A 72089-nucleotide genomic window follows, 5' to 3' on the forward strand; every position below is an offset into this window, starting at 1 on the left:
GGATTGGGATCTGAAGATAGGGTCTGGGGATTTAGTTCTTTAAAATGTGATTTTTACTTTTTTTGTCCTTAATAAATGACATCTTGGACTCTAACTAAAAGCTCCTTTTGGCTGAAACTACTCTAATGATCTATCCTGAATTGTTTGGAAATGTCAGGAAGACGATGAGCACACAAGCTGTTGTCACCCATTCAAGCCAGAGTGCAAGAGTAACCCGCAAATGACCTCTGATGCTGCACACCACATGCCTTGATCTTTTCTTACTTTCCAGGCTCTGCAGTGGTCCCTGTGGGGCGTTTACTTTTGGGTGACCATCCTGGAGAGATATCTCTTCTTGTGAGTGGTGACATTTTCCTGGGGTTGGAGCTGCATCCTAGCACCTCACACCCAGAGTTCAGATCTAGAACGGAAGCAACTGGGAGGGGAGGTCTGCATGGAGCCCCTTCCAAAATGCTGTAGTTAATAAAGTACAGTCAAGTCCTCATAAGTTGTGGCAACTGAAGCCCACATGAACACCCATCCCCAGGTTTTCTAACCAACCTGGCGAACAGCTGCTTGAGAGACAGCCCTGCCCTATGTAGGTTCTTGAGGTTACAGCTAAGAAGACCTCCCAATTAAAGCCACTGTTAGCAACAGCCCTCCTTCCCTTCACCCACCAGAAGTCTTTCCTCTGGACCTTCTAATATGCATCCCCCTTGAATCTCAGAACCCAACTTCAGGTGAGGCTGGAAAGGGTAGCTGCCTGGAGGAGCCAAGTGGGAGAATATGAATGTGGGGAGGGCAGGAGAGTCGACCAGATCCTCAGTTTCTAATCCACAATGCCGTCCACCCTCCACCTCCTAGACACCTGGACATGGCTTTCCTGTTTACCTTCTGGTGAACATCAGTTCCAAGCATAAAATTGGCAGGGTTCCTAAAAGCTGTTAATACTCATCCTTCACCAATTTATAAATCTTCTCTAACATGTCCCCTTTCTAAAGCCAAGCAGGAAAATGTCACATTCCTCTCTCCTTCCTTTTCTCCTTCCTTTCTTTCCTTCTTCTTTCTTGCCTCCCTCTCCCCACAGCAAGGGGGTGTGAAGGGGCACAGGGGTCCCAGACTTTGTTTATGCAGAGGAATTATTCTCAAGGCAACCATTTTCCCAGCAACAATGTAATTATAAAATATTACTCAAACACACTGGGTATTATTGAATGTGCCATTTCTGGATCCCAGCCAAGAGCTTTGGCAGAAAAGAGACTCAAAGGAGGAAAATAGGGAGAAAAATTATGAACATGTTTCCCCTTCAGTGCTGCTGTTGAAATAAACCACATGTAAGTTTTCTAGAAGAGCAGGGCAGAAAGAAACAGCTCTGAAGCACATGTTTCAGAGTAGAGGTCTTGTTTGGGGGATTTCAAAAATTAGCAGCTGAAACAATATAACATGAAGTCGAGGGGCATGTGGAAGTGATTAAGTACCCTTGCAATATACAGTAAGAGTTATTAACCAGCATCTTACTACTGGCTACTTGGAGACAGGATGTGAATAAACACAAAGCTGTGCTCAGTAACTACACCAGGGGTCGTGAGGACCCTGGTCGTCTGAGGTAACATGTATGTTTGGAAAGGAGTTGGAGTTAACAACATGACAGTTCTTTACTGAAACAAACCCTAGAGGGAAGAGGGTGCAGAAATCTCATCCACGAGGTTGTAATGACCTCTGCCTGACTCTAACACCAAGTCATCACAAAGAAGCACTCAAAGGTAGGATGTGTTCAGTCCTCTTGTGGTTCAGTCATTCACTTATTTTTTTAATTATTTATTTTGAGACAGAGTCTCACTCTATCACCCAGGCTGGAGTGCAATGGCGCCATCTCAGCTCACTGCAACCTCCGCTTCCCAGGTTCAAGCAATTCGCCTGCCTCAGCCTCCCACGTAGTTGGGATTACAGGCACCCACCACCATGCCCAGCTAATTTTTTTGTATTTTTAGTAGAGACAGAGTTTCACCATGTTGGCCAGGCTGGTCTCAAACTCCTGACCTCAGGTGTTCCACCCGCCTCGGCCTCCCAAAATGCTGGGAGTACAGGCATGAGCCACCATGCCCGGCCTCATTTGTTCATTTATAAATTTATTCACAAGTGTATTCAATCAGTATTAATTAAGCAACTACTATAAACACATACTTTGGACAATATAAAGACTATAAAAGGATCTGAAAAAAAGTACTATCTAATGAAAACAGAAAACCTACACTTATAACAAGTGCAATTAACAACACAAGACATGACACAGGCAGCATACATATTTACAGAAATGGTAAAGGAATAATGTAGACGAGAAACCTCGAAGCACTTTGGGAAGGAAGGTGAGATCACTGTGGTCCAGGGTAACCTGGAAAGGATGAGGTTTGAGTTGAGCTCTGGATGACTGGAAAAGAAGAGAAGAGGCATTCCAGGTGAGATAGAACAGTATCATAATGGTGGGAAAATCCTTTCTCTTTTGCTCCATTCATGTGTAAGAGCCATGCAAGAACTCTGCCATCAAGGACAGGCTCATTAGATGAGCTTCACATTGATGAAAGCTGCCAGAAAGGACAGGTGGGACTCAGTCCTCCTTCATATAGTCAGAAAACAAGTTCCAAACTGGCCATTTTGTCCCCTCCCCGAAGGGAGGTCCCTCCAGCCTCCAGCATGACCAAGGCCTTTACTTTTTTCTTTTTCTGTTTTTTGTTTGTGTTTGTTTGTTTGTTTTTGAGACACAGCTTTGCTTTTGTTGCCCAGGCTGGAGTGCAATGGTGCGATCTCAGCTCACTGTGACCTCCACCTCCCAGGTTCAAGTGATTCTCGTGCCTCAGCCTCCAAAGTAGCTGGGATTACAGGCACCTGCCACCACACCCAGCTAATTTTTTGTATTTTTAGTAGAGACGGGGTTTCACCATGTTGGCCAGGCTGGTGTCGAACTCCTGACCTCAGGTGATCCACCTGCTTTGGCTCCCAAAGTGCTGGGATTACAGGCGTGAGTCATCATGTCCAGCTTGACCAAGGCCTTTTCGTTTCTCCCAAACAAAAAGGGTAGGGTCCTAAGCCTCCCTCCAACCGAACTCAGCCACCAATAGCTCTGTAGCCCAAGACACAGACACATTGTCTGTTGGCCTGTGCCTGATCTTCAGACAAGGACAACAGTCAAGGGGACCCATCTCCTCTTTCTCCAGCTGGACTGGTCTGCAGCTGCATTTCTGGCCCACTCTGACAAGGTGTTGAGTGCCCTCCATGCACTTGGAAAATAAGGGGAACAGTACTATCCTTAAGCTGGCTACTGCATAGGCCAACTTCAGTGGGAAACCCATAACCACACAACTTGGGGCAGATGAAAAAATCTGGAGTTGTGCCCTCTAGTCTAGACAGCCCAGCTTCCAAGATTTCATTGCCACTGCCCACATGTCTGGGTTGCCCCATGGGTATATTCCCTCTTTTGCTCCCCCAAATGCCTTCTTCTTTTTTTTTTTTTTTTTTTTTTTTGAGATGGAGTCTCGCTCTATCACCTCACTGCAACCTCTGCCTCCCAGGTTCCAGCGATTCTCATGCCTCAGCCTCCCGAGTAGCTGGGATTATGGGATTACAGGCGCCTTCCACCATGCCCAGCTAATTTTTGTATTTTTAGTAGAGATGGGGTTTCGCCATGTTGGCCAGGCTGATCTCAAATTTCTGACCTCAAGTGATCCACCCCGCCTCCATCTCCCAAAGTTCTGGGATTACAGGTGTGAGCCACTGCACCTGGCCACATTCTTCTTTTCTCAATGTTCTTTTAAGTTCCTCTCCAGTTTCTCAGGCTACTCCTTCCTCAAAATTTAGTAAGCCCCAAGTTATTAGCTCCACCTGCCCAGTTCCACTCCTGCATAGAAAAGAGAGGTGAACTGATTCCTGAGTACAGCAGAGGCTGGATGGAGGAAGCACATTAGAAAAAACCTCACCTCTGTGTTACAATTGTATCTTTCTTTCTCTTTCTTTCTTTCTTTTTATTTCTTTCCTTCCTTCCTTCTTTCTTTCTCTTTCTTTCTTTTCCTCCTTTTTCTCTCTTTCCTTCCTTCCCACATTAGAAACAACCTCATCTCTGCGTTACAGTTAGATTCTTTCTTTCTTTTTTCTTTCTTTCTTTCCTTCTCGTTCTTTCCTTCCTTCCTTCCTTCTTTCTTTTTTCTTTCTTTCTTTCCTTCTCGTTCTTTCCTTCCTTCCTTCTTTCCTTCTTTCTTTTCTTTTCTTTTTTTTTTCACAAACTATCTAAAAACAATGAAAGCCATCTTTCATTGCAAGGCTTAGATTCCTACTAAAAGCTTTCATTAGGTCTGCACACAAATTCCAATCTTCCCTGTGACTTGGACATTGTTAAGCTGACAGTGCATCCATTTCCCTTCCTGATCTTGGATAATGTTACAAAGCCCTCTTCCACCAAAGGACTTCCTGTGCAATGCACCCGAAGCCAGGGTTTCTCCTGTTGGCTGCAGAGGGTGAGGAAGTGCAAACAGCGTAGGAGTTCTTCCCCACCAAAAGAGCTAGTGCACTCTTCGCACCACCTCACCCACACATTCCTTCATTCTTCACTCTTTCAAATGTGTAGGTAATTCTGAGTTCTATAAAGACAGGGACTCTGTTCCCTTCATCTCATCGGCACCTCAGCCTCTTGCACCTAGAAAGTCTCAAAGGGAGGGTTATTATTTACCTCATTTCTTTAGGAGCCCCATCAAAGGATTTGATATGTCAAAAATTTTTTCCATAAGAGTCTTGGCTATTTTTTGTTGGAATTATACCAAGGTACTTTATTTTGGCTCTGATTCTTAAATTAGTTGACTTTTTTTTTTTTTTTTTTTGAGACAGAGTCTCACTCTATCACCAGGCTGGAGTGCTGTGGCACGATCTCGGCTCACTGCAACCTCTGACTCCCTGGTTCAAGCGATTCTCCTGCCTCAGCCTCCTGAGTAGCCAGGACTGCAGGCACCCGCCACCACACCCAACTAATTTTTGTATTTTTAGTAGAGATGGGGTTTCACCATTTTGGACAGGATGGTCTCAATGTCCTGACCTCATGATCCGCCCGCTTCTGTCTCCCAAAGTGCTGGGATTACAGGTGTGAGCCACTGCGCCCAGCCAAATTAGTTGATTTTTTAATTGACAAATTACAAGCACATATAACATGTATTTATGGGGTACAAAATAATGCCTTTTTTTTTGAGACAGAGTTTCACTCTTGTCACCCAGGTTGGAGTGCAATGGCATGATCTTGGCTCCCTGCAACCTCCACTTCCTGGATTCAAGCAATTCTCCTGCCTCAGCCTCCTGAGTAGCTGGGATTACAGGTGCTCATCACCATGCCTGGCTAATTTTTGTATTTTTAGTAGCGGGGGGGTTTCACCATGTTGGCTAGGCTGGTCTCAAACTCCTGACCTCGTGATCTGCCCACCTCGGCCTCCCAGCCTGCTTTCTCTTTTTTTTTTTTTTAGAGATGAGGGTCTTTCTATGTTGCTTAGGTTGACCTTGAACTTCTAGGCTCAAGTGATCCTCCTACCTCAGCTTCCCGAGTAGCTGGGACTACAGGCAGACAGGCAGGTGCCATTGTATCCAGCTGAGGTGTTTTGATTTTTAATCAAACAAATGTTTCCTTATTTCTTTTTTTTAGAGGCAGGGTCTTGCTTTGTCACCCAAGCTGGAGTGCAATGGCAAAGTAATTGCACACTGCAGCCTCAAACTCCTGGGCTCAAGAGAGTATCCTATCTCAACCTCCCAACTAGCTGGAACTACAGGTGCACACCATCACCGTGCCTGGTTAATTTTAATTTTTAATTTTTTTGCAGAGATTGGATCTTACTGTCTAGCCCAGGCTGGTTTTGAACTCTTGGGCTCAAGCAGACTTCCCATCTTGGCCTCCCAAAGTGCTGAGAGTACAGGTGTGAGCCAATACACCCAGCCTCAAATAAATTTTTAATGATAATTTCCTACTGTTTGTTACTGATATACAGAGATGCAGTTGACTTTATATAGAACAATCTTCTCTTATTAATTCTGATAATCTGTAAATTCTGGGTTTCCTATCTAGAAAATCATATTTTTAGTGAAAAAGGACTATTTTTTCTTCCTTTGCTAGCCATATTTTTAAGAAAAATGTGTTTTTCTTGTCTTCTCAGCTGGCTCAGACCTGCAGTAAGCATAGACTAGTGATGAACAGAAGTGGCTATAGTTGGCATCCTTGTTTCATTTTAAAAGGCATTTTCCCAGTAAGTTTCTGGCAGATATCCTTTAACAGGTTAAGAAAGTTCATTCTGTTGCTAGTTTACATAATACTTTTATCTGTCTTTTAAATAATAATTAAGTATTGCATTTAACCAAAGTTTTTTTAATCTATTGAGGTATTCATATGCTGTTATGGACTGAATTGTGTTCCCCCAAAATTCCTAGAGTGAAGCCCTAACTCCCAATACTCCAGGATGTGGCTGTACATGGAGATAGGGCCTTTAAAGAGATGACTGAATTGAAAGCAGATCATTAGGATGGGTTTTAACCCACCCTAGATGGTATCGTTATAAGAAAAGATGATCAAGATTTGCAGGGGACAGTGGGGTTATATGTGCACACACGGATGCTCATGCGAAGAGGCAGTGAGAAGGCGGCCGTCTGCAAACCAAGAAGAGAGGCCTCGGGAGAAGACAAACCTGCCAACACCTTCCTCTTAAGCCTCCAGACTCCAGAACTGTGAGGAAATAAATTTCTGTTGCTGATGCCATCCAGTCTGTGGTCTTTTGTTGTGGCAGCCTGAGCACATAACTTTGCTTATTTCATCTGTTCATGTAAATTACACTAAGAGATTTGAAAATGTTCATCCCTCCCTGCATTCTAGGATAGACAAGATATTTAAGACATATTTTTAATACATTTTACTTAGAATTTTTACATCTATATTGCCAAGTGAGGTTGGCCACAATTTTCTTTCTTATATTGTGATCTTGTTTTGGTATTGTAGGGACTCAGAAAAGAAAAACACCTCACAGCTGTATGAGTTATGCAAGGCTGGCAAAACATATCAGGCCCAGAAAGACACAAATCCAGCAGCACTGTAGGCATACCCTAGCCCCCACTACTGCACTCATGCCCAGACAGAAGCAACTGTTCAAAGGCATTTTGTTCCTGACTGGCTCCTTATCCATCATCTTCATATTCCTGGAATTTGTGATACAGAGAACAATATGCAGCCAATCAATAGCTTATTTTATTTTAATGTAAATTCTTGGTAAATGACTTATGAACTGCCTCTTCTTTTCCTATAAGAACTACTTATAACTGCTGCTGATGGGAACATACATTCAGGGCAACTTGAATCTGCACTCATGGGTTGCAGTCCTCAAACCTCACCCAAATAAATTTTCTACACATACTAAGTTTGTCTGGATGTTTTCCTTTAGGTCAACGGGGTCAAGGGAAAACTTTCCCTTTGTGCTCTGAAGTTTTAATGAAAAATCAACTGACAAAAAGGAGATTAGTAAGAAAGAAAGCATATAATTTTTTTTTTTTTAAAGAGAGCTTGCTCTGCGAGTGAGATTAGAGCTCACTGCAGCTTCAAACTCCTGGGCTCAAGCAATCCTCCCACCTCAGCCTCCCGAGTAGCCAGAACCACAGGCATGTGCCACCACACCCAACTAATTTTTAAATTATTATCTGTAGAGACAGTGTGTTCCTGTGTTACTCAAGCTGGTCTCGAACTCTTGGGCTCAAGCAATCCCACCACCTCAGCCTCCCAATGTGCTGGGATTACAGGCACTGCACCCGGCTGGTATACAAATTTATCAATGTGCACAGGAGAGAAACACAGAGTAGTTACCTCCAACCTCTCAATGTGGTATAGAAGCTTCTAGTAAGTGATTATTAGGGAGAATGAATGAACTAGAGAAACAGAAACTAACCTGTAAAGGATTCCCTTTGGGATACATGCAGAACAAATGTCCCCTATCGATTCTGTTTCTCTGGAGAACCAAGACTAATACATAGACTTTACAGAATTAACATAAAGAGTCACTAAACAAACAACAATAACAAAAAACAGCAGCAGCAAAGTGTTAGAAGGGGAGTGAGTCTGATTTCCACAGTCACCACATTGTATTATCTAAAATACCCAGTTCTCAGTAACAAAGTACAAAAAATGCAAATAAATATGAAAATATGACCCATACACAAAGGAAAGAAAGCAGTCAATAGAAAACTGTTCCTGGCTGGGCACGGTGGCTCACATTTGTAATCCCAGCACTTTGGGAGGCCAAGGCGGGCAGATCACTTGAGGTCAGGAGTTCGAGACCAGCCTGGCCAACATGGTGAAACCCTGTCTCCACTAAAAATACAAAAATTAGCCAAGCATGGTGGCGTGCACCTATAATCCCACGTACTCGGGAGGCTGAGACAGGAGAATTGCTTGAACCCGGGAGGTGGAGGTTACAGTGAGCTGAGATTGCGCCACTGCACTCCAGCCTGGGCAACAAGAGCGAGACTCTGTCTCCAAAAAGAGAGAAAGAAAGAAACTGTTCTGTTCCTGAGGAACACCAGAAATGTCACTTAATAGTCAAAGACTTTAGGCTGGGTGCAGTGGCTCACGCCTGTAATCCCAGCATTTTGGGAAACCAAAGTGGGCAGATCACTTGAGGTCAGGAGTTCGAGACCAGTCTGGTCAACATGGTGAAACCTTGTCTCTACTAAAAATACAAAAAAAAATAGCCAGTCACGGTGGCACACACGGGTAAACCCAGGTACTCAGGAGGCTGAGGCATGAGAATAGCTTGAACCTGGAAGGCAGAAGTGCAGTGAGCTGAGATTATGCAACTGTACTCCTGTCTAGGCGACAGAGCAAGACTCCATCTCAAAAAAAAAAAAAAAAGTCCAAGTCTTTAAATCAGACATTATAAATATGTCCAAAGAACTAAAGGAAACAGTTTCTGAAGAATTAAAGGACCAGCACTTTGGGAAGCCAAGGTGGATCGATCACAAGGTCAGGAGTTTAAGACCATCCTGGCCAACATCGTGAAGCCTTGTTTCTACTAAAAATACAAAAATTAGCTGGCGTGGTGGCGTGTGCCTGTAGTCCCACCTACCCAGAAGGCTGAAGCAGGATAATTGCTTGAACCCGGGAGGCGGAGATTGCAGTGAGTGAGATCGCACCACTGCACTCCAGCCTGGACGACAGAGCGAGACTCCATCTCAAAAAAAAAAAAATTAAAAGAAAGTATGAGAATGATGTCTCACCAGAGATCATCAATAAAGACATGGAAATTTTTGAAAGAACCAAATAGAAGTTCTGATGTCAAAAAGTAAAATAACTGCATAACTGAAATGGAAAATTCATTACAGAGGTTCAACAGCAGATTTGACCTGGCAGAAGAAAGAATCAGCTAACTTGAAGATAAGTCAGCGGAGAGAATCCACTCTGAGAAATAAAAAGAGAAAAGAATGAAGACAAATTAACAGAGTCTCATACCTGTGGGACACCATCAAGTGTACCAACATACATATCATGGGATTCCCAGAAGGAGAAAGAGGAAGGGGTAGAAAACATACTTGAAGAAATAAATTCAAAAGAAGCCATTCATAAGTGATCAACATCAGCTATCTGGCTACAAAGGACTCTATGAAGAATCATGTTTATATTAAGAAGGCTTGGCTCTACTGTATGTAGCTTACCTCGGAATCCTTCACATGGAAGAGTTGGCTAGAAGCTCTGTCTGGTAGCTGGGAATTAAACCTGAAATCCAGAAGGAGGTGGAAGAGTGGAGCATATGCTAAGCTAGCCAAGGGGAGTGATCGATCGAGAAGCCTGTGAGCAATCACTAATTTCTCTGTCAGGGGTCATAGCTGGGGGAGAATGTCCTAGTTTTGTTCTGCTTCTTCTCCAGATGGCTCTGATCAGGGTTGATTGCAGCTTCTGCTGTGTCCATTAATTGCAAATCATTGATAACCAGACATCAGGGTTTCTCATGGTGAATGCGCATTTTTCTCATTCACGTATCTCTAAACTGTCACCACTGTTTCTTAAAAGTCTTACTCAAATAGTCTTACTTCAAAGGTATTGCAGCTATTCTTAAATGAATTGTTGAAAGAGATGAGCCAAGAAACCTTGACTGCTGTCTCATTTCAGATTCAACTGGAGTCACGCTTGTTCAATGACTGAAGAGGAAGCATCCCGAATCTTGCCTTTTATTTCCAGCCAGACTTTGCGGTGACCTTAAAACGTAATCAGGAATATATCCTCAGTGTTTCTTAGCGATGCCCTCTGCACTTACTTGATTCTTATTTTTACCACCAAAGATAGTGTTTTTGGAATCATGGGATCTGAATCAAAATATGGGCTCCTGCCACCAAAATTATGTCAGAGCAACATGCAAAATCCAGACTCAGGCAGACCAATGCAGCAGCGTCATAATAAAAAGTATTTATGAAGCACCTGAGCACACACTGTTTATTAGATACTTTAGATAATTTACCTCTAATCCACACATCACTGCAAGATAGTACCTTCATCCACATTTTTACAGGCAAAGAAATAAGCTCAGAAAAATTAAAGAAGTCACCCAAGGCCACACAGCTACAAAGTGAAAGAACTGTCATCCCCTAAAACCCATTGCATTAAGCAGATCATTTCTCAAATCTTCTATGTGCTGTCCTGCTTTGACCAGCGTGTTGGTGCCTCTGGCCAAGCTGGTTGGAGTTAGGGCGAGCTCCTGCCCCAAGGTTGACCAACTCTATAGGTTGGACCTATGAAGTACCTCATAACCAAAGAGCAGGAAGGCTAGTGATGATTCACTCCAACCAATCAAATTATCTTTCTATTGAACTTAAACAGAAGGTACAGGAAAAAAGAATCAACAGCTAATTGTGGGAGTGGGAGCCAAAGAGTACTGAAAATCACACAGAAGGAAGACAGGCCATGAAGGCCCAAAAGTAGGTAGACGCCATGAGTAAGCCAAAGATCAGAGCAACAGAAACAAACATATGCAAAGGGTGGAGAATCAGATCACCAGTGAGCTGTGTCCTGAGTGCTAGAAGTAGAAACTGAGACATTCTGAGTCACCATAATTGTAAGGGACCAATAAATGCAGAGGCTGGGACGGAGGGAGTCAGAGAACCTAGTGACTTGAGTTGTGTCTTTAAGTTCCCAAGCTATGCTCCCATGTCTCTGAGCCCAGCCCCATGGCTCGTTCTGGGGATACTGTGACATATTGTCTCCCTTCTTGGAAATGTATCCTTGACCTAAATCTCCATTCCTCCAAGTCACTGAGTGACAGCAGGCAAACTAACACATGCCCCCTCTCTCTCTTACCTCCTACTCCTCTCAGTGCAACAACTGCAAAAAAACAACTGCAAAGTTGTTTCTTTTTCTTTTTCTTTTTCTTTTTTTTCTCTTTTGAAATGGAGTCTCGCACTGTCATCCAGGCTGGAGTGCAGTGGTGTGATCTCTGCTTACTGAAACCTCCGCCTCCTGGCTTCAAGTGATTCTCCTGCCTCGGCCTCCCGAGTAGCTGGGATTACAGGCGCCCGCCACCAGGCCCAGGTAATTTTTTGTATTTTTAGTAGAGATGGGGTTTCACTATGATGGCCAGGCTGGTCTTGAACTCCTGACCTCCTGATCCTCCTGGCTCGGCTTCCCAAAGTGCTGGGATTACAGGCGTGAGCCACCATGCCCAGCCAAAGTTGTTTCTTGTTCCTGCTGTGTGGCTGGCAGGAAAAGCAGCTGAAGCAGCTTTCCTGAAGCCAGCTAGTCCTCAGTCCTCACCAGCACCCAAGAGAAGACCTCTGGTCATAACAGCTGAGATGCAGACTCCTGGCATTTCATACACACAGAGACAGCCTCAAAACTCATTAAAATATTTCACTAAGGGAAAAGGGAGAGGTGATTCCCTGATCTGCTTTTATTTCTTTCTGAGATTGAGGACCTCTGTTCCTCTCAGCTTCCCGAAGCTGTGAGCTGGAGACGTATGCTCAGCATGGCCTTGGGAGCTTGGCCCGAATGCATGCTGTTCTCGAAGTACTCTGTTTGCCCCCTAAGCATTCCTTGATACTCTTGTGTAGCCAAAATTACAGAAGGAATTTTCTGGTCAGAAAGAAGGTTGAGAGAATGGAGACGTGCAAGGGTCAAAAATTTCAGATGAGACCCAGAAAAATAAAAAGGAAATCTATTAAAGAACGTGCTCATCCAGCTCCTAACGACTGTGGGATCTGCCTCAGAAAGAGACGAGGAATCCTCCTCTGCCCCAACTTGATTCAGAAGAGCCTGCCAACAGCACGCTCAGGCTCAGAAGACCAGGCGAGGCTTTCAGACTTTCTTTGAACATCAAAAAGCCCACGTCCTTCTGGTGACCTTGAGGAGCGAAAGGGAAGCAGGGAAGCTCTGAGCTCCGTGTTGATGGTATAAAGATCAAACAGGACCCAATGGAACTAATGCTTCCCTTTATCTCTTGACTCCAGAAGTCTTCAAATGGCCCACCATGCCCTGAAGCTGGAGATTCAGAGGGAAATTGAGATGTCTTTCTTCATCTGGGAAGAGAGAACAACGTACAAATTGTAATTCATCCCAAGGAAAACCTCTTAGAGCTGTTCACTTTCACTGCTCTGCAGACAGCATTTTCTTCTGTGCAGCCTAGTTGGCCACACCCCACCTCACTCACATGGTACCCTTGGCACCCTTCTCCACCCCAGGCGCCCCAGCCTCTCTCACTGAAAGTCTCTTGAGATTCAACACCTAGCACAGCGCCTGCCTGGAAATGGCACTAAGTATTTATAGAATAAAAACGAAATAAAGGCCAGGTTTTGTGGCTCATGCCTGTAATCCCAGCACTTTGGGAGGCCGGGGTGGGAGGATCACTTGAGCCCAGGAGTTCAAGATCAGCCTGGGCAACACAGTGAAATCCCATCTATATTAGGCAGTTCTTGCATTGCTATCAACAAATACCTGAGAGTGGGTAATTTATAAGTAAAAAGGTCTAGTGGCTCAGGGTTCTGCAGGCTGCCCAGGAGACATAGTGCCAGCATCTGCTTCTCGAAGGCCTCAGGAAGCTTTTGCTAGTGGCAGAAGGTGAAGTGGGAGCAGGCATGTTACGTGACAAAAGCAGAAGCAGGCTGGGTGCGGTGGCTCACACCTGTAATCCCAGCACTTTGGGAGACCAAGGCAGGTGGATCACGAGGTCAGGAGTTCAAGACCAGCCTGGCCAATATGGTGAAACCCCATCTCTACTAAAAATGCAAAAATTAGCTGGGTGTGGTGGTAGGCGCCTGTAATCCCAGCTACTCGGGAGACTGAGGCAGGAGAATCGCTTGAACCTGGGAGGCAAAGGTTGCAGTAAGCAGAGATCACACCACTGCACCCCAGCCTGGGCAACAGAGCGAGACTCCATCTCGGAAAAAAAAAAAAAAAGCAGGAGCAAACGAGAAGAATGGCGTGAGGGGAGCTGCCATGCACTTTTAAATGACCAGATCTCACGAGAGCTTGCTATCATGAGGACAGCACCAAGCCAGGAGGGATCCACCCCCATGATCCAAACACCTCCCACCAGGCCCCACCTCCAGCACTGGAGATTACAATTCAACATGAGATTTGGGCAGGGACAAATATCCAAACTATATCACCATCTCTACAAAAAAAAAAAATTTTTTTGAGATGGAATCTCGCTTTGCCTCCCAGGCTGGAGAGAAATGGCACAATCTCAGCTCACTGCAACATCCACCTCCCGGGTTCAAGCAATTCTCCTGCCTTTGCCTCCTGTGTAGCTGGGATTACAGGCATGCACCACCATGCCCCGCTAATTTTTGTATTTTTAGTAGAGAAGGGGTTTCACCATGTTGGCCAGGCCGGTCTCCAACATCTGACCTCAGGTGACCTGCCTGCCTCGGCCTCCCACAGTGCTGGGATTACAGGCGTGAGCCACTGTGCCCAGCCCAAAAAATATTTTTAAATTAGCCAGACATGGTGGCATGCACCTATAGTCCCAGCTACCATGGAGGTTGATGTGGGAGGAGGGCTTGAACCCAGGAGGTTGAGGCTGCAGTGAGCTGTGATCACACCACTGCACTCCAGCCTGAGAGACAGAGTGAGACCCTGTCTCAAAAAAGCAATAAATAAATGAATAACTATCTAAATGTTTCACTGTTGGAAGGAGCAGTTTAAACCACAATCATTCTGTTTTCAGCATTTCCTCTTTCGCTCAGCTTCGATAAATAGACAGTGTATACCGACTGTGTGCTTGCACTTGTAGGAGAGATAAGAGGGGCTTTAGAGGCAGCACCTACACTCAGGAGCCTTCAGTTTGCCTAAAGAGATGACATATGGACCCAATTATTATAGAAATGTGTGTGGATTCTTCAACTACCACCTAGGGATCAGCAGTTAAAAATGCAAGTCTCCCTGCAGTGAGCTGAGATCGTGCCACTGCACTCCAGCCTGGGCGACAAAGAGAGACTCCACCTCAAAAAAAAAGTAAAAATAAATAAATAATGCAAGTCTCCCAAACCCACTCATCAGTGGTCCTGATTCAGATAGGTCTTAAAATTGAAATTTTGAGCCAGCTCTCATGTGACTCAGAGGCTGATATATACCAGTCCACGCTTGGAGAAACACTGGTTTACAGGGAAGAACAGACTCACTAGGCAGGCACTGAAGGCCTTGCCTGATCTGTTCCATGATCTTCCCTGTTACGCCCGTAAATCTTCCCACCTCCTCCCTGCCTCCATTCTATCTCCCATTGGTGACTCATAGCTCTGGGTCTCACCTTTGCATGGATGGCCCCCTTGGGTCTCAGGGCAGGTGTTTCCAGCAAATTAGTAGTGACCTTTGCCAGAAGCTAAGTAACATCCTGGGAGATGGCTAAATAACACCCTGGGATGAGGGCTAAGTAACATCCTGGGAGAGCCAAACCTGTCCCTCCCTCTTACCCCTGCTATGGGTCCCGCAGGCTGCCCTGAGGTTAGAAGGAACCAGCACGATGCGCTGGGCTGTCAGAAGTGAGGGGCACGGGCAACTAGACTTCCTCCCCACTGACTTCCTGATCTTGTGGAGTGTAGGGAGTCAATAAGGGACAACACAAAGAACCACTTTATGGCTGGTAAGCTTGGTAATCATTAGGGAACAAGCAGAACTCCTTCAGGACACTTAACAACAAAGAGAAGGAAGAGACTCTCACCCTCCACCCTGTCTCAGCCGCAGCACCACAGCTGGGGGTGGTAGAAACACCGGGCAGGACATGGGGGAAACAAGGTGGGAGGTGGGCACTCAGTCACAAGCTTTTTTTTTTTTTTTTTTGAGATGGAGTCTCGCTCTCTCGCCCAGGCTAGAATACACTGGCATGATCTCCGCTCACTGCAAGCTCCGCCTCCTGGGTTCACACCATTCTCCTGCCTCAGCCTCCCCAGTAGCTGGGACTACAGGCTCCCGCCACCACCCCCGGCTATTTTTTTGTATTTTTAGTAGAGACAGGGTTTCACCATGTTAGCCAGGATGGTCTCAATCTCCTGACCTCAGTCACGAGCATTTTCAAGACAACCCTGAGACTCCTGGGAACACTTGGGAGGGGGAGGTGTAAGGTTACAGATTGTATTAGTCAGGGTTCTCCAGAGAGACAGAACCAATAGGAGAGAGATAAATGATGCGTATGTAATAGATTGATAGATAGATAATACACAGATAGATGATAGACAACAGATAGATGATAGGTCAATAATAGATGATAGATTGATAGATCGATCAAGAGATGATAGAGATAGATGATAGATAGATAGATAGATACAAACATACATGCATACACACATAGATGAAAGGGGATTTATTAGGGGAATTGGCTCACGAATTTATGGAGGCTGAGAAGTCCCATGACAGACCATCCACAAGCTGGAGACCCTGAGATGCTGGGAGCATGGCTCAGTCCAAGTCTGAAAGCTTCAGAGCCAAGGGAAGCTGATGGTGTCGCTCTGTCTGAGATCAAAGGCCTGAGAGCCCACAAGACAGCTGGTGCAAGTCATGGAGAACCTGGAGTTCTGATCAAGAGCAGGAGGAGGAGAGTGTCCAGTTCCAGGAGAGAATGAGGAAATCTTTTTCTGTCTTTTTTTGTGCTATTGAGGCCCCCAGCTGATAAGCACTCAGTCCACCACCTCACACACCAGCCTCCTCTGGAAGCACCCCACAGATACACCCAGAAGTGCTGCTTTACCAGCTCTTTAGGTATTCCTTAATCCAGTCAAGCTGACACCTAAAATTAACCATCACACAGCACCAGAAGTAGAGCTACAGCCAGTAAATGTGCATCGTTACTTTTTGTAATTCCCAAATGAACAAAATTCTAAAATAACTCTCAAGTGCACCTACACCGCTGCCTTATAGGAGGGCTTCGTGGCTTCTTTTCATGACTATTGAAACAATGTCATATCTGGTCTCCCATTGTTTCATTCTCCATTTTATTCACTGTACTGCAGTCATCGGTATTTTTTTTAATTATAAGTCTGATCATTTTACTTCCCTCCTTAAAACTATTCAAGTTCTCCGTAACCCATACCTTAAAGTCTAGTTTCCTACAGACCCTTCAGAACTTGATTCAAGCATAAAATCCTCCAAGAAACTGCCCTGAATTCCTTGAGTAGAATGGGCAACTTCTTCCTCTGCCTCTGTTATGTTTAGTTATAGAACCCATTACAGTTTATGGCATTTATTCATTTACCTGATTATCTGATTCTTCTCCTAGACTGGAACTTCCTTGAGGGCAATCCTATACTCTTACCCATCTCTACCATTAGTACCTAGCCAAGTGCTGGTGTGCACTATGAGTTTAATCAATGTTCATTCATTCACTAATACCATCACATGGCCCCTATCTTGGACTATTTCCTTCTTGCCCCTTAACATGTTCTCATCCCCACCATTGACTTTTTATGTCTCTTCCTCTCTTTCCCTGAAATATCCTCTATCTTTTTCATTTTCCCTTTTACTTCTTTAAACATTTTTTGTAACAAAATCATTACAATGCCCACAATCCTTGAAAGAATAATTCTGCCATTTGTTGTTTCTGCTGACTCTTGCTCCCGGTGGCTTATTCCTTTGTGTGGCGTGTGATTTTGGATTATGAACTCATGTTTTCTAAGGTCCCTGAGGCACTACCACTTAAATAACCACTTTAAGTTAATTGCATAGCTTGAAGTTTCCTGTACAATGCAGTTAGTACAAATCCAAACCTCAAGCATGTGTGAGGGTAAGTGTCTTGGTCTGTCTGTGCTGCAACAACAAATACCTGAGACTGGGTGATGTATAATGAATAGATGATTATTCCTCACAGTTCTGGAGGCTGGAAAGTCTAAGATCCAGGTGCCAGCTGGTTTGATTGTCTGGTGAGGCTGCATCCTCCAGAAGGCTGGCACACTGTCCTCACGCGGCAGAAGAGCTGGAGGACTAGCCAACCAAATGTGGCATGAAGCTTTATTTTAAACAGGCTTAATCCCATTCACAAGGGAGGAGCCTGCATGGTCTAATTATCTAATCACCTCTCAAAGGTTCCATCTCTTAATAATATCACATTGACAACATTTGAATTTTGGAGGGGACACATTCAAACCATAGCAGTAGGCCTAACTATAGTAACAAATTCAAATTTCTTTTTTTCACCAGAGTCGCACTTCATAAAGCAAGTATCCCTATCTGTCTTCCCTTGCCAGGGGCCTCATTCATCTAGTCCACACTGCCCCAGGAATCCTGTTTTACACATGTGAGGGTTGTCTCAGTTCAATCTTCTCACCTTGTGTGGGCCCCAAAACAGAAGATCCACAGAAGGCATTAAAACCCAAGACCCTAGATCAGAGATCAGCAAAGCATAACTCATGGGCCAAACTGAGCTCACAGCTAGGCAAGTCTTCCCACGCCCTTTTGCTTATGTATTGTCTGTGGCTGCGTTTATGCCACAGAGGCAGAGATGAGTAGTTTGAACAGAGACCATCTGGGCTCGTAAAGCCAAAAATATTTACTATCTGGCCCTGTACAGAAAATGATTTCCAACCCTTGCTCTGGACAACCAGGACCACCAAAAGCACTAGCAACTCTCTTTGTTTTTAGCCCTTGGGAAATACTCTCACCTTTTTGCAAACTCAGTGATGCATTTCAAAGGAATTTTGTATCCTGCGAGTTTAGCCATATTGAGTGGGGAGTTTTTCTAGGACATCTAGTCCACCACATGGCCAGAAAGCAAAGCCAGCCTCTTCTTTCTTTTACCTCTCAAAATTCTAATCACCTTTTGAGGTCTAAAACAGAAATTCTCTCCTTCAGAAAGCCTTCCCCAATGATTTTGGCTTATTGTACCATGTGACTACATGTACTTTAAATGTCCTTATCATCTCTAATCTATGGTCTAGTAATTCATCATAGGAGTGTGTGTGTGTGTGTGTGTGTGTGTGTGTGTGTGTGTGTAACTGCTCTCCAGTTGCATTGAGCAGGTAATTATTCTCTTTCGTATAGTTGTCAGAATCTTAAGAACAATGTTGATCATTGAGATCAATACCTAGTATTATGGGATTTGAGAGTTGACACAATCCTGAGATGTTATGGAGCTCTACATCTGGTAGTTTAGAAAAGAAACCTTGGCCTCATCATGGCAATGGAGAATGTAGCAAGGGGAAGTAGCAAGTGTTCAGGCCTTGGGTTTACACAGAACTGGGTTCAAATCCCAGTTCTAGCTAATTGCATACTAGCCATATGACCTTAGGTAATTAACCCTTCTGAGTTAAGGTTGCTTCATCTATAAAAATATAAAGTAAAGAATGTCATACCTACCTTGGACAATCGAGAGACTTAGAAAGAACATATATGCACAGTTTATGGCATAAGGAGGCAATTAGTAAGCTACTATCATGTTATGGAAATGACTTGTTTGTTAATGATCTTGAGACCACACTTGAAGGTTTTGACTGTTCCAATACTCCATGCATCCAAGCTGGAATTCGATCTGTTATGTGTATCCAAGTTTGTGAAACCTGGACAAGAAGCCTAGGAAATACAGAAAGGAACTGGCAAGGATGCATGCCTAGACCTTACCAGAGAGCAGATTTCCAGCATTTTAGGTCTGGCCGCAGAAATTCTGCAGGGCTAGAACAGGTCAAATGGCCTAACCAATCTAATCAACAGAAAAGTGTATTACAATGTTAATAGCTATCAAAAATGGCTGGTTGACTGCAACTGCCATAGATAATGCATCTTGGTGCTGTCTTTGGCTTTGGCTTCCTTGATAACTCTGTCAGTATCTTATCCCACCATGCCCAGCAGGCCTGAGCTTCACCAGCTAGTCTTGTTCTTTAAGGGAAAACAAATTGTTTGGTTTGCTTTCCCCTTGTTTCTGGCATTTGTAACAGAAGGAACTGAAGAGGGAGATGGGGTGGCCTGAAGTTGCACCACCTCCCTCCAGGCTGACTTAGACCTATGTCTTTGGTGCTCATTCAGGGGTGCTAGAAGCCTCATTCAGGTGCCCTGAACAATGGGTTGGACATGGGATAGCAAGAGAAGCCACAGATGTATTTATGACCCTAGCCACAGAAGAGGCAATGGGAGTTTATTGGTGAGAAGGCCAGCTCATCTAGGCCTTGACTCCTTTAGTAGCACTGGGCTAGTACTTGCTGACATGACCTCTTTAAGCCCTTGCCTGGTGGCCTGCACACTTCCTAGGTCGCTGCACTGCCTCTTTTCTTTTTCCCCCATAGGACATCTGAACATGCCTGCTTTATGCAGCATTCTCCTGCAGGCAAAGGGGTTCCCATTCCCATCCTCACTCTGCCCAAACACATGTGCCCACACCCTGTCTCCACTTTCCAACATTTTATTGATCCATCACTTTTTTTTAAGACAATGTCTCACTCTGGCTCAGGCTAGAGTGCAGTGGTGTGATCACAGCTCACTGCAGCCTCAAATTCCTGGGCCCAAGCCATCCTTCCACTTCAGCCTCCCAAGTAGCTAGGACTACAGATGGGCACCACCACACCTCACTAATTTTCTTAAACTTATTTTTGTAGAGATGAGGTCTTGTTATTTTGCCCAGGCTAGTCTAGAACTCCTGATGTTAAGTGATCCTTCTGCCTCAGCCTCCCAAAGTGCTGGGATTATAGGCATGAGCCAGGCCTCCATCACTTCTGACTTACTCAATGATGGATTTTGAAATTTACTTGTTTGTGTTACTCACAGCACCAAAGGCTGTGTTCAGTGTTTCTTGACTATTTCAATTCTTATTCATTAGGATGCTCTGCATCTGAAGACAGAAGACTCAGTAATAGTAAACCTTTAATTTGCACAGCATTCTTTTTCAATATATGATTTTATACTTTTTAAGTAAACAAAGCATCTAAACTAGGTCAATACTATGTTGCACTAAGTTATTCAAAATGACCTATAAAAAACAATAAATTGATGAAAAAATGTGCAATTCAGATTTCCCTAACATACAAATAGCACTGCAAAATTAAAAGACCAAATTCCAACAGAAAAATGGGAAAGGACATAAACAAGACAGCTCACAGAAATGAAATTAAAAATGGATTACAACATCGGGCAGTGTACTCAACCTTATTCATAATAAGAGAAAAGCTAACTTAAAATTCTATTATCTACAGTTTTTCACCTTTAAGATAGGTAGAGATTAATTAGTGCAACCTCTCTAGAGTGTGATTTGGCAATATTCATACAAAATGCAACGGTACACACCTTTGACCCAGCAATCCTACTTGCAAGAAATTGCCAAACAAATGCATTCTCACATATATGTGGATAATATACATACAAGGTTGTTAACGGTAGCATTATTTATCATAGCAAGGTTTGGGGAAACACCTAAATGTTTATTAATAGAGGACACTGCTTAAACAAGTCATGGGACATCCATACAATGGAATACTATACAACTGCAAAAAATAAAGTGGTGGGCCGGGCACGGTGGCTCACGCCTGTAATCCCAGCACTTTGGGAGGCCGAGGTGGGCGGATCACGAGGTCAAGAGATCGAGATCTTCCTGGCCAACGTGGTGCAACCCCGGCTCTACTAAAAATACAAAAACCAGTTGGGCGTGGTGGCGCACTCCTGTAGTCCCAGCTACTCGGGAGGCTGAGGCTGGAAAATTGCTTGAACCAGAGAGGCACAGGTTGCGGTGAGCCGAGATCGCGTCACAGCACTCCAGCCTAGCGACACAGTGAGACTCTGTCTCAAAAAATAAATAAATAAATAAAAATTAAAAAATAAAGTGGAGGGGCAGGATAGCCTGGTATGGATGGATTTGATTCAGACTCTTAAGGATATATTGTAAAGTGAAAAAGTAAAGTGCAGGACAGCATGCATCCCATATTGATGTCATCTGTACTAAAAAGGTCGGGGGAGAAGAGAATCTCTAAATGAAAATACACTTTTTTTTGTCCTTAGAGACAGGTTCTTGCACTCTCACTCATGCTGGAGTGCAGTGGTATGATCATAGCTAACCGCAGCCTCGCCTTCCTAAGCTCAAGTGACTCTCCTGCCTCAGAGTAGCTGGGACTACAGGCACACACCACCATGCCCAACTAATTAAAAAACAAAATTTTTTTTTTTGTAGAGACAGACTCTCACTATGTTTCCCAGGCTGGTCTTGAACTCCTGGCCTCAAGCATTCCTCCCCACTCTACCTTCCAAAGCACTGGGATGACAAGTGTCAGCCACCACGCCCAGCCACATACATATACTTTTACATGGATAGAATATCTCTAAAGATACATAGAAAATGTAACCCTGATTGCCTCTAGGAAAGAAACAATGTCTAGAAAGGAGGGGATTAGGTGCAGACTTTTCACTATCTACCCTTTGTTCCATTTGAATTTTGATCATCAAAATAAATAAAACATTTTAATCGAGTGTCCCAATTACTGGCAGTAAGTGGTGTTTTTCTTGTGCCACTGAGCCTCATCAAATCCCTTTTGGAAATCAGATGGCACCCAGACATTTGCCAGCTCCACAGTTACCACCCGAGCAGAAGCAGAGGCTCTGTGCCCCAGCGTGGCCCTGCAAGTTCTGGGAGCTCTAAAAGGAGCTTCTCAGATGCCCACAACCCAGTCTGTATCTGTGCAACCTCTCCTTCTTCCTTGGGCTCCCATTCATGCCCCCACCTGCTCATGCTACCCTTGCGAAGGTCTCTTGGAATAGCCTCACTGCAGCCCTATCTGTTGCCTCTGCTACAGCGGTCTCTAAATGCTCCCAACATTTCCTTTCCCTGGAAGCCTGGTTCCTGGCAGGGCAGTAGAAGAGGCAGCAACCCTGCTCTGGGCTGCATTTATCTCCCCAGCCTTAAGCAACTCTGCCTGGACACAGAGTATCACAGTTTTCTGGAATATTTCCATTATCAATAGTACCAACCTCCAGTCCCCTATCTATAAAGATCATGATGACTCCATAGGCTCAAGGGAAGGAGACTCCTTAACACCCACTCATCTTCTGCTTTTTCTGGGACAGGGGAAAAGGGGAGGACAAGACTTGCTTCCCCCTCCACAACTTCCTCCCTCCTCTCAAAAACAAAACAAATATTGGTGGAGGTGGATAGAGGGGAACAGGTGTTACCTGTAATGCCTGCAGTCAATCAAGAATTCCTGATAACTGCTACAACTATAAAAACCCAATTCTAGACAATTCCTTTCTCTCGAGGGTTATTACGTTAAATTCTTCCTTGAGGTTTTCCATTGCAATGATTCTGACACTTAGCCCAAATCTATGGTGGCTACTGTCCTGCAATTATCGTCAGCCCATGCTGGCTCCAACCTGCACCCTGACGCTCTATTAGCCTTCCTGAAACACTCTTGAATGAGACCTTGGTGGCAGCATTGAGTTCCCAAGTTTCCCAAGTTTCCAAATAACCCTTGAAAGTTGGGCCCTATGCCAAGGAGGCTGGCTGGGCTGAGTGGCCTGGAAGGTGTGTTGTACACTCAGAAAAGCGTTGTTTCTCATGGAGACACCGAGCTAAGTAATGGGTGAGAGAGCGGGATCGGTAAGTTACAGTACTGAATTTCAAGGAGCCAACAGACCAGCAGAGAATATGAAACTCTCACACAAAGTGGCTGCCATATAGAACATAACATGACACATGACAGAATATGCACCAGCAACATACCAACATACCATGGAAGATACTGAGAGGTATCACCCCGCCGGAGGAATCAAGGAAGGCTTCATAAAAGCAGTAAGATATCAGTTGAGTGGTGACGGTGTTGACCTAAAAGGAAGAAATTGAGGGACAAAATGTGATTTAAAGCATTTTCTTGGCCAGGCACAGTGGCTTATGCCTGTAATCCCAACAGTTTGGGAAGCCGAGGTGGGGGGATCACTTCAGCCCAGTTCAAGATCAGCCTGGGAAACATAGTGATACCCTGTCTCTGTGAAAATTACAAAAATTAGCAAGGAGTGGTAGCACATGCCTGTAGTATCCCATTTACTCAGGACACTGAGGCCAGGAGGATCATCTGACCCTGGGAGGCAGAGGTTGCAGTGAGCTGAGATCACACCATTATACTCTAACTTGGATGACAGAGCGAGACTCTGTCTCAAAAAAAAAAAAAAAAAGTTTCCTGAGCTAAAGTTAGGACAACTGCCTGGAAGACTCAGACCCAAGTAACCTTGGATATGAGCTCTATTTGGCCTTTGGTACAAGCAGGTTTTTAAACACAAGGGACAGGGATTGGCTGGTAGAAAGTTGTCTGTCGAAAATTCTCATTGGTTAATAGAAGTAGCATTGGTTAATAGAAGTAGTGTTGATTAGTGATTGGCTGTACACTCTGAAGCTATCAGTGTGGGTTAGCGTGTCCCATGCAGTGTTACTGGTTAGTTTCTAGATACCTGTGGCAGCAGCAGGCAGCTTCAATAGATGAATGTGCAGCTGGGGGTGAAGGAGGATGCCAGGGCTGGCTCACTTCAATGTCTCTCTGGGTCTGATCATTTAACAGGACTTGCATTCCTCGGTTTTCTTGCTTTTCTCAAGGGAAAGGTAGAATTTGCCCAGGCCACGATGGTTCACGCCTGTAATCCCAGCACTTTGGGAGGCAGAGGTGGGCGGATCACCTGAGGTCGGGAGCTCGAGACCAGCCTGGCCAACATGGTGAAACCCTATCTCTACTAAAAATACAAAAATTAGCTGGGCGTGTTGCCGCATGCCTGTAATCCCAGCTACTCAGGAGACTGAGACAGGAGAATCGCTTGAACCCAAGACACAGAGGTTGCAGTGAGCCAAGACCAGGCCATTGCACTCCAGCCTGGGCAAGAAGAGTGAAACTCTGTCAAAAAAAGAAAGAAAGAGAGAAGGAGAGGGAGAGAGAAGGAGAGAGAGAGGGAGAGAGAAGGAGAGAGAGAGAGAGGGAGAAGAAGGAGAGAGAGAGAGAGGGAGAGAGAAGGAGAGAGAGAGAGAGGGAGAAGAAGGAGAGAGAGAGAAAGAGAGAAAGGAAGGCAGGGAGGGAGGGAGGGAAAGAAGAAGAGGAAGAAGAAGAAGAAGGAGGAGGAGGAGGGAGAAGGAAGGAAGGAAGGAGAAAGAGAGAGAGAAAGAAAGAAAGAAAAGAAGGAAGGAAGGAAGGAAGGAAAGAAAGAAAGAAAGAAAGAAAGAAAGAAAGAAAGAAGGAAGGAAGGAAGGAAGGAAGGAAGGAAGGAAGGAAAGAAAGAAAGAAAGAAAGAAAGAAAGAAAGAAAGAAAGAAAGAAAAGAAAGGAAAGAAAGAAAGAAAGAAAGAAAGAAAGAAAGAAAGAAAGAAAGAAAGAAAGAAAGAAAGAAAGAAAGAAAGAAAAGAGAAAGAAAGAAAGGAGAAAGAAAGAATTTGGACACAGAGCAGGAAGGGAACAGCTGAGCCAAGGCAAGAGGAATGTCAGCTGGTCTGGCTACCGCCATTTGCATGGCCCTTATAATTTACAGCACTCTTTCCAGTGCATTGCCATTTGACCTTCATGATGACCTCATGACTTACACATTTTTAGAGAAAAAACACTAGACCTCAAAGAGTTTGACGCAATTCACCCAAGGTTATTCAGTGGCAAACATCAGTTTTAACTTGGAAAAATACAGAGTCTTTTGCAGGAAAAGGCACTAACATACCATAGATATGTGTTAATGGGCCCCCAGTTGCCTGGGGCTAATTTTAAAAGTTTGTTCTCTTACATACTTTTAACATTTCCTCTGAGTAAATTATTTTCCAATATTAATTTGCATTGTAAGTAATGTCTTTGGGTTAAATTTCTTCAGGTAACTGCCAGGTTAAACACCAGCCTTGACCCTCTTCAAATTACCCAAATTCTGAGTTACTGGTGGGTGAGTGAATGAGGTTTCACTGTGTATTTCTTTACACTGGCTCAGCTGTGTCAGTGTTTTCAAGACTTGTAATTTGCACAGCTACTTTTTAACTGGTTCTGGGAAGCCCTTAGACTAGCGTACTAGAGTGAACAGGGACACCCTTTGTCTTTCTCTCTCTCTGTTTTTGCTGTTTTGTTTTCAATGAAGATTGGAAGGACAAAGGTAACACAGAAACACATTTATGAGATAAGTGAATGGACTGCTTTATTACTTCTTTTTTTTTCCTTGTCTAATCTATAATGCTTTATTACCTATATGCTGAGATTCCTCTCAAAATGTCCACTGGCATTGATGGCATTGAATTGGCCCAATAGCAAACTGTTGCTTCCTGTGAGATGCCCGTTATTAGGCAGTGGTTTGCTTTTATAGTTTTATGTTTCTTTGTTTGTGCTTTCATTTGTTTTATTTTGTTTTCACACTGTTCGGAGCCAGTGAATAAAACACTGCAGAAAAGGAGCTCATGGTCTCATAATTCTCAGGGAAGATCCTGCCCCACAATGGCATAGCCCTCCCTGATGTCATGGGTGTTCTAAAGATGTTTGCTAAAGGGGAGAAATAATCTTCACAGGTGTAGACCTAGAGTTTCCAGAGCTCCTCTCTACAGGACATCCTACATTTTGTGACATAGGGAGAGACAGGTGAGGGCAGGGACACCGATCACTTCATCACCATTCCCCTCACCGGGCCTGGGTGAAAAAATATAAGCAATTCTCATTATTGGATATAGTGATGTTCCATAAACTTTCTGGAATGCTGGAATGGCGAATACTGAACCATTGCTCCTAGGGGAAATAGAGGGTTATGCTCCTATGAGCCTCTGGTCACAACATCTTCATCAACTGATTGATTCATAACCTTGTTTTTTTACAAGAAAGAGGTCCCAATCCAGACCCCAAGAGAGAGTTCTTGGATCTCACGCAAGACAGAATTCGAGCGAGACCACAGAGTAAAACAAAAGCAAGTTTATTAGAGAAGTAAAGAAACAGAAGAATGTCTACTCCACAGCCACAGCAGTGGCAGAGGCTGCTCGACTAAGTAAACTTATGGTTATTTCTTGATTATATGCTAAACAAGGGGTGGATTATTCGTGGGTTTTCGAGGAAGGGGAGAGGAGTTCCCATAACTGAGGGTCCCTCACCCTTTTAGACCATATAGGGTAGCTTCCAGCCTTTGCCTTGGCATTTGTAAGCTGTCATGGCACTGGTGAGAGTGTCTTTTAGCATGCTAATGTATTATTATTATTATTATTATTATTATTATTATTATTATTATTATTATTATTATTTGAGATAGGGTCTCACTCTGTCACCCAGGTTAGAGTGCAGTGGTGCAGTTTTGGCTCACTGCAACCTCTGACCCCCAGGATCAAACGATCCTCTCATCTCAGCCTCCCTAGTAGCTGGGACAACAGGCATGTGCTACCACACCCAGCTAATTTTTGTAGTTTTTGTAGAGACAGGGTCTTGCCATGTTGCCCAAGCTAGTCTCAAACTCCTGGGCTCAAGCTATCCACCTGCCTCAACTTCCCAAAGTGCTGGGATTACAGGTGTGAGCCACTGCACCCAGCCTGCTAATGTATTACAATTAGCATATAATGAACAGTGAGGATGACCAGAGGTCGCTTTTGTCACCATCTTGGTTTTGATGGGTTTTGACTGGCTTCTTTACGGCCTCCTGTTTTATCGGCAGGGTCTTTGTGACCTGTATCTTGTGATATCAGTCCTGTTGACCTCCTGTTTCATCCTGTGACTAAGAATGCCTAAACACCTAGGAATGCAGCCCAGCAGGCATCGGCCTTATTTTACCAAGCCCCTATTCAAGATGGAGTCACTCTAGTTTGAACGCCTCTGACAGTTTTATTTCTCTTTCTGTTTAAGGACACTTCCTATGATATGTATTGCTGATTCATTAGTACATTGAACTCATGGCCACCTGCAGTGTGACACACCTGAGCAGAGCTTACCTAACGCACATATTTTCTCTGGAAGTTGCATTGCATCCTTCTCAGGCTATGCAACACTAGATAGCACTTCAGTGTTACCCTTGGGGACCATTTTAAATGGCAAAATCACCAACAAAAAGCACAAAAATGCGAAAAACATGGCACTACATAAACTATGAAAAGGACTCTTATTTAGAGTAAGAAAAAAAGAGAGCAGAGCATTTCCTTGTTTGATCTCAGATATAAACATGCACATCCAGAGACCCCAAATTTTTTGTCACTCTGCACATGTCTGCAAATGACCATGAGTGTGTCCTGAGTATGGATTTGGGGGGCAGACATAAATTTTAGCAAGTAGGCAAATTTGCAAATATGGAACCATTGAAAAATGAGGAGAGGCTGAATATTGAAAGCGTGTGTGTGGGTGGGGGAATGGGTGTGGGTGCCTGTGGAAGAAATGAGGGATTCTGTGGTTGGGCAATGTGAGTGAGGGCTGTGTGCAGCTGGATCAGGGCCGCTAGTCTTTATGGTACTGTCATGTGAATTTTTTTTTTTTTTGAGACGGAATCTCATTCTGTCACCCAGGCTGGAGTGCAGTGGCACAATGTCAGCTCACTGCAACCTCCGCCTCCCAGGTTCAAGTGATTCTCCTGCCTCAGCCTCCTGAGTAGCTGGGATTACAGGCACATGCCACCACGCCCGGCTAATTTTTGTATTTTTAGTGGAGACAGGGTTTCACCATGTTGGCCAGGCTGGTCTTGAACTCCTGACCTCAAGTGATCCACCCGCCTCGGCCTCCCAAAGTGCTAGGATTACAGGCATGAGCCACTGTGCCCGGCCCATCATGTTAATTAGATGGTGGTGGCCCCTCTGTACAGCCTCACTCCCCCAGCACACAGCTTAAGGAACAGGCAGGAGAGTTAGCACCTTCAAGCCAAGAAAAGGAAACCCTTTTCTCCAGGGGAATGAGGCTTTGTACCAGCACATTTGGCTCAGTGGAGAGAGATAGACAGGATTCCGGTCCCTTCTCTCCCCTTGGGGGTGCAAACTGCAGAGCCAATATGGTGGCCTAATAAAGAATGTGGCATGGACAGGCCCACATTATCTTGGAGCAGAAGTTCATCCTTCAAACAAGTCTCATCAGGGCATTTCCACGGGGACTTCTGTGTCCACATTTCCATTCTCTGACCCATGTTTTGCCTCAGGCCTTGGATTCCTTTAAGAGCCCCTGATTGGTTTCCTAGGGTTGTTGTAACAAATGAATACAAATGCTATGGCTTAAAGCAACAGCACTGTATTCCCTCACAGTTCTGGAGTCTACGACTCTGAAGTCGGTATCGGTATCGGCAGAACCAGGCTCTCCGCAGGCTCCAGGGAGACTTTGCTCTTGCTTTTCCAGCCTCTGGCGGCTTCTGGCCATCCTCAGTGCCCTTTGGCTTGTCGCTGCGTCACTCCGTTCTCTGCCTCCATCTTCACAGGCCCTCTTCCCCTGTGTGTGTGTGTCAAACCCGGGAGGTGGAGGTTGCAGCGAGCTGACATCTTGCCACTGCACTCCAGCCTGGGAGACAGAATGAGATTCCTCTCCTTTGGATTTAGGGCCCACCCTTAATCTAGCATGATCTCATCTTAACTAATATATCTGCAAAGACTCTATTTCCAAATGATGTCACATTCTGAGGTTCTAGGCAGATATGAATTCTGGGGGGGGGGGGGAATATTCAATCCGCCACCACTCCCACAAATGAAGCCTGGGGAAGCTTAATAACGGGGATCTGGACCATTGTCTGACCACCTTTGGCCAGAGCTCTGGCTTGCTCTCAACGCCTCCATTATTGCATGCCCCCCAGTTATGGGGTCCCCCTTTGCTCCTATGTCCTTTCCAGGCTTAAGGGGTTTGAATCAACTGTGGTAAGTGAAAAGATAGAGAAAGAAAAACAAATGCCAGCCACAAGAAAAACCCTGAAATATTTCACCTTGAAAGTTTATGCAAATATGCACAACCTCATTAACAATAACTTAAAGTTTGCTCTGACCCAAGGGCACATTCCAGGGGACACCAATGGTCTGGGCATTAGAACTGCACCCAGAATAACACAGGAGGTTAGACATCAATGACCCCTTCAGCCACATTTCCCGTGGTCTCAGGAAACCGGCACTGTGAAGCCTGCCTTCGTGACAGCCTGTCCTCTGACACGCTCTGGAAAAGAGCATGGGCTGCAGTCCACTCTGAGATTCCTCATCTTGACCATGAGGCTAAAACAAGCCAGCCACTGGAGGTAGGTATCTACCGACGACATACCTAAAGGAGGTCTTCAGCTTGAGTCCCTTTGAAGATAAAAAATTTTTTCAAGAATAATTAAATCTGCTGCACTGTGTAATAGAAACCAAATGCAATTTGCTCTCCAAGCTTTTTGGATTTCCAGATCTTTTTCCCTTTTCCATCAGTCCATGTGTTGCAGGTGGAGTTAACTCCACCCCGGACTTCAGGTGGCCATGGAGCCAGGCCTGACCAATCAGAGCGCTGGATTCTCCTGGCCACAGAGATTGGATGAAGGGTGAGTGTCGGCCACAATCAGAACCAATGAAAAGCAGTGAGACTCTTTATGGGACTTCTGGGAGAAGGATGTGGGCTGTTGCCTTTGGGTTTGTGTAGCTGCTGGCAGCTATATCACCACTGTGGAATGACTTTGGAATTAAGTTAAGATGAAGAACAGTGGAGCTGAGAGGATCATTCAAACTGAGACTTGATGACATCAGTTTAGCTCTGGATCTAGTTGTAGCTGGACCTGAAAAAATATATATATTATTGGACTTTCAGTTACATGAAGGAGTAAACTCTTTTTCTTGGTTTTTTTTTTTTTTTTTTTAACTAATTTGAGTTGGAGTTTCTGTCACTTTCAATAGAGAGACTCTTAGGGCACATACAAAACCACCCAAGAAAGATGTGGGGACTCATCCAGCAGGCCTGGCATTGAGCGCCACTTCTTCCTGACTAGGACACAGGAGATCAAGCTGTACCAGCAGCTGAGTTAAACCTCTTGTCTTTATAAATTACCCAGTCTATTTTGATCACCATGGGATCACCATGACCACCCAGCTGGGTCTGTTTCTCTGAGCACCCAAGAGATTTTTTGCTTTGCTCTTATTCTATTTTTTATTAATTTTTATTAGTATTATTATTTTTGTAAAGTTGGGGTCTGGCTCTGTTGCCCAGGCTGGTCTCAAACTCCTGGCCTCAAGCAATTCTCCCACCTCGGCCTTCTGAAATGTTGAGATTACAAGCATGAGCCAATGCATCCAGACTACTTTGTTCTCACTCTATGTGAGGCCTCTGTATGTCTCCCCCAGACTGCTCTTGCTTGTCCTGGTGATAATCTCGTGTCCACTTCAGACTGCCTTGGCCTCAACTGACTGCCACTAGCAACAGATGCTGAGTCTTCAACCACCCACCACCCAGTTCACTGCCCTGAAAGTTCTAGCCTCTGCAATGGGTCACCTCTAACATGCCATGATGGACACCATGGCAGGCCCCTGGCTGCTGGCTCAGTGTTCAACTAACATAGTGACCAAGGCAGCTGGAGAAGGCAAGACCCTGGCTTCCCAGGGCCACCTAGTGCCACAGGTTGATGTGGCCATTCCCAGGCTGGTGTGTGGCAGGCTCTGCTTTCTATGTGGCCTTCACCTTGCCTGCACCCATGCCCCTCACCAGCTGTATTAGTCTGTTCTCACGCTGCTATGAGGAAATACCTGAGACTGGGTAATTTATAAAGAAAAGAGGTTTAATTGACTCACAGTTCCACATGGCTAGGCAGGTCTCAGGAAACAGAAGGGCAGAAGGAGAAGCAAACATGTCCTTCTTCACAAGCTGGCAGGAGAGAAAAGTGCCAGCAGGAGAAATGACAGATGCTTATAAAACCGTCAGATTTTGTGAGAACTCACTCACCATCACGAGAAAAGCATGGGGGAAACTGCCCCCAGGATCCCATCACTTCCTGTCGGGTCCCTCCTGTGACACATGGGATTATGAGAACTATAATTCAAGATGATATTTGGGTGGGGGCACAGCCAAACCATATCACCAGCCTAAGCCTGGAAGGAACAATACAGCAGACCCAGGCCCAGCCGCTTGCCAGCCGAGCCCCTCTCCTTCCTGGTCCTTATGTTTCCCAGGCTGAAAGGGGCTCCAACTTGTCCTTTGCTTCTCTTGCCTCACTCCCTCTTTCTCCCGGGCTCCAGCCAAGCCAAGAGACTCTCCTCTATGCTATGGAAGAAGTCTTTGAGAAGAGTCACCCAGGCTCCATTGCTGAAATGTTAAAGGGGGAGCGACAGAGATGTGGAAATGGGTTTTGAAGACAATAGCCTGGCACGCATAGCTCTCTTATTGCTGAAGGATCAGATTCTGAATGTCAAGGGCTGCATACGAAGCTTTTCTCTCTCTTTGCATTTCTTAAATAACTTTTCTCATTCCCTCCCACTCGCAAACAAGAATGTTTGGGGCACATGAAAGCATTGCTGTCCAAAAGAACTTTCTGCAATGGTGGAAATACCCTCTGTGCCATCCCCACGCTAGCTGTATGTGGCCACTGAGGACTTGAAACATGGCTTGTCGGCTAGAGGAATGGACTTTTTCATGTATTTCATTTCAGGTAACTTACATGAAATTAGCCACATGTGCTAGTGGCTACTACTCTGGGTAGCACAGAACTAGTGTACAGGTCTCTTCAGCAAAGCAAAAGAGAAACGCACAATCGTTTTTTTAAAATCTACCCATCCCCCTTCACTGCAGGTGGGAAGAGCTGTGCAATTCTGCATCCTCCTGCTAGGACACATGCTCTGGTGGGTCAATTATTTCACACTCAAGATTTCTCCATCATCACCCACAGACACAACAGCAACAGGTGTTTTTACAGCACCGCATACCTCCCTGTCTCTGAACATCGCCTGCCAGAGGTTCACATCGTTTCCAAGAGACAGATCCGTAATCTAGACCACTGGCTTTCTCATATTTCTCATGTTCCTTGTTTTCTTTTGAGAGTTTCCTCCTTAGCATCAGGGGCCTTCAGGAAAAATGTCAGTGAACAGCAGGAAACAGTTCCATAGCAGCTCACTCTCTCAGGCCCCAGGAGGTCGCAGAAGGGCAACCTCCCGGTTTGGCTTATTTTCCCTGGGAAGTGTCTGTCGTTCAGGCCTCTTTAAGGAGTCAGTCCGCTGAGCCCTGCTGAGCACTGGGGCTCCTGTGCGTACTGTGGAGGCTGCATTGCAAGATAATCCCGAGAAGCTGGAGGGCCCCAGAAACCAGGGGAAACCCTCTACCTCATCCCCTAACTCTGAGTTCTAAAACCACGAGGTCCTCATACTGTGCCCCTGGGCTCACCTAGGATAAAAGGAAAGGAACACGATAGATAGATGCGGAGAGAAAATCACCTTCCACCACAGTCTGGAGTGGGGTTCAAAGAAGTGATCACACTGCCAATCCCACGCTGGCTTTGAAGATGAGTAATTGGCAAGAGCAGTGATTAAAAACTTACCTTTGTATGGTAAGTTTCTCATATAGCATCTCACTTAAATCCTCTCAAGCCCAAGCTGGCAGCATTATAAATGTCCTCAACCGTGAGAAGAGAAAGCCAAGCCAGCAGGGGTCAGTGCACTCTGAAGTCACACACCAGGAATTGGTGGGGCAGGTCGACTGTCTCTGGAGCCCAGAGTGGCATGGGGTTCAGGGGAGAGCTGCAGCCACAGAGATGAGAGTGTTGGGTGTGACATATGGGAAGGAGGAAGGAGGTGATCACCAAGAAACACTCTTAAGAGGACATAAGACATATTCTAGGCCCCAGATAGCACTGACCTTGACTGTACTAAAGCAATCAATACCCCTGGCCCGCACACTGCCTGCCAGCCTTGGGTAGAAGCACTTAGGGTCACACCACATTTTTCAGTTTGTCAGGTTCTTTGTACTTGCACAATCGCATTTGATCCTCACAGCCAAAGGACCGCGAAGTAGGAAGTCACGGTAGTTCTTGAAGCCTCCACGTGGGTGGGAGAGCTGCAGTACAGAGGGATTCAGAAAGCTGCTTCATGTTAAACAGCCCAAGAGTGACAAGACAAATATTTCATTTATTTTTAATGCTATGTTTTTAGAGAGGGGGGTCTCACTCTGTCACCCAAGATGGAGTGCAATGGTGTGATCATAGCTTACTGCAGCCTTGAACTCCTGGCAGCAAGCAATCCTCCAGCCTCAGCCTCCTGAGTAGCTAAGACTACAGGTATGCACCACCATGCCTGGCTAAAGAGTAAGGATTCTGCCAGGCACAGTGGCTCACATCTATAATCCTAGCACTTTGAGAGCCGAAACTGGAGAATTCCTGGAGGCTGGAAGTTTAAGACCAGCCTCAGCAACATAGCAAGACCCCAACTCTATTCAAAAATATTTAAAAATTTTAAAATTAGCCAGGTGGGGTGGCAGGCACCTGTGGTCCCAGCTACTCAGGAGGTTGAGATAGGATTGGTTGAGCCTGGGAGGTTTAGGCTGCAGTGAGCTGTGATTGCGCCCTGCACTCCAGCCTGGGTGACACAGCAAGACCCTGTCTCCAAAATAAATAGTAAGTGAGGATTCTAACCTCTGCCTCTGCCTCCCGGTCCATGGCTCTTTTCTGTGTAGGTGAGGCCCACTGTAGCCCCTCCAGGGACTGGCTGTCTGTTCCACAGCTCAGCATGTCCATCACTCTGCTCTGTCTGTCCTCTCTTCTCCAGCCATCCCAGCAGGAGGGGGTGAGTGCCTGGACCCTTCTTTAATTGCCACTCCCTGTCTCATCAGTCCTCACCTGGACATTACTCCTGGAGTGAGTCAAGAGGAGCCTCAAGAACTCCCTCCTTAGAGGAGCCCACGCCGCGCTCCTCTGCGGGGCGGGAGCCAGCCCACACTTCCAGCCTGGGTTGTGTCATCAAGGACCCCGGCCGGGGCCAGGCCCACCACCCATCTGCTGGCACATCTCCATTAGTCTCCACAGTCTTTCCCTGCAAGACTGCTCTGCAGAGCTTCACACAGACAGCCTGCTGGGCCCCGCAGCTCTGCAGCCAGCCCCGGGGCCAAGAGCCTACACAAAGATGTCCATGGGAAAGAGCTCCATGCCTGGTCAATTTATGGTCCCATGATGATGCCCGCCTTCCGAAATGCTTCCTCTCTTCTCTCCTGAGTGGCTCCCGAGCCTGGGAGCCAGTAGGGTGGACAGCGCAGCCCCTTCCCCACCCCTACTGAGGCTGCTTTATCAGGGGAAAGCAAGCCCAGGTGGCTCTGGGCCAACCAAACAGCTACTACCCCCGGGAAGCCCCAGCCTGGATGTGCTCCCTCAGCCAGGGTGGTCCAGGAAGAGGCTCAGAGTTCCCAGAAGCCACCTGAGCACATTCTGCATTGGCCCCTGCACACACCAGCCTCTGCCCCGCTGCCCTGGAGCTGCTCCCAGGAGACAGTGGTGCTTCCTGCAGCCACGCCACCCAGGCTCATCCTTCTGAGGGGCTGCCAGCAGGAGGAGAGGGGAGGGACTGGGGCGTGGAGGCAGGAAGGACTGGGCCCCCTGCCCTGGCTGCCCACAAGCAAGACCCTCAAGCCTGCATCCCCAGGAATACCTCTGTCCTTGGGTCCTCATCTGAACAAGGAAAACAAAAACACTTGCCTGGCCGATCTCCTTCCTTCATGCATTCATTGAGCACCTACTGTATGCCAGGCACTCTGCTGGGCACTGTGCAGATACTCAAGAACAAACCATCAGGGCCTGCTCTCCTCGAGCTTACTGCCTTGTTCCCAAAGGAAATCACTCATCGTGCTGTCTTGGGGGGCGGCACCTGGCACACACGCAACCACATCTCCATAAACGTTTGAGGACTCAGCTTAATTAACACATGCCTTTTTGCTCAGGGCTGCTATGAGATGCTTAAGAGACAGTGCAGGATCAGCACTTTGTAAATTATAAAGGGATTATACAAACGTCAGGGACGATTTGATTGAGGCCATGACAGAGCCAGAGCTCTGCCAGGCAGCTCCGAAACGGAAGGGAGAGGTGTGGCCCGTGCCTGCAGGGAGAATTTCGCAGGTCTGATGGGGAGAAGGCACTTCAGCTCCGAAGCAGGGCAAGACCACCCATAGAGGAACCCTGTGACCTTGGGCCAGAGGACTTGCCTGTGGCCAGATTTGTAAGGCTCACCGCATGGTGTCCTTGCAAAGGGGTTCCCCAGACTCTCAGTGGGACTTTGGGCCTTTCAGAAAGACACTAAACTAATTAGGCACATAGGGAGGTAGTTAATTCAGGCAGCCGCAATTTTTTCTATTTTAGAAATCATAATTATTTACAATTCTTAAAAATTCAATTTATTGAATTAAAAATGCAATTAATTACAATTCTTAAAAAGAAGACAATTTTCTTCTTCAGCTCTCAGTCTCCCTTTTGCCTAAACTTTTTAACCCCAGATATAGACATGAGGTCCGCTGGAACTTGGTTCTCACTCCTCTGTACTCAAAGTTCATGTCAGCCCTCCTTCCACTGCCCTGAGCCCAAGGCGTTTATCATTTTCACTAAAGTTCCTTAACATTTCTGAGCTCAGCTATTGTGAAGGCTGGATGTGCTCCTTACCTCCCTTCTAAGCCACACTAACCCAGGGGCTTGCATTCTTTCGTGATGAATTCCTTCCATTTCAGTGAGTCAACTATCTGAGAACTTAAGTACTTTCTTGTTTTCTCTGCCTCAAGCAAATATGAGTGAGACACCTCCGATGAATTGACTGATTTATCAGTTGATTGATTTCTGGCCACTGTCACCTTCTTGTTCCACAGAGCGATTCATTTCCAATGATGAGATCACCACTCTGAAAATACTAATCAGCAGTAAAAGGCCAAAAAAAGGGAATGAGAGTTCCAAGACTGCTTAAGATACTACTTTGCCAAACACACACACACACACATACACATGCGCGCACGCATGCACCCACATCAGACCTACAAGAAGGTTTCCTTCCTAAGAAAGCCATTTGAGGAGCAGCTAAGACTTAGGTTTGCTTTTGTCACATTTTGGGAGCTGATTCTCTAATCTTCCTCAGCCCTGGCTGTATAAGACCTTTTTCTTTCCAAAGTTGGGGGATTTGAGCCAGGGCTCTCAGCTCCCCTGAGTGGGGCATGGGCCTGGACACCTGTACTGCATTTGGCAGAGGCTCCACGGGCATCAATTGAATTCATCTCAATCAACTGGGATTGAATGGGAATCATCCATAAAGCCGGCTGAAGAGCAGGCACAGCTCCAGCACCACCATGTATTCATTCAATCAGTCAATAAATAATCACAGATGCTGAGAGGCTGAGGCAAGAGGATCGCTTGAGCCCTAGGAGGTTGTGGCTGCAGTGATCATACCACTGTGCTCCAGCCTGGCAACAGAGCGAGACCCTGTCTCAAAAAAATAAATTGAATAAATAAATAAATAGTCACAGAGGCTGAGAATACACTGGGCCTAGAGGGACTTCTGGTCCTCAAAGAGCTTGCATCCTCATGGCATCTGGTCTGGCCTACTCCCACCTGCTCTTTCCCTGTTATCAGCTGTCCCCCTACAAAAGAATTGGAAAGCAGACACTTTCCTCTTGAGCCACCCTGTAAAAGCCACCATTGCCCCTTTCCCTCACCAGATCAATACTGCAGTCTGTGTAGCCTTCGGAGAGCCTTCCCGGAAACGTGGTCTCCAGGCTGGCTGCACTTTAGAATCACCAGTGCTGCTTTTAAAGCATACATACAACCAGGCCCTACCGGGAGATGTTCTGGTTTAATAGGCCAGGGCTGGAGCCGGGTTTCTGCCAGAGAATTTCTGTTTTCATTTCTACCTCCCATCAAAATTAGCTGTGTGTGTGATTGTGTGTGCGCAAATGTGTGTGTGTGTGATTGTGTGTGCGTGTGTGTGTGTGTGTGTGTGAGTACAGGGGAGGTCTTTGCCAGTGCCAGAGGTGGAATCCCCACCTCTCTACCAGCCCTGATTGAGACTGAAACATCCAGACAGTGAAAGGCAGTTGGTGGAGTGGAGAGAAGGCTGGACCGGTAGTTGGGAGATCAGGCTCCTAAGTTTAGCTGCACATTCACCAGTGACATGACTTTGAACGCATCTCTCCACCCCCTGGGCCTCAGTGACTTCAGGTAAGGGCCCTGGGGGTAAGTCACCAGGTGATCCAAGATTCATTCCAGCTCTGACAGTCCATGACTCTGATACAATGACTCAACCCCTTGGGTGAAAAAAAGGAGATTTGCTAATTGCCCCATGATCTGGTTGGGTTTTATCAAGGGAGAAATTTAAATACCATTCTCCAGGGAACATAAAAGGTTAGAGGTTCCTAAGCCAAGGAGACTAGAGAACTCCCTTTTAGAACCTTCTGCACACAACAGAGGCTCAGTCACTCTCACACATGATAGATGGCAGCTTGGAGCTCCCTTCCTCGCTCTGAAATGGCACTGCATCTCAGCTTCACCAAGGACCCCTGCTGCATGCAAAGGCACATGAAACAATGTGATTGGCACTGCTTGCCTGCCTCTCTATTATTCTGATCCTCGTCAAGTTTAAGAGACAAGGCTGGAGTACACTGGTGTGATCATAGCTCACTGCAGCCTCAAACTCTTGGGCTCAAGTGATTCTCCCGCCTCAGCCTCCCAAGTAGCAGGGACTAAAGGTGTGCACCACCATGCCCATCTAATTTATTTTATTTTATTTTTTGTAGAGACAGGGTTTTTCTATGTTGCCCTGGCTGGTCTGGAACTCCTGGCCTGATATGGTTTGGCTCTGTGTCTCCACCCAAATCACGTAATAGAGTTCTCATGAAATCTGCTTATTTGGAAGTGTGTAGCACCTCCCGCTTCTCTCTCTCTCTCTCTCTCTCTCTCTCCTGCTGGCCATGTAAATATATGTGCTTGCTTACCCTTCACCTTCCATCATGATTGTAAGTTTCCTGAGGCTTCCCTAGGTAGGCCTGCAAAACTATGAGCCGATCAAACCTGTTTTCTTTATAAATTATCCAGTCTCAGGTATGTCTTTAAAGAAGTATGAGAATGGACTAATACATGGCTTCAAGTCATCTTCCCACCTTGGCCTCCCAAATTATTGGGATTATAGCTGTGAGCCATGGCACCAGGCCTGTATTAGCTTTAGAATGAGCCTGCCAAGTCAGAACTTGGAGCTGCTGGAGTAGAAACAGGTTTTCTGCTCTGGTTTTGCAGACTCTGGGTCCACCAGATGACAGTCACTACCCAAGATCAGTAGGGGCTGAAGAGCTCTCCAGGCTGATCAGGTGATGAGTGATTGTTTCCAGGAAAGTTACAAATCAATGGAGTTTTCCCATTGGCTTAGAAAGTCAGCCTGTCAATCTGCTGCTCAGCCTCCAGAGCCCTAACAGAGAGCAGATGGCTTTGCTCCTTGACAGGCTGATAGGAGCAGCTCATCGTGCTTGTCCATCATCAGTCTGCTCTCAGATTGAGAATCAGAGCTTGACAGCAAGGCTCAAAGCAGAAGGCAGCCCTGGGGTCAGTCAGTTCCCAGAAGAGCCCTGAAAAACTAGCAGAGGTCTTTGGGGCTGAAGTGACACATGTCTGCAGCCATCTCATGTAACATCACCTCTAATACTTAATTTCTCTGGTCCATGTGTCTCAAATGGCAACTTCTGAACATGCCCCTGGACACTGACACCCCAAGGGATGGCAGTGTGGCAGCAGCCCTTGTTTACCTGGGCTCTTCCTCCTGGAGTTCATTTAGGTTCTTCCTACCTGGGTTCCCCACCTTGCAGTGGTCAGGGAAGGCCTTTGCAGAGCACAGGAAAGGCCAGGATTTGCCAGCCATTCTGAAGCAGCCAGCTAGCAGCAACGAGAGGTGGCAGAAGTCATTTTTCCTCTTTCACCTCTAGCACTGGTCATTGTTGGAGACTTGGATGTGCCCCCAGAAGGCTATAGCCACCTCTGTCCTTGTAGATGGAGCTATCCTGGTCCAAAAGGAAAAGAGCTTGGTAGAGGAAAGAGCAGATATGGGGGCCCAAGCAAAGAATTGCTGACTCTCCTCTGCAACTCCCTTCTCAGTTCATAACTGCATCTCACTCAGAAGGGCCAGGCAACACAGCTCATGTTCCCAGCACTTTGGGAGACAGAGGCAAGAGGATTGCTTGAGAACAGGAGATCGAGAACAGCCTGGACAATATAGTGAGACTTCGCCTCTACAAAAAATAAAAAATTAGCCAGGCACGGTGGTATGTGTCTGTAGTCCCAACTACTCGGGAGGCTAAGGCTGGAGAATCGCTTGAGCCCTGAGTTCAAGGCTGCAGTAAGCTATGATTGCACCACTGCCTCCAGTCTGAGCACAAATCTTTACTAAGACCCTGTCTCTGAAAATAAAGGCTTCTGTGGCTTTTCAGCAGAATAGATTCCAACTCCCCCAAGCCCAGTCAAAGCTTCTCAAATCTGGCCCCACTGGACTACCCCAATGTGTCTCCCATCCCTTGGTGTGGACACAGCCTTGGTGAGCACGCTTCCTCAGCCCTGTCCACTTCCCAGTCTAGGCCAGTGCTCACATCTCCCTGTCCTTCTGGCCCTCACCCCCATCCATCACATGCACAAATGCTGCTCCCCTCTCCCCTACACCCATCGAATCCAAGCCATTCTCCAAGCAGCACCTAAAGACCCAGCTCTTCCAAGAGTGCTCCCTAAACACTCCAGCAGACATTGTTCCCCCTTTGCTCTGAAATACTCTATTCTTGCCATTTGCTATCCTTATTAGAGGAACTTCAAGTCCTGATGAAGCCATGATTCATGGTTTTATGACTTCCACTAGATCGTTTGCACTGAAGGGGAGAAAGCCCTGAATAACAGACTCCAGACTTAGTGCTCCAAGAGTCTAAGCCACTTTCCACTCCAGAATTGCTGCACTGGGGCAGGATGGAGTGGAGCAGGGTGGGAGCTGGTATAGTGTGAATGTTCCTGCTTGAAAGCTCATGACCTTTGTATATATTGCCTTCAGCCTTGCCCTGGTTCTATGACACTGAGTCACCCAACTTGTTTCTGGGTCTATTTCTAATCTGTGTCCCCGGACAACTCAGGAGAGTGTCATTCACTTAGACTGTAAATGACTGTTACCCCCTAGATTGCTCAGTACACAACCTGCAACAACCACACGTAGCAGTCCTGTCCAACACCTGGAAGTCCGTCTTTGTGTAGCTGTCTATCTATGGCCCCCAGCAACAAAAGGAGATCACACAGAGGATGAGTTCAGTTGAAAATGCAGCCTGTGGCCTGGAGAGGGACAGCCTATGTTCCCTGGCATTCTCTGGTTCAAGTGCCAGGAACCAGGCTGAACCACCACCTGGCATCTTGTCATGCCCTCGCTCCCTCTCCATGATGAGGAAGCCCTGGGCAAGACCTTGGGCCAAGCCAAGGGTTGACCCACATTGCTGTTGCCTGGGATTCTGACAGTCATCACCATTCATTTGAAACTTTTGGCTAAAATTCTTAGAAGCTCCTGAATTTCAAGTGACTTCCCAACATACAGTCCCTCTCCATTTTCTTCATTTTCTATTCCCCAGGGAGCACACTGACCTCATGGGCTGCCCACATGCTTGTGGGGAGCCCATCATGGAGGGGACTGAGCCTGAGTCATTCTATTAAGAGTTTCCAAACCGTGCGTCAGCATGGGCCACTCTGCAGCAAGCAGGAAATTATCAGTAGAAGTGGAAGTGACAGGGCGTTTAGTAAACATTCAACCAAGGGAGCTTAAAAGGTCTTGGAGCATTGTTAAATAAACATTTAGGATGACTGAGAGGGCAGAATATGAAATGGAAAAGAAAGTGTAAACACGTTCTGTGGGTGGGAGAGGATTTGTCGTTCTTCCATCTTCTGGTCACAGGGCTATGAGGATGCTAGGCATCATCTGAATGAAGCTGTTACTTGAAATAAAAGTACGCTTTCCAAGATGGAGAACCAATCAACAGACATTCAGAGGAAAGGAACTGGGTCTATTTGTTCATCTCGATAGTCAGGTTTGACTCTGATACTCATGTCCTGAGATGCTAGGCCAGGTCTAAGAGGGTCCCAGGGCACACCTGGCTCAGGACCTCACCCTCCGAGATGCCCAACAGGCAAACCAGCGCTGGGACCGAACAGCCTCACCTGAGTTCCAAGTAGCTCATGTGAGCCTCAGAACAACCCCAGGAGGCAGGCATTCTCACCAGGGGTAGACTGATGCTGAGAGAGATGAAGGGCACAGAGGGAGTGGCAGAACCACAGTGGGGACTTGGGGACTCCAATCTGTGTGCTCCAGAGTCCCCACCTTCAGCAGCACCCTGCATTTCCATGAAGCGCCATGAGGTGCCCCCGCCAAGCCCCTCCCAGGGCATCACAAAGAGGAGCAAAAGGGAGAGACAGAGGCAGTGGAGGGCCAGGCCCACAGCAATGGAGTGATGACCAGAGTGACGAGAATGTGGGTGGTGGAGATCCAGACCTTGGCAGCATCACAGCGCACAGCATTTGCTGGCCCTTCTTTGCTCTAGAAGGTTCTCTGCTGCTAATTTGTAGGAGGTTAATTTCTTACATGTCTCCAATCAGTCCAGGGAAAGGGCAGAGAGGAATCAGCCTGGGAGCAGGCCTGGGTCAAACAGGGGGCTTTTGGGGGAAGCCAGCCTACCCATTCTGGCAGTGTCACACTTAACAAAGAATCTGGAAGCCTTTCTCCTGTTCTGCCACAGTGGCTCAAGTTGGCTAGTAATCTTCTCAGGGCTTTATTTATTCCCGATTTCCTACAAATGCAGAAGACATGAACATAAGGTTAGTGGGCATGTCTTCTAAGGATGATCCCCCACCCAAAACACACACATACACACACAAACACACATACGGACACACACAGACACACGGACACACAAACACATTTGCATACATGCACACATGCAAGCCCACACATGCACACATGCACAGAATGCACACATATGCACACACACTAACACACACAGACACATGGGCACACAATACATGCAAACACAATGCACACACATATGTGTAAACAGACATCCACACATACATGTAAACACACATGCACACACAAGCATGCACGTGCACACACATGTACATGCAAGCACACACATAGACACATGGACATGCAAACATGTGCATACATAAACACATGCAAGTACACACGTGCACACATGCACAGAATGCGCACACACAGACATGGGTACACAAACACATGTGCATGAACACACAAGCAAACACACATGCACACACAAACATGCATATACACATGTACACAATGCACACGTGCACACACGAGCATGCACACATGAAAACACACGCATATGCATACACACATACATGTACCACCCCCTTCCCGAAATAACTAGGACGACCAAACACCAGGGATTGCCACAGTCCACCTCCCCACAAGGGAGCCTCAGCTGGGCTGTGCCTTCTACTCTGGCACCTGGAGTTCGTAAGAACTTAACAAAGCGAAGCAAAGCCAGGCAAGGCAAGTAAATAAATAATGATTCAAGAAGTGCAAGAAAACAGCAGCAGAGCCAGATGCATCTAGCATCTTTTCCAGAGCTTCCACAACAGGCTATGACCTTGCCTGTGTTTGCAGGCTTATTCCATATCTCTGGTTCTTTAACTACCTCCATCCTCGAAGCTGCCCCAAGGCTCCCCATTATGCAAGCTGGAAGTAGGGGCCAACACCCCAACTGCTCTCCGTTAGACTTGCACAGTCTGCCAGTATCTCGCTTGTTGCTCCCTCTCAGTTTTCTCTCTCCTGACCCCAGGTTTCTCTGGCATCTCAGGGTCTGTGTCACCCTGGCTTTCCTAAGTGCTCCCATCCTTCCAGGACCTGCTCCACCTTCCTCTTTAGGAAGACTCCCTCGCCCACTCCAGGCCAAAAAGACTCCTTCTTCCCCTGAATCCCTCCAGCATTTTCAAGCCTAGAGCTTGGCTTCCTCCCTTTATGCCAAGCCAATTAGTCCTGACTCGTCACTTAGGCCCTAAATCCTTGGGATCAGAGACCACAGTGCTGTTTCTTTGCCACCTGGCACATCACGAGGGCTTGTTAGCTGGCCGGGAGGGGAACATCTGTCCTTTTTGTGATCCATCCAGGCCAGCAGTAATCACGGCAACTGGGCTGGCAGCTGCTGGCTCTGGCTGGACAGGCTGGTCCAAGGCCCAAGTGAACATACTCCAGAGACCTGGGAACTTCAGCAAAGCCTCGGCACCTGCCCAGATCTGCAACAGGCTCAATCTGTACCTCCAACATCAAACTTGGACCTCACTTCTGCTGTGTTGAACTAGATCAGTGACACAAAGAAAGGGGAAAGAAAGAATATTAAAATAGCCTTCACAATTCCATATTCAATCAGTTATGAACTTCCACAAACAAGGTTCAATCTTCTCCAAATGGAAGTTACTTTGATACTATAGTACAGTGACTCAAAAGAACATTTACTGTTTGTATGGTTGCAACTGCTGGCAGGGCCTCTCTGAAGCCTCACACATGTATATTTCCTTACATGGGCTAGGATTTTTAGCTCTCTTTTTGTTGTAACATAATTATACATTTTATATGTGAGGCTCTTTCCATGTGGGTATTTTTCAAAATGCTGTAGGAGTTCCCATGTTGGATGGAGTTCCCAAAAACATTGACAGGGAGAAGTGAGAGGAAGCAGAAGGTCCGCAGTGAGGCCATTTGTGCACATGTAAGACTGTGGTGTCCCTGTTCTGGTCTGCAAGAGAGACTCCAGGCTTTAGAACAAGATGTGGGTGTCAACTCCAGGTCTGCCACCTAGATCTATGTGCCCTTAGACCAGTGACTGACTGTCTGAGAGAGATCCTCTTTTTTTATATCTGTAATAAAAGGAGTATACAGATATTCCTTGCCTCACAATAAGGTTATGTCCTGATAAACTCATCATAAATTGAAAATATCCCAAGTTGAAAATTCATTTAATACATCCAACCTACTGAACATAACTCAGCCTAGCCTACTTTAAATGTGCCTGAGCACTTACCTTAGCCTACAGTTGGGCAAAATCATCTAACACAAGTCTTTTTTTTTTGAGACAGAGTTTCGTTCTTGTTGCCCAGGCTGGAATGCAATGGCATGATCTCGGCTCACCGCAACCTCCGCCTCCCGGGTTCAAGCGATTCTCCTGCCTCAGCCTCCCAAGTAGCTGGTATTACAGGCAGGCGCCACCAAGCCCGGCTAATTTTTGTATTTTTAGTAGAGACGGGGTTTCTCCATGTTGGTCAGGCTGGTCTTGAACTCCCGACCTCTGGTGATCCAGCTGCCTCAGCCTCCCAAAGTGATGAGATTGCAGGGATGAGCCACCGTGCCCGGCCACAAAGCCTATTTTATAATCAAATGTTGAGTTCTGTACACACATGGGCATTTTGCAGACACGATGGAATGAGAAACAAAACACAACATCCAATAAACACTGGCAACACAGTACATCAGAAAGTGCAGGTCCCAGGACCCCCAACCTGTACCAAAATTCACCATACTCAAGTCTCTGATATAAAATTGTATAGTCTTTGCATGTCACCTGCCCATACCCTCCCATATACTCTAAATCAGGAGTGTCCAATCTTTTAGCTTCCCTGGGCCACAGTGAAAGAAAAAGAATTGTCATGGGCCACAAATAAAATATACTAACACTAAAGATAGCTGATGAGCTAAAACAAAAATCACAAAAAAAACTCATAATGTTTTAAGAAAGTTTCTGAATCTGTGTTGGGCTGCATTCAAAGCCATCCTGGGCCACATGTGGCCCACAGGCCACAGGTTGAACAAGCTTGCTCTAAATCATCTCTAGATTACTTACAATACCTAATATTTAATGCAATCTAACTGCTATGTAAATAGTTGTTATACTGTATTGTTTAGGGAATAATAACAAGAGAAAAGTCTGTGCATGTTCAGTACAAATGCCACCATCTGTTGTTGTTGATTTTCCAAGAATATTTTCAAGTTGCAGTTGGTTGAGTCCACAGATGTGGAACCCCGGGATACAGAGGTTGATTCTATCGGCCGTTCACCCTTGTGATTGCAGGGCTGACTAGGAGCTGCGGCTCGCTGCTCTCTAGCATCAAGAGACAGCATCAAATGCATATTGCTAGCCTGGGAAAAGGTTATAATTCAAAATTCGAAGTGCAGGTCCATCTGTGTTAGTCTCTTATGGATGCCATAACGAAATACTACTATCCAGGAGGCTTAAAGCAACAGAAACATATTCTCTCAGAGCTCTGGAGGCCAGAAGTTTAAATTCAAGGTGTCGGCAGGGCTACACTGCCTCTGTAGGTGATGAGGAAAAACCTCCTTGCCTCTCCAGCTTCTGGAAGCTGCCAGCAAAGTTTGGCTTACAGACACATGGCTCCAATCTTTGCCTTGGTCATACAAATCTCCCTCTCCTTTCTCATATAAAAACAGCAATCATTGTGTTTAGGGCCCATCTTAATCCAGTATGACCTCATTTTAATTTGATTACATCTACAAAGACCTTATTTCCAAATACAGTCTCCTCAGGTACCAGGGATTAGGACTTGAACACATCTTTTGGGGGACACAATTCAATTGGCTATAAGCAGATTGTTTTTTGGGAAAAACAAAATCACAGAACACGCAATGATTGGTCCATAGAGTGCAATAACTGAGGACCCACTGCGTCATGGTGAACTTGGTCTGCACAAGGATGGGGCCTGAAAAGCCCAGGATGGTGGGTTTGGCCCCATAGCTGGCCCCAGGAAGCAATGTGCAAAGGTTAACAGCAGTAGCATGCTTCCTACCAGCCCCTCTGGTTGAAAAAAGGTGCCCACCAGCTTCAATTATAGATAACAGGGCTAAGCTCCCAGAGAAAGAGGTTGACTGGTATTTGGGTCCTTAGGGGATGAGTTAGATCACATATTGGAGAAATAAAGCAGCAATCTAGTCACACACACTGACCAAACACGGCAGGATGAGACAGAAGAAACATGCTGAGCACAGAAGTCTCCCTGGCCTAAGGACAGAAAGACCACCTGCTAGAAGGAAAAGGGTTAAGATGTGGCTGCTCTGGTAAGGACTGGCCCAGGGGTGAAATGGGCCTGTTGCTTGGGGAAAAGCCAGAAACGAGAGGAGATTCCCCAGCAACCATGACAGACTTACGTCATTTCCCTCTTTGCAGTGGTGACCTACTGCTGACCCCAGCCAACTCGGAAGGCTGCTTCTCTCTCTCAGTCTCTCTCTGGGGTTTGCATGGAAATCCTACCCTGTTCAAGGGCCTAGTTCAACATCTACTTGCCCTAGAAACCTTCCCTGACCACCCCACACTCCCTAGCCACCTTATAACTTGACTACACCATTTACTCCTGGCATTAGTCCATTCTCATACTGCTAGAAAGAACTGCCCAAGACTGGATAATTTATAAAGGAAAGAGGTTTAATTGACTCACAGTTCAACATGGCTGGGGAGGCCTCAGGAAACTTACAATCATGGCTAAAGGCGAAGTGGAAGCAAGGCACCTTTTCACAGGGTGGCAGGAAGGAGAAATGCTGAGTGAAGGAGGAAGAGCCCCTTATAAAACCATCAGATCTCATGAGAACTCACTCCTCTCAGGAGAACAGCATGGGGGAACCACCCTCATGATTCAATCACCCCCATCCAGTCTCTCCCTTGACACATGGGGATTATGGGGATTACAATTCAAGATGAGATTTAAGTGGGGACACAAAGCCTAACCATATCACTTCTATGAAAGGTTCTATACATTAATCTCTCCTTGTTCCCAAAGGAAACAGGAGTTCCTTGCAGTCATAGACCATGGCTTACTCTCAATTCTTTCATGGCCTCAAGTGTGCTACTCAGGATACAGCAGGAACTCAATAAACACTTGCTTGTCCATTTCTTATTTCTCACCTATCCTCCTTTTTAAAATTTTGTAGATTCTAAAAGAAGGTAAAAAATGTATGTCCATAGCCCAAGACACAAGCATTAACTCTTGGAAGACTTGCTGTTTTTCAGAAATTGATTCTATTCAAGTGACATCACGTTCCAATAACTAACTGTATCACGCTATTCTCTGATTGGTCCAGGAATCCTCCTGTCTCCTTCTTCATCCTCAACCACAACTACTTATTGAGCACCATATGCTAGACACTCCATTAATCATAGGAAAAGCCAATAGGAAAAGTCACAGCATTTAGGAAACCAGAGTGTCTATTTGTCTTGTTATAACATAACGTCGTCCAACTATAGACATTCTGCATGCTTCTGACACACTTGGCAGGGGTTGGCCGTAAAAAACTAGCTGAGTCCCTCTGCTTGGAAAATGAATGAACCAATGGCGAAAAAAAAAAGTGTTTCTGAATTCAAAAGAGAACATGGTGATGATGTGTATAAACACTGCATTTCTCCTCCAAGATGTGGAATTCGAAAGCCATTTTATTTTAGTGTTTGATTTGGGAGATTGGCTTAGTTGCATGGCATGTTATCAATGCAAAAAAATGGAGTTGATATGGGTCTTGGCAGAAGAGGAAGAAATCCAACAGACTTGGCCGCTTTACCTCTCATCTTCCCGTGTGCCCATGATGCAAGCACATCCTCAGCATTTCAAACATAGAAATATCTGTACCCTGGGGAAGATCAAAGTTGTTGCTTGAGGAGGACTTACTAACCTTACTATAACATGATCAAAAGTGCAATATTCCCCTGGTAGAAGGAAAAGAGGAGCTGGTGTGTGCAGAGATCACATGGAGAGAGAGGAAGAAGGAGAGCAAGGGAGGTGCCAGGCTCTAGTTAAAAACCAGTTATCATAGGAACTCAATGAGAACTCCCTCACCCCCGAGGGAGGGCATTAATCTATTCATGAGGGAGCCACCTTCATGACCAAAACACTGGTTGATATGTGGACATAGTTTGGTTGTAACAGAGTCCAATAGGATATTTCCTATAAGTTATAAGAACCTAGATATACTATTTCCTGAATTAAAGTCAACATTTGATTGAACTCTATTTGTAAAGTGTTTAACTTTACACTCATATGTTATTTGCATATTTGCACATTATTATAAATACATAGATATATTATCTAGGCGAAGGTGATTATTAGAATAGTCCCGGGCCGGGCATGGTGGCTCACACTTGTAATCTCAGTGCTTTTGAAAGCTGAGGTGGGAAGATCACTTCAGGGCAGAAATTCAAGACCAGCCTGGGCAACATAGTGAGACACTGTCTCTACAAAAATTGAAAATTAGTCAGGTGAGGTGGCATGCACCTGTGATCCTACTACTCTGGAGACTGAGGCAGTAAGATCACTTGAGCCCAGGAGTTTGAGGCTGCAGTCTGCACCACCACACTCCAGCCTGGGCAACAGAGTGAGACCTTGTCTCTAAAAAAAAAAAAAAAAAAAAAAAAAGAAGAAGAAAGAATAGTAATCTCCTGGAATTACATTCAATGTGAAGAATAGAACAGTCACTCTCAACTGGAAGGAATGAGTATCAGAAACTCACATACTACCCTACGCCTTTCCACCCTGCCATGGTTTAGGTATGGTTTGTTTGTCTCCTCCAAACCTTATACTGAAATTTGATTCTCAGTGTTGGAGGTGGGACTATTGGGAGGTGTTTGGGTCATGAAGGTGGCTCCCTCATGAATAGATTAATGCCTTTCCTTGGGAGTGAGGGAGTTCTCATTGAGTTCCCATGATAACTGGTTGTTAACTAGAGCCTGGAACCTCCCCACTTGCTCTCCTGCTTCCTCTCTGTCCGTGTGATCTCTGCACACACCAGCTCCCCTTTGCCTTCTGCCATGAGTGGAAGCAGCCTGAGGCCCTCCTCAGATGCACGCACCCAATCTCGAACTTTGCAGCCACCAGAATTGTGAGCTAAATAAACCTTTTTTTCTTTATAAATTGCCAGGCTTAGGTATTCCTTCACAGCAACACAAAATAGATTAAGACACACCTCAAACATGCCTCTGAAAGTAGGGTAGTCCCCCTACCATATGTATTTTCAAAGCTCCTCATGGGACCCAACCAGTCACTGAGGGCATTGAGAGAACCCTGGATTTGGGTGAAAACGTGATTGGTTTCTAAGCAGCTGAGGTGATAAGTAATTAACATGATTACTTTCTGGTTCTGCAAATTCCTGTTCAAGCTGCCAAGGAGATCATTAATAACAGCATAATGTCTCTTAGCCCTGACAAGAACTTTCTATGCAAGCCAACTTTCTTGTCAGGGCTAAGGAGGTAAAAGTGATCCTGAATCCCTGACTTGAGACTCTCATGCTACCTCACCTATTTTGGAGATGACTTAGATGAGTCAAATCTCTCTTGGCTTGCATTTCTGTAAGAACTTAATGAGAAAATATGTGTTAAAACACTTTTAAAAGTTTAAACAATATCAGGGATTCTTGCATGGGCAATAAGAATCATAGAATGAAGTACTACAAGGACGTAGAAGTGGAAAAACATATAAGAGAACAGGCCTGTGACCATTTCAAGCCCTGGACCCACAGCTCTCTCTCCAACAGGAGTGACATCTTATTGCTTGATACCCAAATGTCAGCATCAGGGCAGGGCAAAACAACATGGTTTTAGTCTCAGAGACACAGTGGTGATGTTTCTTGGGATCCTCTGTGTCTCATGCAGGTTTGTTTGTTTGTTTGTTTGACAGAGTTTCACTCTTGTCACCCAGGCTGGAGTGCAATGGCGTGATCTCAGCTCACTGCAACCTCTGTCTCCCAGGTTCAAGTGATTCTCCTGCCTCAGCCTCCTGAGTAGCTGGGATTACAGGTGCCCGCCACCACACCCAGCTAATTTTTTTGTGTTTTTAGTAGAGACAGGGTTTCATCATGTTGGCCAGGCTGGTCTTGAACTCCTGACCTCAGGTGATGCATCTGCCTCGGCCTCCCAAAGGGCTGGGATTACAGGCGTGAGCCACTGTGCCTGGCCATGGTGTCAGTTTGTAAAAGAACCATGGAGCCTTGAGAAGAATGTTTTCCCAAGATTTGTGATAAGTGGAATTTTGTGGCATCAACTTCGCTAAAGTGAACTTGGTTTCTCAAATCCCCTTGCATCGTCCCAGGTTAGTGTGGCTGACCAGAAGCATCGTACATCATATTTTGAATCAGAAGTCAGATTCTTTGGACCCTCAGGAGGTCAGGCCAATGTACCACATGCTGTAACATCTCATGCACAGCACCACTTACCTGTGCCTCACCTTGCTGGGGTGGGGACACAACCAGGCCCTCAGCAACCCCAGATCCTGCCAGATCCTCCCCTTCAGCATATTCAACTCCTAGGCCAGGTATGTTTATTTTATTTATTTATTTGTTTATTTATTTATTTATAGAGGCTTAGTCCAGGCTGGAGTGCAGCCCAGGCTGGAGTACAGTGAAGCGATCATAGCTCACTGTGACCTCAAACACCTAGGCTCAAGCAATCTTCCCACCTCAGCCTCCCCAGTGGGTGGGACTACAGGTGTGCACCACCACGACTGGCTATTTTTATTTTTGAGAGACGAGGTCTCGCTATGTTGCCTAGTCTGGTCTTGAACTCCTGGCCTCAAGCAATCCTCCTGCCTTGGCTTCCCTTGTAACTCCAAGTGCTGCAATTACAGCACTTTGGGAAGCCACATCCAGCCACCATTAACATTTTGGTAAAAATTAAAATTATAGCAGGGCTGATTGATTGTTTCTAAATGTACTGGAGAACCTGGAGAAACAAAATAATGAGAGCAGGGCTTAAAATCCCCAAGCTTCCTAAAAGGAACTTGAAAGCTTCTATTCTGGCCCTAAAATAAACCTTTCTCCTGTAGTCACCAGGTTGGGATTTCTGAAAACCAGAACTTAACCTAAAGTCTAGTTCTAGGGTAGCTGAATTGTAAGACAAAGTGAATTCTCAACTTTACAGGGTCTCTAATGTAGTTACGGCACAGATTCTGAAGGAGTGGGACCCTGAAAATTGGGAAAGAGACACAGGGATAGATTCCAACCTGTGAATTTTGCCAATCTCCCTGCCAGTGCCCTGAATGAGGCGGTTAGTGTCCTCTTGGCTGAAGAATCTATGATGCCTTGCCCCAATGTGGAGTCTTTGCAAGGAAGGGATTGTGCCTCTTCAGCCCTACTTTTGTCACCTCTCTTTGCTACAAGAACTACAGCCAGACTCCAGTCCAACAGGCCCCAGAGGACAAAGTATAAAGTGCAATCCAGGAGGAAGTATAATAATACACACCAAAATAATTGCATAATTTTACCAATTTATGTGAACACGAACATGGAGAACATGTGTGGAATGGCTCCTACTGGTGTGGGACCACTGGGAGGAAAATAAAGTTGCAGCAAGCCAAATGTATTGATATGGGCCTACTAGGCAGAGATGCTGGAATCAGTGAGTTATCTCAAGGGGCTGGTAGTGGCACTAACAGTTTACTTGGTTGGTTGACAGAAACCATGACAAAGAGTTGGCCTACACAACGTGGTTAAAATGCCAGATTCTTCGGCATATTGTAGATAATTGTATCAAAAACCTTAGAAGTCAAGAAAATAAATAGACAAGCCACAAACTAGTACAAAATATTTGCAAATCGCATACCTGAAAAAAGGTGCGTATCCAGAATGTGTAAATAACTATCTGAATTCCAAAATATGTAAATAACTATCTGAATTTTAATATATGAATAACTACCTAAGAAGGCATTAGAAACTGTGCAAAAGCCTTGGACAGACATGTCACTAAAGTGGATACATGGATGACAATAGGCACATGAAAAGAGACGGAACTTCATCAGCCATTAGGAAAGTGCAAATTAAACCTAGGCAATGCCATTCAGGACATAGGGCAAAGACTTCATGATGAAAACACCAAAAGCAATTGCAATAAAAGCCAAAATTGACAAATGGGATCTGATTAAACTAAAGATCTTCTGCACAGCAAAAGAAACTAGCATCAGAGTAAACAGATAACCTACAGAATGGGAGGAAATTTTTGCAATCTACCCACCTGACAAAGGTCTAATATCCAGAATCTACAAGGAACTTAAACAAATTTACAAGAAAAAAAACCCCATCAAAAACTGGGCAAAACATATGAAAAGACACTTCTCAAAGGAAGACATTTATGCGGCCCACAAACATATGAAAAAAAGCTCATCACTGGTCATTACAGAAATGCAAATCAAAACCACAATGAGATACCATCTCACATCATTAAAAAGTCAAGAAACTGGTGAGGCTGTCACCAGTCAAGATGCTGGTGAGGCTGTGGAGAAATAGGGACACTTTTACACTGTTGGTAGGAATGTAAATTAGTTCAACCATTGTGACAGACAGTGTAGTGATTCCTCAATGATCTAGAACCAGAAATACCATTTGACCCTGCAATCCCATTACTGGGTATATGTCCAAATGAATATAAATCATTCTATTATAAAGACACATGCACACTTATGTTTATTGCAGCACTATTTACAATAGCAAACACATGGAACCAACCCAAATGCCCATCAATAATAAACTGGATAAAGAAAATGTGGTACATATACACCATGGAATACTATGCAGCCATAAAAAAGAATGAGTTCATGTCCTTTGCAGGGACATGGATGAAGCTGGAAGCCATCATTCTCAGCAAGCTAACACAGGAGCAGAAAACCACACACTGCATGTTCTCACTCATAAGTGGGAGTTGAACAATGAAAACACATGGACACAGGGAGGGGAACATCACCCCCCCGGGCCTGTCGGGGGATGGGGGGCAAGGGGAGGGATAGCATTAGGAGAAATACCTAGTGCATGTGGGGCTTAAAACCTAGATGACAGGTTGATGGGTGCAGCAAACCACCATGGCACATGTATAACTATGTAACAAACCTGCACATTCTGCACATGTATCCCGGAACTTTAAAGAAAAAAAGTGCAAACTAAAGCCATGAAGAGGTAGCACCAAGAGAGATAGAACTACTGGAATGGTTAAAATTTAGAAATATATACTAAGTGTTGGAGAGGATGCAGAGAAACTGAATCTCTCATATAGCCACCCTGAAAAATAGATTGGTTGTTCCTTTTAAAGTTAAATATACACTCCCAATTATTTGCCTTAGAGAAATGGAAACATATTCTCACGAAAACCTGTACACAAATGTTCATAACAGCTTTATTTGTGATAGCTAAAAGCTGGGAATAACCCAAATGCCCCTCAATGGGTGAGTGGATAAACAAAAACAAACAAAATATATATATATATATATATATAATGGAATTTTTGTCATGTGTATTCTTTTCTAACTGACAGAATTTGTAAATACTTGTTGTATATACGATGAGTACATGTCAATTGGGAATGCATACATATATATTGCGGAGTGACCAAGTCAAGCTATTTAACATATGTTTTACCTCACATGCATATTTTTTGTTATTAGAACACTTAAAATCTACTCTCAGCAACTTTCAAGAATACAATACATTGTTATTAACTATAGTCACCATGGTGTATAGTAGATCTCTTGAGCTTATTTCTTCTTTCTAACTGTTCAGCGGTTAAAAAGAAGGAAATCTGATAATTTGCAACAACATGGATGAAACTGGAGGAAATTGCAAGATTTCCCTCTTTCTAAAGGCTGAACAGTATTCCTTTGTGTCTGTGTACCACATTTTCTGTATTCACTCACCTGTTGAAGGATAGTTAGATTGGTTCCATATCTTGGCTCTAGTGAATAATTCTGCAATGAACATGGGAGTGCAGAGAATCCTCTTTTTTTGTTTTGTTTTGTTTTGTTTTGTTTTGTTTTGTTTTTTGAGACAAGGTCTCACTGTTGTCCAAGCTGAAGTGCAGTGGCTCAATCATGGCTCACTACAGCCTCAAACTTGGAAGCTCAAGTGATCTTCCCACCTCAGCCTTCTGAGTAGCTGAGACTACGGGCACTACCATGCCCAGTTATTTTTTTATTTTATTTTATTTTATTTTATTTTATTTTTTAGTTTTTGTAGAGACAGAGTCTTGCTATGTTGCTCAGACTGGTCTAAAACTCCTGGGCTCAAAAAGATCCTTTCACCTCAGCCTCCCAAAGTGTTGGAATTACAGGCATGAGCCACCATGCTCAGCCCAGCTAGTTCTTTAACATATTGACTTCATTTCCTTTGGATAAATACCCAGAGGTGGAATTGCGGGAGCTATACAATAAAATATTACTCAGCAATAAAAAGGAAAAAACTATTGATATACATAATACATTAGATGGGTCTCAAGGTCATTCATTATACTTTAGATGGGTCTCAAGGTCAAAGAGCCCATTTTGAGAGGTCACATGTTACACTATTCAACTTACGTAACAGTCTCAAAATGACAAAATAACAGCGATGGAGAACAGGTCAGTGATTGTGGGGGTTAGGTTTGGAGGAGGGTGACTGTGCAGGGCAGCACGTGGGATTTTCTTTGAGGTATGGAACAGTTCTATATCCTGACTGTAGTGGCCATTATGCAAATCTACACATGTAATAAAATTTTTTGGAACTATACAGCAACAACAAAATCACCATGTAGAGAAGATTTAACAGGATAATTAAATCAATGGGATTTTGGCTCAGGTCTAAGTGTGTCCTTAAAGCCCCAAAATACTCGGTTGCTATTCCCTCTGGGAACTTGAATACATAAACTCAGCAAGGGGAGAATCCTTACATTCCATCCTGACCCACAGAGTGAGGGCTGTAATGGCAGGAAGGCCAAGGAGAAGCCAGGACACCTGCCTCCACCTCCTGAAATACGACACCGAAGGCAACATCCCATTTCTAGAGGGACTGAGAGATTCATACCACAACTAAGACCTTGACAGAGGTAAGAGTGGTGATTCCCACTGCATCGTTGTCAGCTCACATGTTTGACCTGTGCAGAAGGCAGATCTTCAAAATGACAGTGGATTATCATCAACTCAATTAGATGTTGGTTCCAATTTCAGCAGCTATTCCTGATATGTTTTCATTGATGAAGAAAATCAATTGTCCCATAGGATCCACATGCAGCCACCGGTTGAGTGAATGCTTTTTTCTGTATTTCTGTGCTAGCTTCCTAAGGCTGCTGTTACAGAGCACCACAGATTGAGTGTCTTAAACAACAGAAACTTGGCCTGGTGCAGTGGCTCATGCCTGTAATCCCAGCACTTTGGGAGGCCAAGGCGGGTGGATCATCTGAGATCAGGAGTTCGAGACCAGCCTGACCAACATGGAGAAACCCTGTCTATACTAAAAATACAAAATTAGCTGATTGTGGTGCCACACACCTGTAATCCCAGCTACTTGAGAGGCTGAGGCAGGAGAATGGCTTGAACCCAGGAGGCGGGGGTTGCGGTGAGCCGAGATCACGCCATTGCACTCCAGCCTGGGCAACAAGAATGAAACTCCATCTCAAAAAAAAAAAAAAAAAAAAAAAAACACCAGCAACAGAAATTTATCACCTCATGGTTCCCGGACTGGATCTTCACCATCAAGGCATCAGCAAGGCCCTGCTCCCCATGAAGGCTCCAGGGAAGAACGCCCTCGCCTCTTCTAGCCCCTGGTGGCTGCCATCAGTCTCAGGATTCCTTGGCCTGTAGATGGGTCTCCAATGTCTTCCTCCATCTTCACCTGGTGTTCTCCCCCATGTGTCTCTTCTCTTCTTTTTGCAATCTTTAGAAATATTTTATTTTATTTTATTTTAGACACAGGGTCTCACTCTGTCACCCAGGCTGGAGTGTAGTGGTGCAATCATAGCTCACTGCAGCCTCAAACTCCTGGGCTCAAGCAGTCCTCCTGCCTCGGCCTCCTGAGTAGCTGGGGCTGTAGGGAGGCATGTGCCACCACACCCAGCTAATTTTATTCATTTATTTTGTAGAGACAGGGTCTCTCTGCTTTTCTTGGGCTGGTCTTGAACACCTGGCCTTAAACAATGCTTCTGCCTCAGCCTCCCAAAGTGCTGGAATTATAGGTGTGAGCCATCAGGCCTGGCCTCTTTTTTCCTTTTGTAAAGACACCGGTCATATTAAAGATAAGGCCTTACATACTGCAAAGACCCAATTTGCAAATAAGTTTACGTTCTGAAGTTTAGATAGACATAAACTTGGCAGAGGGTGAGGGAGAAGGAGGCAATATTCAGCCCAGCATAATACCTGTTGCTAAGGGCATCAGGATTGGGTTGCTTTTAGCTCATAGGACCAGAAATACACCTTCACTGTCCTATCTCAGAGCTAATCCACCCTCCAGCCCTATGTCATCATCTACTCCATAAGGACCTTGGTAAGTCTCTCCATCCTGCAGGATAGCATACTGACTATTACATGGATAATATATTAATTGGTCCTGGTGAAAAGGAAGTAGCAACTACATTAGACACATTGGTAAGACACACAAATGCCAGACTGTGAGAGATTAATTTCCCACAAAAATTCAGAGGCCTTCCAACTGGGTGAACTGTCTTGGGATCCAGTGGTCTTGGACATGTTGAAATATCCCTTCCAAATTGAAGGGCAAGTTGCTGTATCTGATTCTTCCTACCACTAAGAAAGAGACACAGTGCCTAGCAGGCTTCTTTGGATTTTAGGGCAGCATACACCTCATCTGAGTACTCTGACATATTTACTGAGAAGCCCAAAAAGCTACCAGCAAAACAAGAGAAGGCCTGGCAACAGGTCCAGGCTATGTGGGCTACACGGCTGAGGACATGAATGGTGCTTGAAGCACTTGTGGCAGATATAAATGCCATATGATGGAAACTTTCACAGGTCCCTCTGGAGAAATCATGGCACAGACTGCTGGCATCTGGGAGCAAAGCAATGCCATCCTCTGTGGTGAGCCATTGTCTCTTTGAGGAGCAGCTCCTGGGGTGCTACATGGCCTTCATAGATTGGATGCTTGACCATGCACCACTAAGTTATTGTGGAACTTGAACTGTCTGTCATGAACTGTGTGTTGTCTGATCCACCAAGCCCCATAAATCTGGGTGTGCACAGAGGCACTCCATCATCAGCTGGCAGTTACAGTCATGCTATTGGACTTGAGCATATCCTGAAGGCACAGCAAGTGGCATGAGCAGTGGGGCAGAGGCCCACAGCCCCTTCTGCTCCATTGCCTCCTTCCTCTTATCCTGCACTGAGAATCTCATCCAGAGATCCCTAAGACATGCTGTCTGAGAAACAAAACCTTTGGGCCTCATTCAGGGGTGCTCCTCTAAAAAATTCCAGCACTACCTGCAAATGAATGGCTGTAGCACTATAGCCCAACTAGGGATGGCTGAAAGAACAGTCATGAAGCAGCATCTTCACAGAGGGCAGAACCGTAAAGAGAGCACGTGTTGTTCACTTTGCCTGTAAGAGGATTAACCAGAGATAGGAACACATGCTCATGATTTGGCGGGGTAGCTGGGGATTTGTCAGTAACATGATTGGAAAATTGGTAGCAATGTAATCTAGAGAAGATGCAGGTGATAGATCTCCTGAATGGGCACCACGTGTGAAGGTATGCGGCCCTTGTGAAAGCTCTTAGAAGAGCAAGCTCAGCAGAGAAGGAATGGAACAATCATATGGATAAAATGACCTGTCCTATGAAAAATATGAGTCAATGTCATTTCCCACCACAGCTGTCCTTGCTTACTGGGCTAGGGCAACATGGATGGAAGTCTTGCATGGGCTTAGCATAGACTTCTCACCATGGCTGATCTGACTGCAGCCACAGCTGAGAGCCCAATCTGCCAACAGTGGACACCAACATGGGATGCTTGTTACGGTGCCATTCCCTGGGAGAATCAGCCAATCATCACTTTAGTCATGGAAGGGGCAGCAATTTGATCTCACCAAAATAATCCCTTACTCTGGACATGATTTGCATTTCTTGCCCACAGCTCTGTCAGCACCACCAATGAACTTTGCCATATTCATGCCATGCAGCATTGTTTCTTACTGAGGAACTCATTTTACAGCAAATGAAGTATGGCAGTGAGCTCGTGCCCACGAAACTTGCTGGTCTCACCATGATCCTATAGTCCTGAAGCAGCTGGCCTGATATAACAATGGAGTGGCTTTTTGAATCTTCCATCATGGCACCAGCTGGAGGGCAACACCTTGTAGGGCTGGAGCAATGTCCTCCAAAGTAAAAGGTATCCCCTCCATACATGGTATTGTTTCTCCAGAGTCTGTAGGCAAAGGCTTAGAAACGAAGGAGTGGAAATAAAAGCAGATCCTCTCTCTGTTACAATCGATGACCCACTAAGAAAATTTTTGCAGTCTGTCACTGCAAATTTGGGCTCTGCTGCTGGTCTAGAAGGCTTAATCCCCATAGGAGGAATATTTCCACCAGAGGACAAAGTGTTGGTACCATTAAGATGCAAGTTAACACTGCCACACACACACTTTGGGCTCCTCATGTCAGTAAATCAAGAGGCCAAGGAGTGGGTAACTGTACTGGCTGGGGTGACTGATCCTGATTCTCAAGGGAAAGTTGGGTTATTATTACACAATGAAGGTAAGAACTGTTGTAATGGAATAAAGATTATAAAATATGAGGATTATAGTGGATCTCCTACAAGAGATCCCTTGGGTTGTGCATTTGCCCCCTAGTGCTGCTCTAGCAAATCACCATAAACTGAGTGGCTTGAAACAGCAGAAATGTATTCTCTCACAGTTCTGGAGGCTGGCAGTCCAAAAGCAAGGTTCTCTCCCCAAAATCTCTGGTGAAGGGTTCTCCCTTGCCTCTTCTGTCTTCTGGTAGCCCGAGGAATTCCTTGGCTGGAGGCAGCATCCCTCCAACCTCTGCCTCCATCACCACCTGGCTATCTTCTCTCTGTGTCCGCATCATCCATGGCGTTTGCCTCTGTGTGTGTGTCTGTGTCCAAATTTCCCTCTTCTTATAAGGCCACCAGTCATCTCGGATTAAAGCCCATCCTAATGACCTCATCTTAACTTGATGCTGTCGGCAAAGATACCATTTCCAAATAATGAATGTCACACTCACAAGTACCAGGGGTTAGAACATATCTTTTGGGAGGACACAATTCAACCAGTAATATAGTACCTCCTAGTACTCCCATGCCCTGTGATTACATTAGTAGAATTAATTATAATAGAATTTTAATTATAATGGAATAAGTTAATAGAAAACCACACTCAGGACTGCAGGCTTGGGTCACCCCATCAGGCAGGGAACTACAATGACCCAAAGTGATTGCCAAAAGCAAAAGAAATAAATATGGAATGAAAAGTGCAAGAAGGTACTTAATAATGGAGAGAACTGTAATAGATAGGAGTATCTTTTCATTTTGATAAGAACACATTTGTGTATATATTAAGTTATTTTCTCTCTTGCCTTCTTCTTATTTCCAACCATCTAATATAAGCTGTGTCAATAGTAGTTAACCTTATATCTCAGTGTTTGAGCCAGATAATGTCAATGGGAGAATGTATCGCAGCTCAAGATGGAATGACTGTCATCCACAGATGGGTAAAGGAACTTTGCATCTTTTAGGGAGAAGGTTAGGGTGTTTTCAGTTGTATGGACAGTTGCATTATTTTAGGTGAAAGTACAATTTTGATATTGTCTTTTTCAGACAATTAAGTATGTTAAAATAGTTGTATGTGGATAAGAAGGTTACAAGGGGTAGATAGTGGTAAATATGTATCAAGTCAACTTAGCTTAACTTAGCTTGACTGTGGAATCATGGTAAGACCAGTTCTAGCTAAACTAGAACTGTGGTTCCCAGAAGCCCTGGGTAGTACTATCAGCCACAAGACACATTTAGTGTGAGATCTGGACAGCAAAAGTGAAGCCAAAGCCACGTCCTTTTTATATTCAGAAAGTTGGTGCAGGGTACCAGGCCCTGCTGCTGCTTGCCTCGCGGCCCCCAGCTCTGTGAGCTCACCTTGTCAGCGTGGTGACTTCACCTCCAACCTCACCCATTTCCCCCTAAACTCATCTCCTAGGAGTTTGAGCTCCGTGCCAGCGGCTGCCAACTTCTCCCGCCCTTCACCACCTGTCTTCAAAGTTGAGGCGTGGAGAGGATGAGAGGTTGGTGCAGGTTCTCATCCATGCTCACAGCATCTGTGTTGCCTGTGTAGATGCCAGTCCTCTCTTCCCCCATTTAGGTACATCCTTGCCTCCCAACTGCCTGCCTGCTGACTTCATACTCCCACACCAGAGGAAGAAGCAGTAACCCCACACATAAACCATTTTTTTTTTTTTAGAGACAGGGCCTCACTCTGTCCCCCAGGCTGGGGTGCAGTGGCATGATCATGCCTCACTGTGGCCTTAAACTCCTGGGCTCAAGCAATCCTCCCATCCTGGCCTCCCGAGGAGCTGGGACTACAGGCATGAGCCACCACACCTGGCCATCTGTCATAAATCTTTTAACTAACTCCCAAAATTGTGTGAAGTCAAGTTCCTGTAACAAATTCTTTATTATGTATCCTACTGGTCCTGCTTCTCTGATTGAACCATGGCAAAGTCAATGCCACTGCAGACCCTTGATCTACCAGCCTTACCAGACACTGACAGGCTGCCTTAGCCAGCGGTCCTGCTAGAAGCTTTCCATGGGGTCAGACCTGCAAGACATCCTGCCAGCTGAGTGCCTGAAGATCCTGGATCATTGTGACTCACAGTGTGTGGTTTACGGGCCCATTGATTAATGTTTACCCTGTGGATATCTTCTTTTAAATGCCATCTATCCAAAAATGTGTTTATTAACCACCAATTAAATTGTGTTCTCATATTTTATGACTCACAGATAGTGAAAGCTGCACATCAGCCCAGGAAAGCCAACATTCCTCTCCTGCACTGATATAATTCCAGCCAAAGGAAAGAAACTTGACATGTGGTCAGCTCTTCAAAGGCCACAGCAAAGGGAAAGTGTCACATCTTTCAATTTGCCTCAGAAAAGCCTGTGGGAAGTGGGGAGGGGGTTGCAGTCTGCAGATGGGAGAGCCATGACAAACCGTTCCAGCAATGCTACCAATGGGATTGCAACCCAGTCTTCAGCAGAGCCAGGGATGCAAGGAAGAGGGGAAAGAATAGGTGGAGAGGTGGGGAGCACATGGACTCGCCTTCATGGGTACTAGGGGACGTCGTGTGGCATTCTGAGTCTGATCCTTCCTGAAACAACGCGAATGAAGAACTGCACACAACTCAACAGAGAAGAGAGCTGCCCTAGAAAGCTTTGGGTTAAGTGACATCAGGGATAGGTCCTGCCATCCTCTGTCCAGTTGGTGTCATCAGCAAAGTTTGGGCAACGTTACAGAAAACCTACAGAAGACAGTCACCCCAGCCTCAGCTGGTCAGGACTCTATAGTGGGAAGTGAACAAAAAAGAGTTTATCCCATGGCTCACCTCCTGGGAATAATGACAAAGATGATGATAACAATGGGGGCATCGGCATGAAGCAAGAGACTTCCATGCCTGATTTTACTCTGTTGTTAATTAAGTTTGTAATTCTGAGTCTACAGTGTCACCATTCTTGGCTTAGTTTGCATCTTGTAAAAGAAGAACGCTGAGGCATAGGGTGTCCTTGGCAAAGATGCGGATGTCCACTGAGGTCTGCGTGCCCCTTCCCCTCTGTGGACTAGCTGCTGCCCAGCCAGAGACTACACTTCCCAGACCCCCCTGTGATTTGTTCTCAGCAATGGAATGATGAGCAGGAGTAATTGGAGCACTTCCAGACCAAAAGGGACAAAAAACAGATGCATCTTTTCCAAACTCTCTTCTATATCCTGGCAGGATGTTGGAATCCACAGCAACCTTGGAAACCACATGCCCAGAGCCCCCATCCTTCAGCCTGTGTCCCCAAACACCCATACAGAGTGAGCGCAGACCAGGACTTGATATGAATGAGAAATAGCCCCTCATTATGTTCAACTAGTGACATTCTAAGGTCTCTCCATCAAAGCAGCCTTTAAGCTTCAAGTTTATGACTAACAATTTACAAATACTTTCTTGTTAATATTTTTAACTTAACTTGACCTAGAGAATGACAACCATGGGAAATAAGTCAGATATTTTTCTCATTTTACAAATAAAAACCTGAAGCTAAAATGCTGAAATTGTTCCCCAAAGTCATTGACAAGCAGCAGAGCCAGGAGGCAGGAGCAGGGTCTTGGATTAGGTTTGAGTGCAAGAAATAGGGTGGTGCCGGCATTCATACCACAGGGCTCTGGGTGTCATCGTGGGCCTACCTGGGACTGCCTCCGTGATTTTAAGGAATTGTTTAATTTCCCTCAGGACCGTTTCTTGGATAATAAACAGGGAACAATAGGCCATGTCAATCATGTAAAGTTGTTGTAAAGATAAGGGAAGGCCGGGCATGATGGTGCATGCCTATAATCCCAACACTTTGGGAGACCAAGGCGAGAGGATCACTAGAGCCCAGGAGTAGAAGGTTGCAGTGAGCTATGACTGTACCACTGCACTCCAGCCTGGGTGACAGAGCGAGGCTCACACTTACTGAACATCTACCACAGACCAAGCACTGTTCCACCATCTTGAATCTATTGACTCATTGACTCATCCAACCACCCTACAAGTTATATCAAGTTATATCCTCCCTATTTTCAAGATGATGAAATTAGGAAAAGTTAAGTAATTTCTCCAACAATGCATATCCTTAGCCTGGATTCTCCAGAGAGCCAAGAGGGAGGAAGGGAGGGTGGGATCCGCCCCAAGCTGGTTATCACTAAATGCATCTTCTTGACCTGGTCAGACTGTCCGCCTAGAAGCTTCTTAAGGTGTGACTAATGACTGTGAGTCTGGGGCAGGAGGATGCCTGGGTATGAGCGCTGAGTAGGGTCCCCAGGAAGCCCCAGGGCAGAAGATAAGAGGAGCCCAAGTGAGCCTGAGGCGGGGCACGGCCAGGCTGACTGCTGGAGTCAGTGGGAGTCTGTGCAGAGCTGGTCGCCACCTCTGAGGCTGGCACAAGAGACAGGCGAACTCGAAAAAGCATGCAGTCGGGCAAAGTCGGGTATGTTACAAGCCTACGATGTCATGGGGCTAGTCTTTCTCTCCTTGTGTGAAAGACGTGGTTCCCATTCCTGACCAACCACAGGGAGGCATGCATTGTGAGCTAGTTAGCTCCTGGTGGGAACAGGCTTACACAAATCCACACATATGTTCTGTTCCAGTCTACGGCCAATGCCTGTCTTGGAGGAAGAAACGACCCAAGTACAGGGAAGCTGCAGCTTTCTGCTCAGGACTGCCAGCATGTGGAGCTTCCAGGTCTAGGGTGGATGAGACACATCCCCAGGGAACTCCCTCTGGCTAGATGATTGAAGATGTTAACGATGCATATAGTTGCACCCAGCCATGCTCACCAGGGGAGAAAAATGCTGCTGCCCCCACCAAGCAAGGGTCTTTCAAGGAGCTCCTAGTCAGGCTTGTGTTTTCAAATCTGACACACACAAACACACACACACACACACACACACACACACACAAAGGCCAGGCACAATGGCTTCTGCCTGTAATCCCAGCACTTTGGGGAGGCTGAGGTAGGTGGATCACTTGAGGTCAGGAGTTCAAGACCAACCTGGCCAACATGGTGAAACCGCATCTCTACTGAAAATACAAAAATTAGCCAGGCATGGTGGCAGGCGCCCATAATCCCAGCTACTTAGGAGGCTGAGGCAGGAGAATTACTTGAACCTGGGAGGCAGAGGTTGAACTGAGCCAAGATTGCCCTACTGCACTCCAGCCTGGGGGACAGGGCAAGACTCCTTCTCAAAAAAAAAAAAAGAAAAGAAAAAGTTTAGTTCTTTGATTATACAAGTAAATACTTCTCCATTAAAAGTAATTTATACTGTTGTAGAAAAATTGGAGGTATAAATACACTTAGAAGTTTGAAGAGCTCATCTTCCCTGGTCTATGTCCTCTGCTCCTGGAGACCCAGCCTCTGTGGCCCTGTGACCTGCAGGTATTGGGAGATCCCCAGCTAGACGTCATGTCCCCTGAGATGCCTAGAAATGGTCTCTTCCCAGGGTGAGAGAGGAATGAAAACTTAAAGGAAAGAAACTCTGGGCTTCCAAGATGGCCAAATAGGAACAGCTCCAGTCTGCAGCTCCCAGCGTGATCGATGCAGAAGATGGGTGATTTCTGCATTTCCAACTGACGTACCTGGTTCATCTCACTGGGACTGTTTGGACAGTGGGTGCAGCCCACGGAGGGCAAGCTGAAGCAGGGCGGGGAATCACCTCACCTGGGAAGCACAAGGGGTCAGGGGATTTCCCTTTCATAGCCGATGGAAGCCATGACAGACTACCTGGAAAAACGGGGCACTCCTGCCCAAATACTGTGCTTTTCCCAAGGTCTTAGCAATGGGCAGACAAGGCAATTCTCTCCCGTGCCTGGCTCGGCAGGTCCCATGCTCATGGAGCCTTGCTCACTGCTAGCGTAGCAGTCTGAGATCCATCTCCTATGCCTGGCTGGGGGAGGGGCATCTGTCATTGCTGAGGCTTGAGTAGGTAAACAAAGTGGCTCTGAAGCTCAAACTAGGCAGAGCCCACTGCAGCTCAACAAGGCCCACTGCCTCTAGACTTCACCTCTGTGGGCAGGGCATAGCTGAACAAAAGGCAGCAGACAACTTCTTCAGACTTAAACGTCCCTGTCTGACAGCTCTGAAGAGAGCAGTGGTTCCCCCAGCACAGCGCTTGAGCTCTGAGAACAGACAGACTGCCTCCTCAAGTGGGTCCCTGACCTCCGTGTAGCCTAACTGGGAGACACCTCCCAGTAGGGGCCAACAGACACCTCATATAGGGGGCTGCCCCTTAGGGACGAAGCTTCCAGAGGAAGGATCAGGCAGCAATATTTACTGTTCTGCAATATTTGCTGTTCTGCAGCCTCCACTTGTGATACCCAGGAAAACAGTGTCTGGAGTGGACCTCCAGCAAATTCCAACAGATCTGCAGCTGAGGGACCTGATAGTTAGAAGGAAAACTAACAAACAGAAAGGAATAGCATCAACATCAACAAAAAGGTCATCTACACAAAAACCCCATCTGTAGGTCACCAATCTCAAAGACCAAAGGTAGATAAAACCACAAAGATGGGGAGAAACCAGAGCAGAAAAGCTGAAAATTCTAAAAATCAGAGTGCCTCTTCTCCAAAGGATTGCAGCTCCTTGCCAGCAACGGAACAAAGCTGGACAGAGAATGACTTTGACGAGTTGACAGAAGTAGGCTTCAGAAGGTCGGTAATAACAAACTTCTCCGAGCTAAAGGAGGATGTTCGAACCCATTGCAAGGAAGCTAAAAACCTTGAAAAAAGATTAGATGAATGGCTAACTAGAATAAACAGTGTAGAGAAGTCCTTAAATGACCTGATGGAGCTGAAAACCATCACAAGCTTCAATAGCCAATTCAATCAAGTGGAAGAAACGGTACCAGTGATTGAAGATCAAATTAATGAAATAAAGTGAGAAGACAAGGTTAGAGATAAAAGAGTAAAAAGAAATGAACAAAGCCTCCAAGAAATACGGGACTATGTGAAAAGACCAAATCTGTTTGATTGGTGTACCTGAAAGTGATGGGGAGAATGGAACCAAGTTGGAAAACACTCTTCAGGATATTATCCAGGAGAACTTCTCCAACCTAGAAAGGCAGGCTAATATTCAAATTCAAGAAATACAGAGAACATCACAAAGATACTCCTCGAGAAGAGCAACCCTAAGACACATAATTGTCAGATTCACCAAGGTTGAAATGAAGGAAAAAGTCTTAAAGGCAGCCGGAGAGAAAGGTCGAGTTACCCACAAAGGGAAGCCCATCAGACTAACAGCAGATCTCTCGGCAGAAACCTGACAAGTCAGAAGAGAGTGGGGGCCAATATTCAATATTCTTAAAGAAAAGAATTTTCAACCCAGAATTTCATATCCAGCCAAACTAAGCTTCATAAGTGAAGGAGAAATAAAATCATTTACAGACAAAAAAATGCTGAGAGATTTTGTAACCACCAGGCCTGCCTTACAAGAGCTCCTGAAGGAAGCACTAAACATGAAAGGAAACAACCAGTACCAGCCACTGCAAAAACATAACAAATTGTAAAGACCATCGATGCTAGGAAGAAACTGCATCAATTAACGGGCAAAATAACCAGTGAACATCATAATGACAGGATCAAATTCACACATAACAATATTAACCTTAAATGTAAATGGGCTAAATGCCCCAATTAAAAGACACAGATTGGCAAATTGGATAAAGAGTCAAGACCCATCAGTGCACTGTATTCAGGAGACCCATCTCAGGAGCAAAGATGCACATAGGCTCAAAATAAAGGGATGGAGGAAGATCTACCAAGCAAATGGAAAACAAAAAAAAAAGCAGGGGTTGCAATCCTAGTCTCTGATAAAACAGACTTTAAACCAACAAAGATCAACAGAGACAAAGAAGGCCATTACATAATGTTAAAGGGATCAATTCAACAAGAAGAGCTAACTATCATAAATATATATGCACCCAATACAGGAGTATCCAGATTCATAAAGCAAGTCCTTAAAGACCTACAAAGAGACTTAGGCTCCCACACAATAATAATGGGAGACTTTAACACCCCACTGTCAGTATTAGACAGATCAATGAGACAGAAGGCTAAAAAGGATATCCAGGACTTGAACTCAGCTCTGCAACAAGCAGACCTAATAGACATCTACAGAACTCTCCACCCCAAATCAACAGAATATACATTCTTCTCAGCACCACATTGCACTTATTCTAAAATTGACAACATAATTGGAAGTAAAGCACTCCTCAGCAAATGTAAAAGAACAGAAATCACAACAAACTGTCTCTCAGATCACAGTGCAATCAAACTAGAACTCAGGATTAAGAAACTCGCTCAAAACCACACAACTACATGGAAACTGAACAACTTGCTCCTGAGTGACTACTGGTTAAATAATGAAATGAAGGCAGAAACAAAGATGTTCTTTGAGACCAATGAGAACAAAGACACAATGTACCAGAATCTCTGGGGCACATTTAAAGCAGTGTGTAGAGGGAAATTTATAGCACTAAGTCCCACAAGAGAAAGCAGGATAGATCTAAAATTGACACCCTAACATCACAGTTAAAAGAACTAGAGAAGCAAGAGCAAACACATTCAAAAGCTAGCAGAAGGCAAGAAATAACTAAGATCAGAGCAGAACTGAAAGAGATAGAGACACACAAAAAAAAACCCTTCAAAAAACCAATGAATCCAGGAGATGGTTTTTTGAAAAGATCAACAAAATTGATAGACCACTAGCAAAACTAATAAAGAAGAAAAGAGAGAAGAATCAAATACACTCAATAAAAAATGATCCCACAGAAATACAAACTACCATCAGAGAATACTATAAACACCTCTATGTAAATAAACTAGAAAATCTAGAAGAAATGGATAAATTCCTGGACACATACACCCTCCCAAGACTAAACCAGGAAGAAGCTGAATCTCTGAATAGACCAATAGCAGGTTCTGAAATTGAGGCAATAATTAATAGTCTACCAACCAAAAACAGTCCAGGACCAGGTGGATTCACAGCAGAATTCTACCAGAGGTACAGAGGGGAGCTGGCACCATTCCTTCTGAAACTATTCCAATCAGTAGAAAAAGAGGGAATCCTCCCTAACTCATTTTATGAGGCCAACATCATCCTGATACCAAAGCCTGGCAGAGACACAACAAAAAAAGAGAATTTTAGACCAATATTCCTGATGAACATTGCTGAGAAAATCCTCAGTAAAATACTGGCAAACTGAATTCAGCAGCACATAAAAGAGCTTATCCACCACGATCAAGTCAGCTTCATCCCTGGGATGCAAGGCTGGTTCAACATATGCAAATCAATAAACATAATCCATCACATAAACAGAACCAATGACAAAAACCACATGATTATCTCAATAGATACAGAAAAGGCCTTTGACAAAATTCAACAGCCCTACATGCTAAAAACTCTCAATAAACTAGGTATTGATGGAACGTATCTCAAAATAATAAGAGCTATTTATGACAAACCCACAGCGAATATTATAATGAAAGGGCAAAAACTGGAAGCCTTCCATTTGAAAACAGGCACAAGACAAGGATGCCCTCTCTCACCACTCCTATTCAACATAGTGTTGGAAGTTCTGGCCAGGGCAATCAGGCAAGAGAAAGAAATAAAGGGTATTCAATTAGGAAATGAGGAAGTCAAATTGTCTCTGTTTGCAGATGACAGGATTGTATATTTACAAAACTCCATCATCTCAGCCCAAAATCTCCTTAAGCTGATAAGCAACTTCAGCAAAGTCTCAGGATACAAAATCAATGTGCAAAAATCACAAGCATTCCTATACACCAATAACAGACAAACAGAGAGCCAAATCATGAGTGAACTCACATTCACAATAGCTGCAAAGAGAATAAAATACCTAGGAATCCAACTTACAAGGGATGTGAAGGACCTCTTCAAGGAGAGCTACAAACCACTGCTCAATGAAATAAAACAGGACACAAACAAAGGGAAGAACATTCCATGCTCATGGATAGGAAGAATCAATATGAAAATGGCCATACTGCCCAAAATAATTTATAGATTCAATGCCATCCCCATCAAGCTACCAATGACTTTCTTCACAGAACTGGAAAAAACTACTTTAAAGTTCATATGGAACCAAAAAAGAGCCCGTATTGCCAAGACAATTCTAAGAAAAAAGAAAAAAGCTGGAGGCATCATGCTACCTGACTTCAAACTATACTACAAGGCTACAGTAACCAAAACAGCATGGTACTGGTACCAAAACAGATATATAGACCAATGGAACAGAACAGAGCCCTCAGAAATAACACCACACATTTACAACCATCCGATCTTTGACAAACCTGACAAAAACAAGAAATGGGGAAAGGATTCCCTATTTAATCAATGGTGCTGGGAAAACTGGCTAGCCATATGTAGAAAGCTGAAACTGGATCCCTTCCTTACACCTTATTCAAAAATTAATTCAAGATAGATTAAAGACTTAAATGTTAGACCTAAAACCATAAAAACCCTAGAAGAAAACCTAGGCAATACCATTCTGGACATAGGCATGGGCAAGGACTTCATGTCTAAAACACCAAAAGCAATGGCTACAAAGCCAAAATTGACAAATGGGATCTAATTAAACTAAAGAGCTTCTGCACAGCAAAAGAAACTACCATCAGAGTGAACAGGCAACCCACAGAATGGGAAAAAAATTTTGCAATCTACCCATCTGACAAAGGGCTAATATCCAGAATCTACAAAGAACTCAAACAAATTTACAAGAAAAAAACAAACAACCCCATCAAAAAGTGGGCAAAGCATATGAACAGACACTTCTCAAAAGAAGACATCTATGCAGCCAACAGACAAATGACAAAATGCTCATCATTAATGGTCATCAGAGAAATGCAAATCAAAACCACAATGAGATACCATCTCACACCAGTTGGAATGGCAATCACTAAAAAGTCAGGAAACAACAGATGCTGGAGAGGATGTGGAGAAATGGGAACACTTTTACACTGTTGGTGGGAGTGTAAACTAGTTCAATCATTGTGGAAGACAGTGTAGCAATTCCTCAAGGATCTAGAACTAGAATTACTATTTGCCCCTCCAATCCCATTACCGCATATATACCCAAAGGATTATAAATCATGCTACTATAAAGACAGATGCACACATATGTCTATTGCGGCACTATTCATAATAGCAAAGACTTGGAACCAACCCAAATGTCCATCAGTGATAGAATGGATTAAGAAAATGTGGCACATATACACCACAGAATACTATGCAGCCATAAAAAAGGATGAGTTCCTGTCCTTTGCAGGGACATGGATGAAGCTGGAAACCATCATTCTCAGCAAACTATCACAAGGACAGAAAACCAAACACCGCATGTTCTCACTCATAGGTGGGAATTGAACAATGAGATCACTTGGACACAGGGCAGAGAACATCACACACCAGGGCCTGTCGGGGGGTGGGGGGCTGGGGGAGGGATAACATTAGGAGAAATACCTAATGGAAATGATGAGTTGATGGGTGCAGCAAACCAACATGGCACATGTATATCTATGTATCAAACCTGCACGTTGTGCACATGTACCCTAGAACTTGAAGTATAAAAAAAGAAATTAGAAAAAAAAGATAATATGACAGGCTAGGAAGAAAGGCAGGTGGAAAATTATTGTCTAATGAGCACAAAGCTTTTGTTTAGAATCATGAAAAGTTTCTGGAAACAGATAATGGCATGGTTATACAACACTGTGAATGTATTTACTGCCACCGAATTGTACAATTAAAATGGTTAAAATAGTTTTTAAAAAAAAGTTTGAAGAAGAGAACTATTATCACCTAAAATCTCTCTTCTCCCCAAGATAACCACACTAACATTTTGGTGTATTCCTTTCCAGGCCTTTCTTTGTAGACATATAAATATAAACTGCATTTTTAAATAAAATGGAGTTGATGATACAAGTGTTTTATTACTCTGCTTTGTTCTCTTAACATTTTATGATAAATATTTTATTGCCATTAAGAATGCTTCCAAAACACATTATTTATAGCTGAACAATATTTTTTGGATATTCGGGCTGTTTATAATTTTTCACTCTGATATATGGTGCTGGGATGAAGAGCCTTAAACAGAAGTCTTTGATCACATTTCTGATTACTTCCTTTAGAAGACACTTAAAAGTAGAATTACTGGGACAAATGATATAAATATTTTAATGAAAATTTTTATTGCCAAATAGTTTCCAGAAATTGACCAATTTACAGTTCTATCTGCATCTGTCAGTGCAGACACATTGCAAAAACAAGTCAGTATTTTAAATGCTTTTCAGAGTAGCAGGAGGAAATGGTATTTCATTTTTTTTGACTCCTATTTCTTTGATTAATGGTTCTATTGACCAATTCTTAATTTGTTGACCGTTTGGATTTCTTCTTTTAAGAACTGCTTGTTCATTTTCTTTGATAATTTTTAAGTTGGTATGTTAGTATTTTTTATTGACTGGATATAATTAGGAGCTGCTTATTTGTCATGCTCATTGCAAATATTTTTGCCTGTTTTCATTTTACTTTTTACAATTTTTTACAATTTTTTATTTTTAAAGGCCAGTCAAATTTAGCAGTGGGTGTCATTTTGCTTTTAACTTGTATTATACAGGGATTTTGTAAATATAGCTGGTTTGGGGACTTTTCTTTGTTTTACATGGTTAAATCTAACAAGAGTTACCTTTGTGATTCCTCCCATGATCTCATGCTTATAAAGTTCTCTCCATCCCAAGATCAGTTACACATGCTCTTATTTTCTTCTAGATAATTAAGAAAAGATATGAAATCACAACACATTAGTATTGGAAGAGTTGGCGAAGTCCTTCATTTCACAGATGAAGAAACTTAGGCTTAAGGGGTAAAGTAACTCAAAAACCAGATCACGCAGCCATTAAGTGGAAAAGCCAAGATTTTCCTTTCGATTGAGGTATAATTAGCACACAATAAGATGCACACCGTCTCAAGTCATCAGTTCGATGGGTTTTGATAATTGCTGACGCTCTTGTAATCACCACCCAAATCAAGATACAGAATATTTCCACCACCATCAGCAACCACTATCTGAGATCTTTCACTATAGGGTATTTTGTCTAGATTTGGATTTTATAAAAACGGAATCATAAAGTACTTTTTAGTGAATGTCTTCATTCACTTAGCATAATATGTTTGAGATTCAACCATGCTGTTGTGTCTATCAGCAGCTAATTCGTTTTTTATTCCTGCGTAGGATTTGTATGAATCTACTATACTATG

General features: G+C 44.8%; 1 long non-coding RNA gene across 1 annotated transcript, besides 2 other annotated features; it reads right to left on the reverse strand.

Moving 5' to 3' along the window:
- Positions 1–11631: 11631 nt before the first annotated feature.
- On the reverse strand, positions 11632–24057 carry LOC105379771 (uncharacterized). The gene is made up of 3 exons (XR_001745706.1): positions 23855–24057; positions 23141–23234; positions 11632–12537 (listed from the first exon to the last, which is right to left on the reverse strand). It is a non-coding gene; the product is annotated as an uncharacterized LOC105379771 (long non-coding RNA).
- Positions 34281–34800: an enhancer, noted in NCBI's record as "H3K4me1 hESC enhancer chr8:41052497-41053016 (GRCh37/hg19 assembly coordinates)". NCBI's record gives its function as "activates a minimal SCP1, AML or CMV promoter by ChIP-STARR-seq in naive H9 embryonic stem cells {active_cell/tissue: H9 hESC(naive)}" and the evidence as "EXISTENCE:reporter gene assay evidence [ECO:0000049][PMID:30033119]".
- Positions 34801–35320: an enhancer, noted in NCBI's record as "H3K4me1 hESC enhancer chr8:41053017-41053536 (GRCh37/hg19 assembly coordinates)". NCBI's record gives its function as "activates a minimal SCP1, AML or CMV promoter by ChIP-STARR-seq in naive H9 embryonic stem cells {active_cell/tissue: H9 hESC(naive)}" and the evidence as "EXISTENCE:reporter gene assay evidence [ECO:0000049][PMID:30033119]".

The sequence above is a fragment of the Homo sapiens genome, chromosome 8 (assembly GCF_000001405.40).
Source record: "Homo sapiens chromosome 8, GRCh38.p14 Primary Assembly".
NCBI lineage: Eukaryota > Metazoa > Chordata > Mammalia > Primates > Hominidae > Homo > Homo sapiens.